The 70,900-nt window shown below is 49.9% G+C and overlaps 4 protein-coding genes across 4 annotated transcripts; 2 read left to right on the forward strand and 2 right to left on the reverse strand.

The window, feature by feature from the left end:
* Window positions 1-4,747: 4,747 nt before the first annotated feature.
* LOC112872871 (BTB/POZ and MATH domain-containing protein 2-like) lies at window positions 4,748-6,514 on the reverse strand. The gene has a single exon (XM_025935907.1). It carries the CDS (start codon window positions 6,512-6,514, stop codon window positions 4,748-4,750), a length of 1,767 nt encoding a protein of 588 aa, XP_025791692.1.
* A 15,332-nt stretch (window positions 6,515-21,846) lies between these two features.
* On the reverse strand, window positions 21,847-26,294 carry LOC112872872 (PTI1-like tyrosine-protein kinase 1). The gene is made up of 5 exons (XM_025935908.1): window positions 26,108-26,294; window positions 23,323-23,408; window positions 22,219-22,345; window positions 22,082-22,125; window positions 21,847-21,981 (listed from the first exon to the last, which is right to left on the reverse strand). The coding sequence occupies exons 1-5, from the start codon at window positions 26,292-26,294 to the stop codon at window positions 21,847-21,849; spliced, it is 579 nt and encodes a 192-aa protein (XP_025791693.1).
* An 856-nt stretch (window positions 26,295-27,150) lies between these two features.
* Window positions 27,151-34,572, forward strand: LOC112872691. The gene is made up of 18 exons (XM_025935762.1): window positions 27,151-27,417; window positions 27,519-27,584; window positions 27,716-27,889; window positions 28,845-28,919; window positions 29,000-29,126; window positions 29,206-29,270; window positions 29,394-29,467; window positions 29,592-29,701; window positions 29,959-29,996; window positions 30,255-30,405; window positions 30,497-30,667; window positions 31,344-31,418; window positions 31,563-31,672; window positions 32,197-32,272; window positions 32,354-32,400; window positions 33,392-33,625; window positions 33,737-33,871; window positions 33,959-34,572. Exons 1-18 carry the CDS (start codon window positions 27,205-27,207, stop codon window positions 34,094-34,096), a joined length of 2,079 nt encoding a protein of 692 aa, XP_025791547.1. The 5' UTR covers window positions 27,151-27,204; the 3' UTR covers window positions 34,097-34,572.
* A 14,995-nt stretch (window positions 34,573-49,567) lies between these two features.
* On the forward strand, window positions 49,568-50,674 carry LOC112872873 (BTB/POZ and MATH domain-containing protein 2-like). Its single transcript, XM_025935909.1, has one exon. The coding sequence runs from the start codon at window positions 49,568-49,570 to the stop codon at window positions 50,672-50,674; it is 1,107 nt and encodes a 368-aa protein (XP_025791694.1).
* Window positions 50,675-70,900: the final 20,226 nt, after the last annotated feature.

Below are 70,900 nucleotides of genomic sequence, written 5' to 3' on the forward strand. Positions count from 1 at the left end.
GGGAGGAGAAGCAGAAGGACTACAAAAAAGACAATGTCAGCATACAACAACTCCGATATTTGACAATTCACCAGGGCAGCAACTTCATACCTGGGGGCTTAGACTACATGCGCACTCCGTTTGTGCACTACTCGACGACCTCGTGGGACCAATGGCAAAGCTTCAGTCAACTCCACGGATGGTCCGGGGGAGTTGTTCCGTTTTGCCTTCCCTTCGGTTTCCATTTTCGCCAGGGGGCTCTCGCTCTCGATCGTTTCGTCGCTTGGCCGAGCTTCGGATGCTTGAGCCTTTTTTGCTTCTGCCGCGGTGCTGGGAAGAAGGTGGTCTAGTCGGGGGATGTCGGGTTGTGGTGGATAGCTTCGGTACAACTCTGTGTGTCCCTGCAGAGGATTTTCAGTTAGTGGTTGCAAAACAACAGAACTTATTCCAAAAGTAGTTGAACACTTACCGGTCTTGGAGGATTTTGTGCAGAAAATAACTCCGGGACGTAGGGAACTGCGTTCACGTCCAGCAGCACTTGCTTGACCCGTATGAGCGAGGCATTATCAGTCAGCTCCTCTGCGCACATTCGAGATGGATCTTCAGCGCCCATGTACTCGAAGCCTAGCGTATGGCGCTGTTGGATTGGCTGGATCCGGCATTTGAAGAAGGAAAACATCACGGATGCTCCGGTCACTCCTATTTCTATATGGGCTGCTATGATGGCTAGCAACTCGTCGACTTGGTCCATGTCTCCTTTGGAGAGTTCGGTGTTCCACTCTGGCCTCACGATAGGGGGTTTTCCGGATTTTTCAGGAAGCTGGGGGGCATGGTTTCCGATGTAGAACCAATGGCACTTCCATCCAGGAATGTTGAAGGGGAATTTGTAGGAAATGTACCTATCGCCGGCTTGTTGTCTAAGCTGGATGCCGGCGCCCCCTACAACGGATGGATTTTTGGAAGTTGGTTGCGGTTTTACCCGGAAAAGAAAGCGTAAAAGATCCAAATGGGGTTCGATTCCAAGAAAAGCTTAACAAAAGTGAATGAAGATAGCAATATGGCAAATCAAATTTGGGTTGAGGTTATGGAGCTCAAGCCCATAGAAGTAAAGAAGGCCCCGGAAGAAAGAGCAAGAGGGGAGGGCCAAACCCCGTTCAGCAAAATCGTAAAATGAGACGATTTCGTACACATTTTCCATAGGAAGATGTTTGCGAAAAGAGGGGCACCAGTTGACAAGACTTTTCTCCTGAAGCAAACCCTCGGAAACAAGATTCATGAGTTTATTGTTAGAGCACTTACTGTATGTCCACTCTCCAGATGGCGGCTGCGACTCCTTGCCCTTCCCATCTTTCTCGTGGGATCTCTTGGGTGCCATTTCCAGATCTGCATGCCACGAGTTGCTTGGGGGCTGCGGAGAAAGGGGCGGAGAGATTTGGCTAGTTTGGTGGTTCTCCAAGGGGGTGAAGGTGGAGCGCGGCTCTGACTGGGGATTCCGAAATTTCTTAGTGGATTGAAGATTGGAAGCACGGATTTTACCTACGTTACCGCGGGGTTAAATAACCAGCGGCCGGTTGCAGGTTTACTGTTTCAAAGTTGAAGAGCCGTCTCAGGGAATGTTCCGAAGATGAGGGGTCGTTTGGTGGATTTTTTAGATAAAATATTCGATTAATCATTTTTTCAGGGTTAATTGTCCCCAAAAAAAGGGGTTTTTCGAATTCCAAATCTAATTTTCGTCATCTACACCATCATACCAATTATTTATCACAGGAACATTTTTTCACTGTATGCCACGACCTTTGGATCCTTATTTCCAAACCTGAGAGATTTGGACTCAAGGCTCGGGGGCTGCGGGATACGTGGCATTGACTACTTATTTTTCGAATTTATTTGAAAAGTAAGTAAGGAAGATTCAAGACTAATGTGACCCTCAGCCTGATTCTCCGATTCAACCTAAGGCTTGGGGGCTACTCCATATGGAGTGCAATTTTTCAATCGCACACCATACCAAAGAAGTAATTTCGGGGCATGAGCACCTCATAGCTTCGATGCAGCCAAGAAAGTTCTCGAAGAAGAACTTCAAGATGGAGCTTCAAAAGAAGCCGAAGACTACTTCGAAAGTACTCAAGGAGCCTGCAGTACTCAGCTACGAAGAGCTCGGGGGCTTGTCAGACCCGGGACTACGGGACTGTGTACATAACGTAGTTCATATAGGATTAGGGGATAGGACTTGTCCTTTACCTTATCTGTGTTGTACTCTACTTGTATGCGAAGTAGGACTAGTCGGTACAGAAGGAAACTACTCGAGTTGTACTCGAGTACGATTCCTTGGCTAGTATTGGACTAGTATTTATGTAACTCTGTCCTCCCGGATATATAAGGGCGGGCAGGGACCCCCTCAAAACATAACATCAACACCCAAGGCAATACAAACCACCATACAGGACGTAGGGTATTACACACATCGCAGCCCGAACCTGTCTAAACCTTGTGTTCCTTGAACCTTCGAGTTCCTGATCTCGGCGTCTCCCAACCTAAACTTACCACCTCGGGTATACACCTCGGTGGGCAACCGGTAAAACACCGACATGCGCGGCTCGCTCCGCCTGCGCGGCCCACTAGCTCGCCAGCTCGGCCTGCACGCTCAACTAGGCCTGCTCGCGCCTGGTGGCCCAGCAATGGCTTAGCCCAATTCGGCTAGGTAGCCAGCCGCCGCCTCCCTCCTAGGCCATTGGCCCAGCAGCTGATGAACGGGCCGCCGAATCGGCCCATCGCGCCGCTCTCCCCCGCTCGGATCTAAGCTGTCCGCTCGGATCCGACGGCTGCCCGTGCAGATCGGGCAAATAAGAAGCTCGGGGCCGGCGCTTGCTCCCTAAAACCCTAACCCTAGGCTCTTCCTTCTCCTAGTCCAAGCTGGCGGCGCTCTCGCTGGCGCGCCGCCAGGGCCGGTCCCCGGCCCACGGCCGGCAACCCCCCCCCCCCCGAGCGTCTCTTTCTCCTTCCTCTTCTCTTCTAACTCAGCACGCGGCCGCTGGCGTCGTCACGCCGCCGTGCCGCTCGGTTCGACGTCATGCCATAGCCGGCGACCCCGAGCCACCATCCTTTCCTCCCCTCGTGCTCGCAGCTCTGCGGCCGCCGCCTTGGCGACCGGAGAAGAGTAGCGGTACCACCGACTCAGGTCCTCCCGCGCGGCGGCTCGGCCCTTGTCTCGCCAGTCATGCTGCCGCCGCCTTCCTGCGCCCTTGCAGGCCTTCTCGCCGGTGGCGCGTGCGACTGAGTCGCACGCGGCTCCATCGAGGAGTTCTGCTGGGGTGCTCCCATGGCGGTGGCTTGGCCGGCAGCCGAGGTGAGTTCTTCCCTTCGATTAGTGTTTGGTTTCTTCTTTCGATTCAGATCGAAATCGTTTGTTTCTTCTTCTCTTAATCTTCCCCAAACGAATCTACTCGCTAGAGTAGGCTAAATGATACCATTGCTAGGTTTATTGGATCTTTTAGGAGTAGATCGAGTGGGTAAGGATCTTAACCATGATGAAATACCTTGCTAGTAGCTGCTGCCATCTGCCATGGCGCCGCCGTTTAGGTGGTGACAAGGTGGTGATGAAGTCGGGGACGAGGTAGCAGCGGTGCTGGTGGCAAAGTCGAGGACGGCAGCGGCGCGGTGGGCCTTCCCTCGCTAGTGGCAAAGTCGAGGACGGCAGCGGCGCGGTGGGCCTTCCCTCCGCTTCAACACCTCTCCTGATCGGTGGAGCTATGGTTTCTACGGGGTACTACGGTATCGGCCATCATTGGATAGCCAACCCGATGTCCCCTTTCCCTTTTGCAGTGATGCTACGCGAAGGGGGGGGGGGCAATGCCAGGGATGGTTGGCACGCCCTCGATCAGAGTGCGTAGTTGAGACGGGAGACTCAGTCCTCAACCGAGTAGGAGATCGCATCTAACAACGGGCACAAGTTTCTCCTCATGGCAGGTAGCGGGTAGCGGGTAGCGGGTGCGGGCGTGAGAACCCTGCATCCGGATGGATAAACAGATGGATAAACAGCATCCTTCCAAGTATGGTTGCCGTGAATCGGCCCATGAGGCCATGACAGCCATCAGATTTATCAAACGAGCTGTAAAAACTTGCAAGGATGGTTGTTGCTGTGCTTGACTCAATGTACTCACACAACTTTGCTTTCACATACTAGTTTTAGCCTCAAAGCTATCCGCCGCTAGCTAGTAGATCACATGATACTGACCGAAAAGCAGCCAAAACAGTACATGAAGGGAAAATTAAGATAGTAAAATCAAAACGGTTTGAGCTGGAACAGACAGCCTACACGCAACAGATACTGAAAATGAGGAGCTTAAGCCTCACTAGTACTATGCTAGCTCCTTACGAAACAAGGGACTGACTAGCTGAAACAAGCCAACGAAATAGAACAAAATCTTAAAGCTCAGGCATCATATAACTTAGAAAACAGAGACCAGCGGGATCCTGAACATGCTTCTTTGTCCCGTAGCATCTTGGTTACTCACTGCTAGCTTCGTCATTGATCAGCTCGATCCACCTTACTCAAGTCCTGCAAAGCCAAAAGGAAAAAAGAATAGCTCTGAAAATGAAATCATAACAATGCAGCTAAAGAATGGCACTCTATAGGATCACTATATATGAATGTTCTAACAAAATCACTATATATGAATAGAACTATATATACTCTTATTTGTCACTATCTAGAATTAGTAATTTTTCATGTAGTAGTACATACCATGATACCAATGAGTACCATCACGTGTCAGTTATCATACTTAAGTGACGCAAGCTTGGCAATGCGATCTATCAGGACAGAAGGGCAGCTGCTTCTCAGCTGTTCCAAGCCGCCCGCCGCCATCACGTCCTGCAGATGAGCAGGGGAGTCAAGGAAATCCAAGCAGTCCTCCTTCAGCTCTCGGCAATGGTGCTCCTCAGCTAGCGCAAGGATGGCAGCCACAGTGGTCGCGTTGATGTATCTGCACAGCATCGTTTCGCACATCAGCTTCAGCCTCTCGAGGCCATATCTATCTGCTGCCACAAGCAACTGCTGCCACATAACATCAGCATCAGCATTGTCCTCAGTTTTCTCTTCCTTCATGTGTGGCCAAGAATCATCGTAAATGAAGGTGAGCAGTAACTTGAATACTTTTGATTCCATGTCATGTATGCTTATGACCCCGTCTGTGTTTGTATCCTTTATCGGGCCAAAAAGGTCAGCCCTGAAGACTGCAGATCTGGCAGCGAGCACACGCTTGTGTGCAGAGAAGGTCTCGCCGCCGACCTCAAATGTCACATCCGTTCTCTCCTCGGATTGGAGGAGACTAGACAGATGTTGGTGCAAATCAGATTCTGGTACCTCAAGCAACGGTGGAGCAGATTCACCATAGTCTCCAGTGTCGACATCAAAATTCAGAGATGCAAGCTTGGCAATGAGCTCTTTCAGAACAGAGGGCCAGCTGCTAATCAAATGGTCCAAGCCGTCGACCACCATTACCTCCTGTAAATTGGCAGGAGAGTTGAGGAAATCCAGGCACGCCTGCTTCAACCCTCGGCAACGGTGCTGCTCAGCTAGCGCGAGGATGTTCGCGACTGTGCTCGTGCTGATGCAGTTGTCACACAGCTCTTTTTCACAGATCAGCCTCAACCTCGGGAGATCATATCTATCTGCCGCTACAAGCAAGTGCTGCCACATAACGTCTCCTTCCTCCGTTTCCATCTCCGGCACTGAATTACTGTAGATGAAGTAAAGTAAAAGCTTGAATACCTGTTCCTCCATGTCGCTCACATGTATGACACTGGTAGTTGTTCCTTCCTTCATGGGCCCAAAGAGCTGAGCCTTGAAGACCGCGGACCGGGCTGCAAGCACGCACCGGTGTGCGGCGAACTTCGCACTGCCGACCTGAAACGTCACATCGGCGCCCACGAGGCCGGACTGAAATAGGCCAGCGATATCCTGTTGAATATCAGGTACCAGAAGCACAGAATTGGCCGGAACAGCTGCATCGGCATCCGTGATGCTAACGACCTTGTTGATGATGATGTCACACCGCAAGGTGAAACTGTCATTCTTGATATATTTTGACTTCTCAAAGATTTTCTTCTTCGTTGAACAGGGGAAACTACAGGCAAAGGCAACACTACGACTACAGAATGTACAAGTTTCCTTCGCACCAGTGAGCGATGACGAGTCGCTGTTCTGAGCCTTATCAACGACGAAGCTGAACTCATACTGCACCACCACAGGATCGAGAACATTACCTTGATCAAGGACGAGATAAAAGAATATGTCGCCGTCATGGTCTGGTTCGTAGCCATTGGGGCAGCACTCGATGACCCAGCGGTAGCCTCCGACTCTGAAACGGCGAGATGCAATGCGCTCGCCATTGGGGCGGTCCTTGATGCGCGAGTATCCATTGACAACTAGCAGGTGGTACCCGCTGTAAATGACGGCCGTGGTGGCCGAGGCATATTGCGGCGGACTGCCGCCGCCTTCGACGACGGATACGCCGGCGAACGACGACATGGCCATGATTCCAGAAGACCAGAACTGATACGAGTTGAGATCCCCAAGCGGCGCCGTATACAAAATGAATGCGTGGAGTGAAAAGAGAAGGCACGACCCCTCGTTTCCGGGCTCCTCGAGAGCTGAAGCTGTGCAGCTGCTTCGAGTCTTCCGAGGTCACGAATTGATGGCGCGAGAATCGCTTGAGGAAGGCGAGGAGCCCTTGGGCACGCAGTGGGCAGCGCGTCACCACAGCCGGTGCACCTGGCCCACCAAGAAAGAAAACGAGCAGTCAGCAAGAATCGTCTGCAATTGAACAAAGAGCTTCAACACTGGCCGGAAGCGAGAGAATTGACCTACAGCTCATGGGCCATAGGCCGAGGCAAACGTTCAAGCTCTGGTGGTGCATAATATAGGTCCTCTTTGGCCGGGTTTCTTAAGCTGCTTCTCCTAATTATAGCCAAATAGTTCATAAATAAAATGGATTCAGTAGTGAAGCTTAGAAGAAGCTGCTGGCCGGCTTACACTAAGGTACGGACCCAAATATAACGGCTCGCATCGGCTTCACCTCCACCTCATATCATTCTTTGTGAAAATACTGTACACCTTCCCGCGTGGTGCTTATCGACTATGCGTGGTGGGAAAGGGTAGCAGCGGCTGATGGCGTTGGGCATAGATGGCCAAACAGGCCGCCCGGCCCAACACGGCATGGGCCCATCTTGGCACGGCCCGTTTCGGCACGGGCACAATAACGGGCCGTGCCGGGCCGCCCCACGTGCTGCTTCAACAGCCTAGGCACGGCCCGAGGGCAGGAGAATCGTGCCGGGCCGTCTAGCATGATGGGCCGTGCCGACTTGCTAGCCCGCAGGCGGCTGGAGCGGAGCTGAGTGGGCTGCTGGTTCCCAACCCTCTTGAGTCCCAGTTCAACCTTTAGTTCTGGTTTCCACACCCGGGACTAAAGGTCCGTGGAAAGGGAAAAAAAATTTACTCTATGCCTAGAACTTAAACTCGAGACCTCTTGCCTCACGCACAGCTTCTTTACCACCTCACCTACACATCACATGTAACTTTGAATGTGATGCCTTCCTTTTAAACTAAGCCGTGAAGGACCCTTTAGTCCCGGTTGAAGCCACCAACCAGGACTAAAGGGTTATCCTTTAGTCCCGGTTGGTGGCTCTAACTACGACTAAAGCTCTCCGCCGTCCTCTAGCCGTTCGACCCGGGACTAAAGTCTTCATTAGTCTCGGGTCCAAAATTGGCTGGGACAATTGAGGAGGACGAAAGATCATTTCTGTAGTAGTGTAGAGCGCCGACGACGAGCGACCTCGGCCTTCCCGCATGTCTCTAGCTCCGCCATGGAGCTCTGCCGCAGTCTCCGTAGCCCCATCCAGTGCCCACAGATCGGCCACCCGCCGTCGTCCTCTCCTGCCCCGCAATGGGGGAAGTTACCGGCAGCGGGGAGGCGGCAGCCGGTCAGCTTGGGAAGGGCAAGAGGGAGAAGGGGAAGGGAGCTGGCGAGCCGCTGAGCTTGACCCACGAGACAACGAGGCAGGAGGCGCGAGAGAGAGGGTGAAGGCAATAAGGTGGGGGCTAGAAAGAGTAGGGGAGGAAAGATAAAAAAGGAAGTAAAATAGAAAGAGAAAATGCATTTAAAGAAGAAAAGGAATGGGTAATTGTTGGCTAAGTTATAATTCAATTTATCAAGGTCCTATTTGGTAGAATTTCCGTAGCAGTTTCTAGGCTGGATTAGCTCCGCCAAACAGTTTTTGTGAAAGAAGTGATTCTATGCTGATTTTGTGGAGTGATTCTCTGAAATGAACTAAGGAGTTGGAAGCTGAAAAAAAAGTAGCTTCTCCTGATTCACTTCTCACACTTGATCTGTTTTTTATAAAGTTAATCTTAGAGAATCACTTTTCTCAGAGAATCAGCTCCATAGAGAATCAGAATCAGTTGGAGCTCTACCGACCCTAATTTCCCCTTAATTTCATATAAAATCATATTATAATTAAGGGAAAACATGAAACCCATATGTACAACTAAGTCAAATAGGCAAGGATATTTATCCTATGAAAAACACATGAGAAGCTATTGTGTCAAATATTTTTCAATCCAGCTTCAGCTCTACCAAAATAAACTATTTTACCGGACGAGTTACATTTATTTAGAGCCATTTTGGTAGAACTGTAGCCTTGCCAAACATGCTCTTACACACATTTTTTAAGTATTTTTAGTGGTATTTTTTTGCAAGTGTGCAATAGAGGAGCATAGTCATGGTTGCTTGAGCTGGTGCGCCCGTGTTTCGTTCATGTAATAAATTACAGAAATACAAATAACAGGAAAAAGGCATTGCTGCCATTATATAGGATTGTAAATCTAAAGTCAGACTATGTAATACAAACGGTAAACCACGTTGCATCAACAACACTGATCGATCGACACGGGTGACGGAGGACGAAGAATCTTCCAGGTGATATAGAAACACAAGCAAATTTCTATACATTATCATGTTTTTATTTCCAAAGATAGCTAGCCAGTGCAGACGCACTTTAACCTGGAGATGGACTACACCATTACCGTAGCTGAACATAAAAGTTAGCATCACTGATAATAAGCTCCACGCAGAACTACCCGATCAACCCAGGCATATCCGGCAAACATTAGTTCAGCCAAAAGTTATCTTAGCCCCACACTAACAAAGTCTCGACTCCCTGCTCTCCGGCGATGCTCTTCCGCAACCTGTGCTGCCGCCAGACCAAAAGTCACCAAGCGCCCATCAGACCATCATGCCGTGCTGGCTGGTCTCGCATGACGATGCAACGTCGCCCCACACTAACATTCCGTGCTTGCATATGTATGCCAAGGGTTTACAAGAGTGACAAATAGAGAGAGCTAATAAGAAGTTGTAACGAGACCTTGAGAGCTCCGGCAGGAGGGGACTGATCGCCAAGCTTGGGGTCGATGCATTCCTCAACTCTGCCTTGCGCTAGCAACGGACCTGCCTGGTATACAATACAATACACTGGAGCATGGAGGAAGCAGCAATGGAGAATGGTATATGCTTGCTTATTGTTAGCTGCTTACCCAGAACATGAGGGATTTCTGATCCCGTGGCAACGTACTGTCGAGAGGCTTCCTCCCCGTCAGGAGCTCCAGAAGCACCACCCCGAAGCTGAACACGTCCGACTTGGGTCCTGACACTACGCCAAAACAGCAAATAGGAGCAAACAATCTGAGACAAGCCTCAAAGGGCACGTCTCAGATTACAGAAAGAGAGTCGAGCTAAAAATGCGGGCGAGGCGCTGTGGTGTGGGGGAGACAAATGCGAGACGAGCCGTGGGAGGGCCCGTCTCCGATCATTTTGAGATCTGAGATGCGCCTTAACGTGGCTCGTCTCGCATTTATTCCCACCTCAATGCGGCGTGGGAGGGCTTGAAAGTAACGCGAGACGAGCCTTAGTAAGGCGCGTCTCTCATAGTAACGAGAGACGCGCGTTAGTAAGGCGCGTCTCCCATTGATCCAACAAGGGGTACGAAAAAGCTGTCGTAAAGTTTCGTTGTGGGGCGCGTCTGTAGCGTACAATACAATTACATTACACGTACATGAAATCAATCTCTTGAAACCGAACGAACATTCCATTACATTGTCTCAAATACGAATAATGTCACAATACATTACAATGTCTAGGCTAAATCCAGCAATTATTATTACATCGATATCAATTATTACATAGATATTAAATCAGGCATTGGAGCTGGCTTAGGAGCGCTAGCAGCTTCGCGAGCTGAATCAACGTCCTGTCCCCTGTTTGCGTTGTTGTTCCCCGAGACACAGCAGTTTACGGTGACTGCACAGTCGCTGCAGGGGAGGCAGCCGCCGAAGCAGCTAAACAGCTTCGTCAAGCTCGGAAATTTCATCCTGGACCAGCTCGTGTTTCGTGGGTTTCGTGAGACAATAGAAATCGATAGGTGACCACCAGTACAGCAAACAAAGAGAAGCTTCCTCCGTGGGTTTGCTGATGCCGATTCAGGCAGAATGCGACGATTACAACAAATACCTACAACAATGGGGGATGTTGGTGGTGAAGGGCGTTGTGGTCCCCGTGTCGCAGATCTGCAGCTGGTGGTGGAGAAGCCCGGGGATGTTGGTGGTGAAGGGAGCTGTGGTCCCCGTGTCGCAGATCTGCGGCTGGTGGTGGAGAAGCCGGCTGGAGGAGGCGCCGCAGATCTGCCGGTGGCGACCGCCGTGATCTCCGAAGCGGTGCACTCCGGGAGCGCGGGGGTCTCGGAGGATGCGCCGAGGAGGGTGATGCCGAGCGCCGCGGTCTCTGGCACGCTGGGGAGGGGGATTTTGGTGGTGGCGAGCTCCTCGGTCTCCGGGACGCTGGGGAGGGAGATTTCAGCCGTGCTCATCTCGTTCAGCGGTACATCTCGCGACTATTTTCTTTCGTTAAATAGCCGGGACGCGTCTCGCTTTACAAATGGGAGACGAGCCACTGAATGGCGCGTCTCAGATCATGCGGATGGGAGACGCGCCATTTACAAATGGGAGACGCGGCACTGTATGGTGCGTCTCAGATCAAGCAGATGGGAGACGCGCCACTGGATGGCGCGTCTCAGATCATGCGGATGGGAGACGCGCCACTGGATGGCGCGTCTCAGATTGCGTCAGACAAGACCCGCCTTGGGGTCTGGAGGTCCGAACAAGCTGTCCGAACTTGCAGTCTGATACTTTGGTGGTGCGGCTGGGTGGATCTGGGGAAAGTGGTGCTGGCGAATGTGCGGCTGGGTGGATCTGCCGCGGCGGGCGGTGGAGATCTCGTCGGGAGCGTGTTGCGGCGGGCGGCTGGAGCACGATCGAGCCTCTTCTTGCTGTCGTGTGTCGCGGGGGCAGTGGCAAGGTACCTCCGACATGATATCGATTCTTTTGGTTCACCATGTAATAATTAAGTTCTAAGTTCAAACTTTTATGGCTAGAATAGGGCATTATAACTTATGTTCGAAAATACACCAAGATTTTTTCATGATTGTCTTCAGACGTTAAGAGCATCTAATACTAAATTAATCCGAGATAAATCATATAGCATGAAAAGTAAAGATGAAAATCTTAAAATATTTTTTCTAGCACATGATATCATGTCATTTGCCATCTAACAATATTTGAACTTAAACACTAGTTGTGCATGGCCTCAAACTATGAGAATCCTAACGTTTTGATTTCATATTCTATATAGATGTCGTATCGGCGTTGGATGTATGGTCCACGCCTTTGCAAGGAGTTTATGGATGGTGTTGAAGCATTCATTAAGAACGCGAAGAAAGATATGGTGGACAATGGTATACAGTATCTCTATTGCCCATGCAAAAATTGCAAAAATGAGAAGCGATATCTTCAAGAGCACGTGTTGAAATCACACTTGATCAAACGTGGATTCATGGAGGATTATCGATGTTGGAATAAACACGGTGAAGAAGGACTTAATGAAGCAGAGAGTAGGGATTCCTATGTGGAGAGGGAGGTCCATAGCGTTGTCGAAGAAGAGGACGACGATGTGGATGAGGCGGATATACTAGGGTTGAGCAATGCCGACATCATGGAACAGGTAGTAATCAAACCCGGCCCCATAATACAGCTTACAATTAGTATAATAAGGTCGTGCTAATATGACTTTTCATATCTGGCTTGACAGGTTGATAACATAGAGGAGATGGTTTGCAATGCTGACAGACACGGCGACGATGAGTTCAAAGGAGGCGAATTCGGAAAGTACAAGAGGATGATCGAAGACTCTAAGAAACCTTTCTATCCTGGTTGTGGATTGAAATACTCAAGGCTATTTGCAATGGTGAAGCTTTTCCGGTTGAAAGCAATCCACGGATGGAGTGATGGCAGTTTCAAGGAGTTGTTAGCACTCCTTAAGGACATGCTTCCACAAGGCAACACCGTCCCTGAGACTGTTTATGAGGCCAAACAGATTATCTGTCCGTTGGGATTGGAGGTGGAAAAGATCCATGCGTGCAAGAATGATTGCATTCTCTATCGTGGCTCGAATTATCAGGACCTTGAGAAGTGCCCTGTTTGTGGACTCGATCGATTCAACCGTAGAAAAGATGGTGGTGATGATGCAGACTGCAACAGAACAAAGGGCGGACCTAAAAAGGTGTTTTGGTACTTTCCAATTGTTCCACGATTGGTGCGCTGGTTTGCAAACAAAAAGGAGTCAGAATTGTTGCGATGGCACAAGGAGAAGCATAAGGTGGACGGGTTGATAAGACATCCTGCTGATGCCACACAATGGCGGAACATAGATTTGCTATATCCTAAATTTGCGGAAGATCCGAGGAATATTAGGATTGCAATGAGCACAGTTGGCATGAACCCATTCATGAACAATAGCACACATAGCACCTGGCCAATTGTTCTGACGATATACAACCTTCCGCCTTGGTTGTGTAACAAACGGAAGTACATTATGCTGTCGGGCTTGATACCGGGGCCACATCAACCTGGGAATGACATCGACACTTATTTCCGTCCTTTGGTTGACGATCTGAAGTTGCTGTGGTGTGAAGGAGTGGAGGTCTGGGATGAGTACAAGCGTGAGTACTTTCAGCTTCGAGCCATTTTGTTCGCGACTATCAGTGACTCTCCAGCGGCACGGAACTTGTCCGGGCAGAGCAAGAAAGTAGGTTGCGGGTGCCCACATTGTTTGAGAGAGACAGACTCTGAGTACTTGAGTGAGTCAAAAAAAATAGTGTACATAGGACATAGACGCTACCTTGGATTGAAACACCCGTTCCGGAACATGTGTGATCACTTCAACGGTAAGGCCGAGAAGAGGCGTCCTCCTCCGCATTTCTCAGGTCATGATGTCTACGAAATGGTTAAGAATGTCCATGTTGTCCTCGGTAAGCGGAAAGGAGAGAAGAAAGGCAAGAGGGGCAAGAAGGTCGTTGTTGAAGAAGATGACATGTGGAAGAAGCAGTCGATTTTCTGGGAGCTACCGTATTGGAAGGACTTAGACGTCCGTCACTCTATTGATGTGATGCACGTGGAGAAGAATGTCTGTGAGAGCCTTCTTGGCACATTGCTTAACATGGACGGAAAAACGAAAGATCACGCACATGCACGAGCTGATCTGAAGAAAATGAAAATTAGAGAAGAGTTGTGGCTCAATGATGACTCCGTTAAAGGAATGGAGCTGCCCACATCATGCATCACCCTTTCAAAGAATGAGAAGAAGGAGTTTTGCGAGTTCTTGAAAAGTGTGAAAGTTCCAACTGGCTACTCAACCAACGTCTCGAAGCTTGTATCAATGTCTGAACTAAAGCTATCTCCCGGCATAAAGTCTCATGATTACCATGTATTGCTGACGCAGATGATTGCCGTAGGAATTCGGAATATCCTACCGGTCAATGTTCGGGAGGCTATTATGAACCTTTGCTTTTTCTTTAATGCAATTGGTCAAAAGGTTCTAAGTGAAGAAGATCTTGAGTCATTAGAAAACAAGCACTATGAAACTTTGTGCGTTCTTGAGATGTATTTTCCACCTGCCTTTTTCGATATCAGCCTTCATTTCACGGGCCATCTTATCAAGGAGATAAAGCTACTTGGTCCTGTGTTCCTTCACCAGATGTATGCGTACGAGAGATTCAACGGCATCTTGAAGTCACTAGTAAGAAATCGAGCTTTCCCCGAGGGCAGCATGGTACAAGGATATTGTACAGAGGAAGCCATTGAGTGGGCTCTAAACTACGCTGACCCGAGTAACCCGGTTGGTGTTCCCAAGTCTCGTCATGAGGGGAGGCTCACAGGCACGGGGACGATCGGGAAGAAGGCTATAATTCCAGATCGAGATTTATTTCATAGGGCTCATTTCCACGTGTTGCAACAAATGGACATTGTGTCTGAGTACTTTGATGAGCACAAGGAGCTGTTGCTTAGAGATAATCCTGGACACAGTGAATCATGGTTAGCAAAGGAACACATGAACAAATTCTGTGGTTGGCTCCGGAATCGAATTTCACGATCAGATACTCCTATAAGTGAACAACTCAAAATTTTGGCTCTTGGTCCTATATTCACCGTTATGACATACCAAGGGTATGACATAAATGCATACACGTTCTACACCGAACGACAAGATAAGAAAAGCATGTATCAGAATAGTGGTGTACGTGTTGATGCTTACGATGTTAACGGAGAGGACAAAACTGCGTACTATGGTCAAATACAAGAGATATGGGAGCTTGACTTTCACGGTTTTAAAATTGCTCTTTTCCGTTGCAATTGGGTTGATGCAAATAGAGGTGTACAAAAAGACAAGTACGGGTTCGTTAGTGTCGATCTTAGCCGTCACGGATACAAGACGGACCCTTTCGTCCTCGCACAACATGTGGCTCAAGTGTTCTATGTTTCTGACACCACAAACAAAAGACTCAAGGTGGTTATACCTGGAAAACGGTGAATCGTCGGTGTTGAGAATGCGGTCGACGAGGAAGAGTTTGATCAGTTTGATGAGATACCTCCTTTTGCCACCTCAATGATCAAGCCAAGAATACCATCGGCCAACGAAACTCCCTACTTGCGCAACGACCATAAAGAAAAAGTCAAGAATTTCAAAAAACCAAGGGAACAACGGAAAGTAGCAAAATGATTGGGCACACAATGTATATTAATTGTTCCTTTGTCAAGTATGGGAATTGTGTGACTTTAATTGTTCCTTTGTGAAATATGGTAAAAGTGTGAATATTTGTGAAGTACGAATTCATATTTGTGAGATATGAATATGTGTGAATTTTCAGTTCCAGAACTGAATGGTTGTGACTTTAATTGTTCTGGAACATTCAGTTCTGGAACTGAACAAGAAAGGCGAGACGCGCGTTACCTACGGCGCGTCGCTCATATAATAATGCGCGATGAACCGTAGGTAACACGCGTCGTGCATTCCCTATAAACCTAGAGGCTCCGGGCGGAACCCAGGGACCGTGGGGTCCATGATGTAAAAAACACTTGTGCCTAAATAGAGAACAAAAAAAAGTTACCCCGGTTGGGGGCCCGGGGCCACCGGGCTCAACCCGCAGGGTACCACGAACAGATTGAACGGGTTTGACCGGCAAGGGAGCCCCCTCGGGCCCCAGACCCAAACCGCCAGCATGGGCAAAGAGAGGAAACTACGGCTCAAAGGTACATGCATTGTAATTTTGAAACGGCAAAGACCGCCCAAGCTTATAAGCTGGACGCACTCGCCTTGCGTTGGCGAGGTGGGACAAAATCCCCTCCCAACGCGCGCCTGATCAGGCAACCATCTCGGGGGCACCAAAGGCGAGACGGGCGTTAACTAGGGTGCGTCGCGCATAACAACATGCGCGACGCGCCGTAGGTAACGCGGGTCGCGCATAATACCACGAACAGATTGAACGTGTTTGACCCGCATGGAGCCCTCGGGGCCCAGTCCCACACCAATGCGCGACGGGCCGTGGGTACCGCGCGTCGCGCATTCCCCGGTGTCTGCAATTATTTTTCCGGTTCTAAGGGGGTCCGGGCGGAACCCAGGGACCGTGGGGTCCATGATGTAAAAAACACTTGTGCCTAAAGAGAGAACAAAAAAAAGTTACCCCGGTTGGGGGCCCGGGGCCACCGGGCTCAACCCGCAGGGTACCACGAACAGATTGAACGGGTTCGACCGGCAAGGGAGCCCCCCTCGGGCCCCAGACCCACACCGCCAGCATGGGCAAAGAGAGGAAACTACGGCTCAAAGGTACATGCATTGTAATTTCGAAACGGCAAAGACCGCCCAAGCTTATAAGCTGGACGCACTCGCCTTGCGTTGGCGAGGTGGGACAAAATCCCCTCCCAACGCGCGCCTGATCAGGCAACCATCTCGGGGGCACCAAAGGCGAGACGGGCGTTAACTAGGGTGCGTCGCGCATAACAACATGCGCGACGCGCCGTAAGTAACGCGGGTCGCGCATAATACCACGAACAGATTGAACGTGTTTGACCCGCATGGAGCCCTCGGGGCCCAGTCCCACACCAATGCGCGACGGGCCGTGGGTACCGCGCGTCGCGCATTCCCCGGTGTCTGCAATTATTTTTCCGGTTCTAAGGGGGTCCGGGCGGAACCCAGGGACCGTGGGGTCCATGATGTAAAAAACACTTGTGCCTAAAGAGAGAACAAAAAAAAGTTACCCTGGTTGGGGGGGTCCGGGGCCACCGGGCTCAACCCGCAGGGTACCACGAACAGATTGAACGGGTTCGACCGGCAAGGGAGCCCTCGGGCCCCAGACCCACACCGCCAGCATGGGCAAAGAGAGGAAACTACGGCTCAAAGGTACATGCATTGTAATTTCGAAACGGCAAAGACCGCCCAAGCTTATAAGCTGGACGCACTCGCCTTGCGTTGGCGAGGTGGGACAAAATCCCCTCCCAATGCGCGCCTGATCAGGCAACCATCTCGGGGGCATCAAAGGCGAGACACGCGTTATCTACGGCGCGTCGCGTATGAAGATGCGCGACGCGCCTTAGGCACGGGAGCACGTCGCGCATTTAGAACGCGCCGCTGGCCTTCTTGGGACTTAGGTCAAATTTTCAAATCGTTCACACCCGTTCTCTGCTCCCCGCCGCCGCGCCGTCCTCTCACGCCGCCCGTCGTCGTTGAGCCAGACCGTCACTCCCTCGTGGTCGTCGTCCCCGGCCCCGCAGCGCCGCTCCGCCTTATCGGCGCCCCCCGGGCCCGAGCTCCCGTCCCCGCGAGTGCCGCCGCCGTCGAGCCTTCCCCGAGACGTCGCGCCGTCGTCCCCGCGAGTGCCGCCGCCGTCGAGCCTTCCCCGAGCCGTCGCGCCATCGTCCCCGCGAGTGCTGCCGCCGTCGAGCCTTCCCCGAGCCGTCGCGCCGTCGTCCCCGGCCCCGCGGCGCCGCCCCAAGCGAACGTAGCGTCGTCCACTGCCGCCGTAGGTGAGCTTTCCCCCTTTCTAATTAGTCAGTGTTCATACCCTACATATGGATGTATGAGGCAAGAAACATCTTCCATGGACACACATAATATGTTTTGCTACACAGAATTGAAAACAAATCAAATTATCAAGAGCAAAAAGATACCAACCTAGCCAAATTTAAAAAAAAAGAGCGGTTAATGACCAAAGATTAAGTCATATATTTCAAAAAATGGAGATTACTTTGCGAGAATTCACTAAAGTATTAAGCATGTCTAGGCCTAGGTATGGGATTCATGCGGTTACTCTATGGTTGTATCTGATTCGGAGCGTTTACTCTATGGTTGTATCTGGTTTTTTTTCTTTCTCGTGTAGCACGATGTCCAGTGGTCCGGACAGTGTGCAGCAAGCTGCAGGCGGTGAGGACAGTGTGCAGCAACCTACAGATGACAGAGCATCATCAGGACGGCCGGCACGGTCACAGTCAGGAGCTAGCACGTCTGGTGCTGGCAGAAAGAGAAGGTCACAGACAACGTGGCCATCAGATGTGAAAAGTTGTGGCCGGATCAATTCTGAGGCAGCACCCGAAGACCCGTTAGTCTTGGTGAGATTAGCACGGGTTTGTGGCCTCACTGCCCGGCAAAGGGTGCCACTCACCTTGGAACATTTCGATGACTTGTCTTGGGATGACAAAAAGAGAATCTTCGAAAACAATATTCAACCCTATGTTGAATATCCGATAGAGTTGCACGATAAGGCTACGAAGCATGCTATGAAGATCATCTCTAAAGCCTGGAGGAGCTACAAGAACAAGTAAAGTGTTGTCACTTACTATTGTCATTTACTAACATTTTTCCATTATCTACTGTCACTTATGCAGATTTATTGTTTTGTCGTGCAGGCTTTTAAAGTGTTTGAAGAAGAAAGAGAACCCTTTTGACAAGTATGCGGACTTGACCAAAGAAGCCTGGGACGAGCTTGTTCAAAAGTGGAATACTCCCGAGTTCCAACAGTCAAGTGAGTATTTTCGGGGTCTCCGAGCGCGGAACGAGCTTGACCACCACCTTGGCTCAGCGGGATATGCTGGAAAGCAACGCAAGTGGGAGCAGGAGGATGAGATGCTGGCAGAGAGGGGCATTGAGAATCCCTATGAATCGTTTGAGGGACGGCTGGCACCATTTATGCGTGCTAGGTCAAAGCTCACCGAGGATGGCAATATCAATTTTTACAGCACGAGCGCTGAGGAAGTTGCTCAAAGGGCTTTGATGGAGAGCAGCCAAGGTTTAAATGAAGGAGTGAGGGAGTTTGATGCGCTCACCAGGGCTTTGGGAACCCGTGAGCAACGGGGTCGTGTCCGTGGTGTTTCCAGTCAGTTGACCTGGAAGGAGGGGTTCCCTGAACACAAAGGCAGATACCGGAAGCGGACTCGAGACTCCTCATCAAAGGTTGACATAGATGAGATCAAAAAGCAGGTGAAGATGGAGATGTTTGGAGAGTTGAAGACCATCTTTGAGTCTCAGGGATTGTCATTCCCTGATTTCCCGGGGAGTAGGATGAGTGAAGAGAGAAGGGACAGCTTCGCTTCTACTGCAGCGGGTGCTTCTCAGAGTAGAGGGACAGAGAGGGCAATTGTGCCTACATCATGGAGCCGGATACGATAGATGGCTTGGCTCGTCCGACCCGATGCAGTCTTCTCGTGCAACTGGTCGGAGATTCATCTCGATTGGAGGTCGGGAACGGGCTTGTGTATCCCGGTATGTCCCAGCTTGAAGGTGTCCAGGTCAGTGCATTGGTCTTTGCCTCTCTTTTCTTTTCTCCTATTTCTTTTTGTTTTTTTTGTTTTGGTATGTACAACTTGCTTGAGATTTAAAGGCTTTGTTGTTGTTGTTGCTGCAGGTCAGGGTTGATTGTGCTGTGGTCAAGATTGACTACGTGCATGAGTTTGCTAAGAATATCAAGCTGGAATTCCCACCAGATGACACGACCACCACTTTGCGGGATGCAGTTGCGAGAAGGGTTCAGTGGCGGAGAGCTGGTATTCATATTGATCCAGCAGATGCAGATTCAGTACCGACCACTCAACCTCAGCCACAGAGTCCTGCAGTGCCACCGACGTTTTCTGAGCCATGCCCACAGCTGCCGGATACATGGGAAGCGTTACCGGATCCGCATCCTCCTGTCCCTACTCAGCCTCAGATTACCCCCCCTCCACCTGTTCCGACAGAGCCAGCTACCGCTCCCAAGAAGCCAAGCAAGGCTAATCCTGTGAGGAAGAAGCAGAGTAGGCCAATGGCGACGAAGCGGGAGATCTCAGAGGGTAAGAAAAAGGTGGAGCAGATAAAACAACCGGTCACAAGGGCTTACACTTCTGAGAATCCAAAGTACAGGGTTGGAAAGGCCTTGCTTAGTGTCTCTGAGCTTTGGGCAGCAGGTCAATATTGTGTGGACCTGCACAACTACTACATGCACAATGTCAATCAAGCTGAGGAAATCATGGTGTCATACCAAGAGCGGCACTTTCTGCAGCTTGAGGGCAAAGGCAACATCTTTATTGTTGCCTGGAGCGATTTGTTCGACCTTTTCAACCTCGACGCTTTGGATCTTTCTCTCATTCGGTGCTTTGCATTGTAAGTCGATTAAGACTTGTTTCCATTTCAATGCATTTGATATACGTTCAACAATTTAAGTCGTTTCTATTTCAATTCATATGGATCGTGTAGGCACATGCAACAAGAGACAAGGCGTTGAACCGGAAAGAAGTGTGGGTACATTGACCCACAGATGATGACGGTGACATTTATGAATTCAGATAGAGATAGCTTGGTCAGGTTCGCACATTCAACAATTAAACTTGTTTTCATTTCAACTTGTAGCCACATGTAGTCACTTGTTTCCATTTAACACATGTAACCGCTTGTTTCCATTTCAACTTGGTTAGGTACATGGTGAAGTGCATGCGAGTATATGCTGACAAGGAGCACATTGTGGTGCCGTACAACCCAGACGACCATTGGGTTACACTCATCATCAATGTCAGGAGCAAGCAAGTCTTCTACCTTGACTCGAGCATTCCATCAGATGAGTCGGGCGCGCCTCAGATACGTGATTATTCTCTAGTCATCTCAGTCCTTGACGAGTAAGTTTGTTGTTTGCTTTAGTTTTTTATCATTTGCCCATTTAAGAAGCATTTGTAATGTAACATCCGGATGTCTGTGTTTAGGTCTCTTGACAGGCATCTTAGGGCCTCAGAAGGATACAAAGAGCAACATCAAGTTGCGTTTACACATCACACCGCGTGGACGGTAACTACTATAACTAAATCGCTTTACTATTACGATGTTTTCTTGGTTCTAAGTGTCGCAAAATGCTAATTTCTATCTATCTTTGACATGTAGTGCACACGGCAACCCTCGGGTAACTCATGTGGGTTCTATGTTTGCCACAACATGCTTCTAGTTGCAGAGAAACCGGATTTCATGGTAAGATTTCTCACGTGTTCTAATTAAAAAATATCTATCTTCATTTTGTATTCTAACTGCTTGTAATTATATTTCGAAGGACGAAGATGATTATTTCAATCGAACGACGCTTCGTAACGTGCAGGATATCCGATAGAGGCTAGCGGGGTTCCTCATGATGGAGGTGATCAACCAAAAGGGGGAGTTCCATTTATGATAGCACGGTAGGCGACATTGAGCTAGATTGAGAGACTTGCTTTGCATGTACTCTATTGTTCTTATCGATCATTGTTGTTTTGAGTTAGATTGAGCCTTGTTTTGAGTTTTGGACGAGGCTAATTGATTGTACATGTGTTATATAATACTATCTTTGCTTGTGTGTATCGCACTGTGTGAATTGTATGGATGCGTGCGATGATTGCGGTGAATTCTGTGAATTGAAATCTTTTGCAGGTATTTGAATGCAGCTGCCAAATCCTGGCTAGTTCCAGGATGCAGCTGGAGAAAAAAAGGCCCCTGTTGGAGGTAGACTAATGCAAGACGCGCCTCGCTTAGGGAGCGACTCTCAGTAGGCTCCCAGTGGCGCCTGTGTGAAGCCAAGGCGAGACGCGCTGTAAGTAAGGCGCATCTCGCATCTGTGACTAATGCGAGACGCGCCTAAACTAGAGCGCGTCTCTCATTTGGCTCCCAGGGAAGCCTGTGTGAAGCCAAGGCGAGACGCGCCGTAAGTAAGGCGCGTCTTGCATTTTGGTAATCTGAGACGCGTGTGAGGCGCGTCTCAGATTACTTTTTAATCTGCGACGCGGTAATGCGGGACGCGACCCCTGCGCGTCTAGCATTTTGCCTAAGACGCGTCTCAGATTAGAACTTCTGGCGTAGCGTGAGCACGTAACCCTGAACCCCGAATCATCCATCGTCCGACAAGGCTCCGATTCCTATCAAATTAATTAAAGACGGGAGACGAGGACAGTTACTGCGGGTGGTAGTACCCGATCGCGGCCCGATTCCAGAGCGCGGTTGCGGTGAGGTCCTGAGCAGCATCGTCGGGAGCCAGCTGCTGCTTGAACACGTCGTGCTCGGCGATCTTGGCCCTGAAGCCCTCGATCTTGGCAGGACGCTGGCGGACCGGACGCCTTGGTGCGTCACCGCCGCCGCGTGCAGCGCGATCCGCACGCGCTGCTCCCAGGCTCCCAGCCTAGCGTCACCATCGCCGGCGGCTGGCGGCTGCTGGCCGGCGCCCCCCTCGGCCCTGCCAGTGGCGGTTAGTTTAGTTATCGTTCAGGGAGAGAGCGAGCTGGAGAGTTCTTTGCTTGTGACTGAGCAGCAGGGAGCCAGCGCGTACCGTGCAGGACGTCGTGGAGGGTGCCCACGCCGGCGAACTCGTACAGCAGCACGGGGAGGTCGGCGGTGATGTTGTAGCCGAGCAGCCGGACCACGTTCTCGTGCCGGAGCCCCGAAGCGACAGCCACCTGCTCCCTCAGGATCCCGGCGGTCCACCAAAACAAGAGTGGAAATTTAGTGAGTGAAATAATGCAGAATAAAAAAATATTTACAGCGTCAAGATGTGTGTCATTCAGAAGTTGATGGTTCTCCTCTTGTGATAATGACTCTGATCTGGAGCACGAACATGATCTTTTCTTCCTATTTCGCACAATCCCGTGAAAGACGGTACATAGCACCTTCAATGGTGGCTCCTGTCCATTTCAATTTCCAAAGATCAAATCTGCGCAATAATGCCATTGCAAAAGAGATGGAGCTGCTCAAACACAACAGGTGGATCTTCAGTTTCTTTTTTTGGCTGCCATTGCATGTGAATCTTGTGCCAAGAGCCAAATTTTCGTCAAGGACAAAGCCGAATTTCCAGTGCCTCCCGTCAGGTCTTAATAGACAAAGTCACCGGTTCCTCGGGAATCAGGATGATACTTTTCAAATCGTACTACTCCAGCTAACTTCTGAGTTCATAAAGATTCAGCTATCAGCCCAGCGCACAACAGAACTGAAACCAGCAAACAGAGAGATTTTTCAAGAAAGAGAGAAGGGCTGCATTGTAACAAACTCGATCCCAAATATTTTTTTCAGGGATTGCGGTGAAACATCACCTATGTTTGATTTAATTTATCATTTTCAATAATAGTATACTATCCCATCTACTACCTCCAGTCATGTAAACATGGCGTTCCAGACAGTTAAAAGAAAATATGTTTTTCTTCTTCTTTCACTTGTCTGAACAAGGGAGGTGGTACTCCAACTTATTAAGGACAAGGTAAAAGAATATGCAAATTACAGAACGTCCAACTTATTAAGGGCAGGGTAAAAGAATAGGCAAATTACAGAACATCTTCTGAAAAGAAAATATAAAAATAATAGGACAGATGATGTTAGCGGAGACAAAGAAATCCTCGATGCAGATTTAAGAGAAGTTGCTGCTGAAGACAAGTGGTGGCACCAGAAATTTGCTCATGTCGATTGCCTGTACAGTCCAGTCTTGGCCTTCTGAAATTGGCTTGTGCTCAATCTGTCCATAACCGAACACTGTAAACATCATCAATATGATACTATCAATTCATCAATATAACTAGCACTCATCACGATTGTTAAAACTATAATATACCTGCAAGAGAAAATTAATGAAAAATCAGAACACTAATAGGTGCCAGGTGCTAGGATTGTTGAGAAACTTCACAGGGAGAGCCTTGCTTTCAACAAGTTAGAAAAGTGCCTTATGCAATTTACTCCCTCCGTTCTAAAATATAGTTCGTTTTGGCTTTTCTAGTTTCATAAATTTTGATATGCACTTAGACATACATTAATCTAGATGCATAGCAAATACTATGAATCTAAAAAACCCAAAACGAACTATATTTTGGATCGGAGGGAGAGCCATAATAAGCTCTAGAGGTGTATGAGTCAATGCATATTCATGACAAACAATCCTTCCGGATAAAAACCAGAGCTGCCAAACACCTAGCTTTTCCTGTCAGAGGATTCTCTAGGTAGCTGCTTCTCAGAGCAGCTAGCTTCTAAAAAAATCACTGTTCAGAGAAGCGATAACAGGACCATTGGGTTCGCCTCCACTCTGAACCCATAACTTCTTGGCAATCCTGATTATTAACCATGTATGCCCAAATGCTCGACGTCATCTTGGGGGACGGCCACTGCTTATATATGCCAGTTTTAGAAGAGTGTCCTAGGGCTTCTCCCTCATTGCGGGAATCAACATCGGTAATGATGAACTCATAAACAATATAGACATATAGTACACATGTCCGTAAAGAAGCCTGTCAACTTGTGAAAAATACTAGTTACGGATTCATGGAAGCAAAGGACATTGAAAAAGTGCAATGCATTACCTTCTAGAGAAAGTTAATGATAAAACAGGACAGAAACAGTTCTTAGATGTTAGGATTGTAGAGTCATTCCACTAACCTGAAAATTAGCATCACTTCAAGATGGAACTATGAAGAATTTTTCAAATCTTATATGCATAAGTCTGTCACCAGTGACTGAAAGAAACTCTTCATTAGATATTACCCTTGTCGTCAATTGTGCCCCATTTGAACCTGGATGAAACTTTGTACTGAACAAAAGGCGCAACCTCATGGCAACCTGCCGGATGCATTGTTTAGCAACATATATCATCTTTCCGTAAGTGAACGACAAGCAACAGACAGATCAAAAGAAATGTGTCTTGGACTTCAAGGACATCTGACAATAATTAAAATTAGCCATGATCAAACAACAAGCCCTCAGTAACAGATAAAGCAAAAGAAATGTCGTCTTGGACTTCAAGGGCACCAAGAATAATTAAAATTCGGAACTGCTATAAAGATAAAAGCTCAAGAAATGATAGCTCATCCAGGCAGCAACAATGGTAAGCATTATTGAGCAACTATCAAACACAGAAGTTCAATCAGACATTCTCTGAAGGCACCAATAGTTTTCCAAAATTACTATGTATGTCTATAAGAATGTGCCATGGCAAGAAAAAGCACGCCTATGTCAATTGATATAACAGTACTATAATCATGCCATAGCTGAACCAGCAAGCTGCCATACTAACATAAGAAGGTGCATGTGTTGCTTTTTTTTCACCAGGATCACCAAAAGAGAAACACATAAACACCTGCTCATAGGACAAAACAAGAAGCACTCAAGAATTTTTGTGCTGGAGCACAACTAGCACCATTTCCTCCTTTTCATTGTCATATTTTCAAAGCAAGTAGCATATCTATAAAGAAGCATGTAACTGATTTCACACTAGAGTGGGCTCGCTCACGCAATTAGCTGGATTCTAGAGTTCAAATTGATCTACTTGACTCTTCGAGTAGCACTTGCCTCCTTGACCTACACATGCATTTGAAAGGACACACACTTCACATTCACACTTACATTAGACAAGAAGATTAATTCTAATAGCATGCACATACACTCAGACACAACAATAAAAATAAAAGTAAGAATTATATATACATAAAAAGACAGACAAGAGCTACAATACTTCCAGGCTAAGGTAGAGGTTTGCAGGTAGTACAAATCGTTCATCATATTGCGCAATTGTTCCTAATTCTTGCTTACTAGGTACTAGATTAGAGTCTCACTTAATAGTAGCTTGTCTTCTCAGGCCACACAAATGTACCGACCAAACAGAAAACAAGAGAGAAGTGCATTGCCTACTTCTTGCTTACTAGGTAGTAGCTTGTCTTCTCAGTGAATAATTGTACCCATGAAGAATGCGGCAACCAAACATAAACAAGACAGAGTGTGTTGCTTCCTTTTAAAGATAAGACTAAGAGTAGAACTAGTAGTACTAGTACTCGGTAGCAATACTTTGTTCGCCTTCCAGATGAAAACATCCCATGCTGACCCATGTCCACCTGACTTTTTTCTCCAGCACTCACAGGCGCACGAGTAGGAACATTGAATATTAGGTCTTTCAGAACAGAGGGGCAGCTTCTAGCTAAATGCTCAAATCCATCTGTTGCCATGACATCACTCCGAACTGATGGGGAGCTGAGGAACTGCAAACATGCCTTCTTAAGCCCACAGCAGTTGTGCTGCTCAGCTAGTGCCAAGATGGTCGCAACGGAGCCTTTATATAGTCACCGTCGAGGAAAGAGGAACAGGGAACAGCACTTGGGATGTATTTTTACACTGCGGGAACGAAAATGTTCTCGTGTTCCCGTCCCGGAACGTGGAACGCAGGGCGTTCCAGTTCCCCGGTGACTATGAGCCTGTATCAATGTGCTTGCACAGCTTCTCTTCACAAATCAGCTTGAGCCTCTCCAGGTTGTACCTGTCTGCGGCGACAAGTAAATGCTGAGCCATGGCAGCTTCCTTTTGCTGCTTCACACTGTGGCAATCCCGCAAAGTGTCAGTGTACACGAAATGGAGCAAAGCCCTGAAAACATCAGCCTCCATGTCATCCACTCGTACAACCGCTGTGCTCGTGCTCTCTTTCATAGCCCCAAAGAGCTCTGCCTTGAAGACTGGTGACCGTGCCGCAAGAACGCATCTGTGCTTTCGAAAGATCTGATGAAGTTACTACTACCTGCACAGCATTTCAAGAAAATTAAAATACAGCTCCTCCCAATGAAATAACACCTGCTACTACTCACTCTTGCGCGGTCTCTTAAGAAGTTCACTGTGACTGTGGTATCTTTAATTGTATGGTATATTGGTAGTCCATGTGACCTCCTACAAAATATGGACATGATTCATTCTCGAAACTATTCATATGGTATCAGATCATTCCAAATAAATTTTCTATTCTTTTCTACGTTTCCTTGTACAAGTAATGTTTCAGGTTCGACTTTTTCTTTAGTGATAGTTCCAAAAGGTCACCTATTTGGATCCAATTTTTTTATTTTCTTAGTATTTGTTTGTTTGTAGCTAGTTATGCCTATTACTTTTGAATAAACAAGATTCAAATAAAAGCAACAATAAATAAGTACATTTTTAGAAAAAATTTGGTACTGGTTTTCATATTTTTCTAATTTAAAATGAATTAGTTTTAACTTTTTAATCTACCAAAATTTTATATTTTCTAAAAGGTATAAAATTATTTTTGAAAATATCTAAAAGGTTAAATTTGTCCGGTTTCGATAGGTGGATGATACTTGTTATCCGGTTTTAAGTTGACGTTTGATAATTAAAATTTTGTAATAGTTAGTGGATTTTTTCCCTTTCGAAAACGTTGTTTTTTCTATGCTAGAGAAATTAATTTTTCCGAAAGAAATTCGTCGGCGCACGCAAGGTCCTGCGGCAGAAACCAGCGCCGGAGCCCGAAGTCCCCCGGGGCCGGGACGAAGCGGAGCAGCTGCAGAAGGGCATGTTCCGCAACAAGGTCCTCGTCCGCGCAGCCGCCGCCTCCCCATCCTCCTCATCCCCGCTGCCGCCGTTCCTCCTCCGCCAGCTCTCGCTCTCCGCCGCCGCAGCCCCCATCGCTGCCCTCGACCTCGAGATCCTCTGCTGCAGGCTCTCCCGCCGCCACCGCCTCGCGTGCCTCCCCCAGCCCCCCGCCGACGCGCTCCTCGTCTTCCAGGTCTCGCACTACCGCTCCGCTCCGCTCCCGCACCTCAGGCATGACGCTTCCGTTCGTGGCTACGTGTTTTCAACCACGCGTGCTCCCGGTCGTTGTTGCAGGGGTGCCAGTCCCGCGAGGCGGCCGAGGCTGTCTCCGAGATCGCGGCCGCGTTCCCTGGCGCCACGGTGAGCGCGTCCTGTACTCCCGCGCCCCTCATCTGCTCGACGTTTCTCCGCAATACGATGGGCACTCTTTTGCGCTCCGTTTGTAACGATTTATCGCTCGCGCTCGGTACGTACGCTGCTTGGCCTCGTAGGTGGGCGAGGAGGAGGAGCTGGTATGCTCGGGTGAGCTGGTCGCGAAAGCCGTCGGGTGCGAGCTGCGCTCCATGATGCTTGAACATGGATGGACGTGTCTGGGAGAGAGTATTTACGTGGACTCCAAGTTTCATCAGAGTGAAGAGAGGACTGATCTGTCCGCAGTGAATGTGGTAACGTATTTTTCGCCCTTTTATGGAGGCCTGAATAATGCATTTTTGCATGCTTCTATTTGGGCAAATAGATGGCATGGGCCTGCTCCATGTTTGGAAATTTGCATTCATATTGGGATATCACTTGTCAGGATTGTCAGTTGAAGCTTATGAAGCAAAATGGGTTTGAAATGGTTAATAATGCAGTGCACATGACCATACCACTGAAGCACGTGCAAAACAGTTGAATGATCACAGTTCAGCTTGTGCACAAGCCCAGGTGTTTGGCATTGAACATACCACAAGCATAATGGGTTAGAAATGGTTAACTATGCGGCGTGCGTGACCATACCACTGAACCACGTGCAACAGTTGAATGATCAGAGTACAGTATGTGTCCACACGCCCATTTGGTTAGCTAGTATGTTGAAACTCTGATGCAGCTTGAGCTAACGAACTTTTAGTAAAAAATAAATCATAGACTGTTCAGAAACATCAATAGTCTCTAAACTTTAAAATTGAAGTGATTGTTTGTCTTTGATTATTTGAGTAATATTCACAACTTGATAATTCTTCTCTTCATAACTCTGTACGTTTTGGTGCAGTGTCATGATCATGAACCTGTAATTGCCATCCGATTCCAGTTGAGCATTGACATGCAAATGCTATAATCTTCTCTTATGCAGAAACTAGAAGACTTATATGGTCACTAGATATATAAAAGTTATTCGTGGTTCAACTATAAAAGTTTCAAAATAATGGAGCAGACAGTTTTGGAGATATAAATTTAGTTAGTGCTACATAATTAGTTCTCTGTTACATTCCCTTAAGTTGTTTGCTGCTACTCATTTGTTAAATGCTTTGCGTAGATTGCTTCTACCTTTTGTTGTTTTATGCTATAAAGCATAAACTCGTGATATTATGATGCTGGTTGTTACATATTGTGGTTATTATATTTCTGGTCAAATTGCTACAGGAAGTCCGATTGGGGAGGAATGATGATTTTGAATTTGTTGTCTCACCTGATGCGTTTCGGTACACTAGTCATAAGGTATCCTTCAGTTTTCCTTTTCTTTCCACTGTAGAGAAGAAAAATAGTTCCAGCTAACGAATTCTATGTGTTGCTGCTAGATCTCTGATGTTGCTAGCCCCAATATCATTGAAACGTTTCAGCACAGCAATGAAGTAGTTTTGGATATCTGTAACTTTCTAACAGTCTGTACAACTCTTCCAGCACTTCAGGAAGGCCATGTGATTGGTAGTTTTGATTTTTCATATTATTTTACTTGTTGGAACTATATTTCATTTTTTTAAAGATTCGTTTTCCTCTATTGTAGGATATAGCAAGATGCTCCCCTCAGAACAGTGCTTGGACAAGTTTATTGAGCTTTGCCTATTTAAGGTGACACATTATTTTCCTTGCCTTCTGATCTTTGTTCTTATTTAATATTATGCTTCTTTTTAAGAGTAGATTCTCTGGATGACTCTTTTTTTCCCCTCATTTTACATAATTTCTGCTCTGCAGCATGGGTTAGATACAGACTACAATTATCATGTAGCAGTCAAACTTACAGATGGAGCTTCATTGGAAATGAAATGGTTATCGCTTTCTTAATATCCTCTTTGCATTATGTTGTGGTGATGATATTAGTATGCTGAACATTTCCACTTCTCCAATTTATCTAAATATGTGTTTGATTTGCTTTCTTTCACTTATAAGTAGGTGGCCTTCTTCATTAGTTCTCCAAGGTCCAGGGCTTCAACCAGCCTTAAAATCCATAAGAGTATCTAAGGCAATGTCTGCCTTGCAGTCCTTTGTAGAATTATTGAAAGGTAAGAGTGTGCTGTTGCTTCCTTTTGTGAAATTAGTCCATGTGAACTTTCATCTGTCTTCGTGCATCTGGTTGTTTAGATTTGTGCACACTGCACAGATATTAACACACTAAAGATGCAATATATTCCCTACTTTTTCTGTCGTTATTATTTGAAGGACACCCTTGAGTATCTTCTTAATGATTCTGGAAAATAATATTTATACACGCTGGAATGGTAGCTTGTTGAATCCTAATTAGCTTTTCTCCTTATTTCAGCTTGGAGTTTCTTTGGCCATAATAAACTAATAATTAAGGTACTGTTCGATCAGTTGGTCTTTTGTAACTCATTGCGTCAGATTGAGTTCTTTTTCCTCATCATACTATTCAAAGGAGCTAAACATATTTTGCATGTTATGCCAACATATCTTTGCTGCTATCAAAGGATATCCTTTCTTCATTTGTCATAAAAGTTAATGCTCTTGCTTAACTATGATAGCCTTTATTTCTTTCTATTTTGTTATGCATAGGGAGCATACAAAGATAATGCTCTTGTTGAACGATGTTGTTTACAGGAACAGGTTCTACTGAACTGCTCTTCAACTCTGCCTACTTGGGATAAGGCTGCAAGTAACCTGATATTACACAGTTCAAAAAACGATAATATTGAGAATCTTGATCTAGGTCATACAAATATCATGTCCAAAGGTCAATCATTTATTCTAGGTACATTTTCCCGGAAGAACTTACATGTTTGCATGACTGATTTTTTTTTTATCACCAGCTAAATGATATATATTTTTTTTCCTTCTACAAGACTTTCGCACCCCAAAACCTGCTGTCCTTTGTTCGTTGAGGGCAAAATTGTTGAATACTGAAGTTCACAAGGCAGCTCATTCTTCGGGTGATAATGCCAACCTCAGTGGCGCAAGTCCTATCAATGATGATTTTCAATCACAACTGGTTACTCCAAACAGTTCATATAAATGTAAGACCAGATTTTGCTCGCCTATTTTTTTTATCATCAAGATATACAAATAAATTAGGTCAAGTTAATTGATGATGTTTCTCATTAGCAACAGTTCAGTATGCAAGTCCTATCTAAGAAGGGTTGGTTTGTCTATCTTTTGTTCATTCATAATTGTGGTGTGACTGGATTTTTTAGGGGAACAGTAGGGAGGACCCTACTGAATATATTCATATGCGACTAGGGTATTTGTACAACAGATCCTACAGGGTCAAACTTTGAAGGGTAAACAAGGTCCACAGGACTTGAGTGCTTAACTGCCCAATCTGATAATACAACAGTTAAGACTACTCTTCAACCAATGTGTTTCAAATTCTGCAAGCTCTAAAAACTTTGTAGAAACCTTTTTTTGGGAGCACCATATCTGAATCAAGCATTCTTTTCCAAAGACGGTTGTTCGGAGGCATCTTGTCAGAGTTTCCTATTTCTCTGTGGCCAAATATCCACCATGGCATGCCAATATAGTAACCTCACTGAAGACCAGTTTTCCTATTAGTTGTCCCATCTTTTCTCCTATCTTTCAATGATCTGAAGAGGGAGATACAAACTAACTCCTACTAAATCAGAATATATTATGATGTAATATTTGTGTTCCAGACTTAGGAAATCTATTGCTCTGTGCTAAAATCTTATGCAGCACAAGCTACTCTGTTGAAGCCTTCGTTCAGCAGAAGTAAACCAGCAGAAAAAAGGAAATTGAGACATTCATCAGGCAAGTATTATCAGTTTATTACAATTATAAATGCATGCAAATCTACCTTGACCGCATTGTTGATTCATTTTCTCAATAAATTCTTTTGTTCCATTAATAAAAGTCATTTCTCCCTTACATTACCTCTAACCATTGTTGCATTAGAACATCCTGATGCTGATAATTCAAACAAATCAAGTCATCCTGATGCTGTAGCAAATCACGCTAATCCTGTTAGTTCATCAAGTGCAATTCTTGACATGCAAGTCATTCAGGTATGGACTTAGCTCTTAGCCAGAGGAATAACTCACTCATAGACAGAGGAATAACTTACATGACCAAATATTATTTGCCAAATGAGTACTGTCATATGCGGGCCCCAGCAGCGGCATATAACTATAACAGGATCTGTTCATGTGGCAGCAGTGGATTAGGGTTTAAAAAGTGTCTTTTTTTTTGTTAAGGTTGTTAGTTGCCTGTATGTATTATTGATCTTTTCTTTGTCTTTCAGAGGGTGGTTTGCCTGCATTTTGGAATGCAGTCAATTCCTGTAGTTTCTCCAGTTTGTACATCAAACTTGCTGTCTATCTGAATGATTCCCTTACGCCACCTCATAATGTGTAGTGCTAGACTGTAGTTTTGAAACAAATAAGAAACATTTTGAAATTGGATTTTAGCTATAAATCAACTTCACCAGTTTTACGTCAAAATAACTTTAGAGTTTGTAATGGTCCCAACTCCCAATGTGCATGCTTTGGAAGCATGAATTTTTAGCAGCATGTCTGAATCATCATTACAGGTTTCCGAAAATCTTGGAAGAAATCATGCAGAGTTACTGAAGGCCAGAAGTCATGGAGGTGGACGAATTACGAGAAGTATAATTAATAATGAAACTGTTCTGTCTTCACGTATCATTGAAGGACAAAGTATCTAATGTTCCTTATTTTACCATGCAGCCCAACAGGACTATTTAGAAACAAAGAATTTGGACACAAGAAGGAAGATAAGTCTATTTATCTTTTTATATGTTATCAGAAATGCTGTTAGCTGTAACAAATAATAAAATTGCAAATAAAAAAATATGAACCTTGATCAATAGAAGGTTAAAAAAACACTTTAGATCTCTTTAAACCATTTGAGGTAGAGGTAACATAGGCTCATAGGTATCTTGTAATTTAGACAAACCGTGCAACTCAATGTACTTAATAAGGGGAAGTGCAGGCCAATGATTCTATTGCTTGGTTTTATCCTTTGTAGTCCAATTTGTGTTACCCACTCATGGCCATCCAGTCAGAATATTGAGTAAATTTCAAATTTTAAGGCTTTCCTAAATTCTGCAAACTAGCTGGATGTGATTAAAGCATGAGATAGGGTGAAATCCACTTGTTCTTGTAGATAGGGAAGAGCTCATCTGTTGCAATGAATAAGAGAGAAGGAAGGCAATCGATCCCCATATCGCTAACATTTGTGGCGGGAGCATGCGGCATGCGGTCATGTGGGTCGATCCAATTCTGCCAGCCTTTTCATTTAAATGATGGTGGTGCTGTGAATATATGTGCTTCAATATTGTAAAATTCATGCTAACAAGGGTGCTTCTTGCCTCCACTAACTACCTCACCTTCTGGGTTGCTGGTTAGTCACTTGTATTACTATGTGAGCTCCAGAATGGCAATTACAAGGGTCAGAGTGGCAGCTTGCACTTGTTTCTTAGTCTTCCATGCAGATGACATGAAAAGGGAATTCTGGACTTCTTTTGCTCCTTTTATGCCGTAGGTTGTTCCTCCCATGTCTTGAGTGTCTCAAATCCACTCTTCACAATTGTTTCGAAGCTAACTTTGTAATTAAATTTGCAGAAAACCATTTTTGACTTATCCAAATGTGTTTTGTAATCTAATAGCTTGCTTTATAAATGTTTTGCTTCCTGACTAGCATGAATTAGGGTCCAGCATGGTTACTAGTTCTGTAAGGCTAAATTTCATGTTACCTTTCTGCACAGTAAAGACTACACACCAAGTATCCAAGAAGTAACAAAAGCAATACCAGACATTGCGAAAAATGTGCTTACCACAAAGGTAACAAACACAAAATTGAATTCTGTTGTTGCCAAGAATGAGGTAACTGCAGAAGCAAAGAGAAAGGCAAACCAAGACCTTGGCAACACAATGTTGACTGCTGTAACTACACAGAAAACAATTCCAGAAGTTGTCAAAAATGAATTTGCTATAAAGGTGATTAATCAAAATTCCTCTTGTAAAAAATAATCTTCTGTAACTATATAATTATATATCTTGTGATTTGATCAATTCAATGAACTAAAAACTTGGATTGAATTCCTTCAGGCGAGAGATAATCAGAATGATGACCTTAATAAAAAGGTTTCAAAGTCAAGAGCAAAGGCAGTTGACAAGGATCTCTTAAATTCAACAAGGACAAAAGCAAAGCCAGATGTTGCCAGTGAAGAGTTGATAGCAAAGGTGACAGCCATTTATTTTGCATTTTCCTTATAAATTACCTAAATATAGATAATCTGCTGCTTTTAATATCTTCATTTTGTCATTCAGGTGGTCGATCATCATAGGAGAGGTGAGCTGCGTTTACTGACAGTGGCTGATCTAAAGTGTTTCCTCAGTGCAAAGAAAGCAAAGGTTGGAGGAACAAAGTGTGTGTTAATACAAAGAGTGACAGAGCTTCTTGCTTGACAGATGCTTTGCTGTTACCAAGTAACTAAGTAAGATGTTCCAACCTAATATGCATGTGAGCTGTGCACCACAGTACTTTTTTTCGCTACTTGGTTGCACTGAAAATCAGAAGATGCATGCACCATACAGCCCGAGAGCTTTTTTTTTCCTAGTCCTTAGGAGATACCCATTCTATTCCAAAGTGTAAGTCGTTTTAGTTTTAAACTAATTCAAACTTCTCTAAGTTTGATCAAATTCATAGAAAAATATATTAATATATAAAATAATCCTCTATTCGAAAATATAAGGCGTGGTCAAATTAGGCATGGTCTCCCACACTAACATTTGTTCTTCCATACTATAATATTTGTAGCAACAAAATTATAGCCATATGAATGTACTTTTAAACACAAATCTAATTATTTATTTTTGTAAGACAAAGTCTTTGTTATACTAAATTAGTTTTAGGTAAAATATTTTAAAGTTTGAAATTTCAATTGCGTGTGTGCCTTATATTGAGGGATGTAAGGAGGAGCAAACAAATGCACTGATAGAATATATTCCATGGTAGTTTTAACAAAACTGATTCAGTGCTATAGATGCTAGTGCATTTTCTTCTGTAAACTTGGTTAAAACTAGAGTAGTTTGACTTAGAAAAAAAAAACTGAAACGACTTACATTTTGAAACAGTGGAAGGATTAGGAGGTGCCACCAAATTTTAGCCAGGTACTGAAATTTTGTACTAAAACAGCATTAATTGCAATGCCTACACGAATGGTATTGGCAAGAAAATTGGGGGCTTCCGGTTGCATTGGTAAGTAAAATTGGTTCACCACATTATCACGACTGTCCATGATTTGTAACAGATATAACCGCAGTGGATACAATGACCAAACAAAGAACACGATAGAAGTGTACGTGTTGATTGCAGCCTTGGGGGGTGTTTGGTTACATGGACTAAACTTTAATCCCCGTCGTATCGAATATTTGGGCACTAATTAGGAGTATTAAATATAGACTAATTATAAAATTCATTGTATAAATGGAGGCTAATTCGCGAGACGAATCCATGAAGCGTAATTAGTCTATGATTTGATAATGTTGTGCCATAGTAAATATGTGCTAATGATGGATTAATTAGGCTTAATAGATTCATCTCATGAATTAGTCTCCATTTATACAATTGGTTCTACGGTTAGCTCATGTTTAGTCTCTCTAATTAGCATCCAAATATCCGATATCATCTAGACTGTCGGAGGAAATCTCCAGCCGGGTGGTGGAATGCACTCGCCTAATCCTAGTTAAGGATGGGTTTGGAGGGGACTTAGGAGCGCTTGATCAATGGGATGAATGCAAGAAAGACACAAGGATTTTAGAGTGGTTCGGGCCGCCGGAGCGTAATACTCTACGTCCACTTGGGTGCTGTATTGATTGTGGAAGCTTAGATTGAGCTGATTGTGGAAGCCTAGATTGAGCTGATTGTGGAAGCCTAGATTGAGCCTGAGCTTGAGATGTAAGGTTGGACTCCCCTTTCTAACGGGTGCACGCTCCCTTTTATAGTCCAAGGGAGGTGCTTACACTGAGCGGGGCCCCGACAGGTGGGCCCGGCCAATAGGAGCTTGTTCTATGAGATTTTTGATGATGCCCCTTCTAACGAGTACACTCTCCCTTTTATAGACTAAGGGGTGCGCTTACACAGTGCGGGTCCCTGACAGGTGGGCCCAGCCAACAGGAGCCTGTTCTACGAGAGATATGGAGATCTTCATCTCCAGATCCTCTCCGTAGTCCTCGCTATCGGGAAGTTGATGTGTGTATCTACAGCCAAGATATGGCCGTGTGCCACCTTGCCGGCACAGTGACTGCTGTCAGTGTTACCCCACAGTGGAAGCCGTGCTGCCACTGTTGGGTCAGGACCATCAGACAGACGCAGAAGCTGCGTTGACCCTGCCGCGCCGTCGCCTCAGTGCGCACTGTTACGGCGCACGCCTCAGCACACCTGCAGTAGGCCATCATTACTCACGCGCGCGGCGCCGTGATGGGACTACACGCCGTCTGCCCGCGCGCAGAGCACAGTGACGCGCCGTCTCGGTAACAGACGGGCTTACCGTGGTGTCAGCCTACCTGCTCCGTGTGTCAGTGGCAGGCCATACTTTTGACTTGGGTGCGTCCAGCCCACCTACCCGCATTTAATTCGGTAGTTGGGCTGGAGTCCCGTGAAGGGCCTTCTGCCACGGGCATGTGGCAGGACCAGCCCCGCTCCTGCCGCGGAGGCGGCACGTGGCAGCACCGGACCCCTTCCCGGGGGGAGGGGGGTCCGGGCCCCCTGGCCGGTCGGAGCGGTCAGGCCCGTGGAGGTCTGGCCCCCTCACGTGGCGGTCTCGGACCTCCCTGGGGAGTCCGGGTCTGTGGGGGCCACCCGAGAGCACCCCTGCCCTCATGGGCACATGGAGGCCCAGGCCTATAAGAGCACGGGGAGGCCCGGAGACCATGATCCCAGCTGTCAGGCCTGGACCGTATGCCACATCACCCAGAGGATGAGGAGGAGGTTATGGATAACCTATCACCCGTCCTGATGGCCACCCTGTCAGAAGACTCTCTGACGGGTTATCGCACTCTCCTGTGAGGCGACAGCGAGACGCTAAGGGTCTGGGCACCCTAGCAGGAGGTACCCCTGTCCGTATGTACCGACAGAGGCCCCCGGGCCCACCTCGGGTGAGGAACGAACCCGCAGGTGGGGCCATATCCCAGCATTGCGCCGGGTGGACAGCTTGTTCCCACCGGGAAAGGGCATGGATGTCTTTTCCCCCTTAGCGGGATCCCCGAGGGGCCCGTCCTCCGCCTGCGCCTTGCGCGTCAGGCGGTTCAGATTCTCGTCTTCTTCGAGCCCATCCCGTGGCTCGGGCGGTTCGGATTCCGCCTTTCCCTCCTGCCTCCAGCGGCCACTCCTTTGACTGGCGGGCCCGGGCCCATCAGTCATTGGGTGTGAGAGGAGGGGGCCTAGTGCAGGCAGCCGTTCGGCTGCTCCTCGGTCGCCGTAGAGCTCGAGAGGGCGAACAGCTTTTACATAAAAGGTAGGCGCCGAAGGAAACGGCTACCTTTTTGCTCTTGCCTTCAACAGACGCCGCAGCGCCCCTTCGTCTCCGCACACACCTTGCAATCAGCTTCCTTGCGCTCGGCATTCCCTCCCTTTTTCTGCTCCCTTGCGATCCATCCCCCGCAATCGCAGCATTCACCGCCATGTCTTCTCTCCGTCTTCCCCGCCGCTTCCAGCATGAGAGTCAGCTAGATTCGGTGCGCCGCCTTTTGGGATGGACCATGCCAGAGCTCGTCGGGAGGATCCGGGCCGGCCAAATCCCCCTCCGCGACCTTGCCGCGGAGGAATTCGTCCTCTTCAACTCGTACGCCATGTGCGGGTTGGTGCCTCCGATCTCCTCTTTCTTCCTCCTGCTCCTGGAGGAGTTCGGCCTTCAGCTTCAGCACCTCACCCCCCACTCCGTCCTTCTCGTGGTGGTCTTCGCCCACTTCATGGAGATGTTCGTGGGGGTCCGCCCCTGCACCGCCATCTTCAGGCATTTCTATGCCCTGGTCTGGTCGGGAAGGAGTAGGCGCGAGGTCGGCGCCTATTACTTCCAGCTCCAGCAAGCGACGGCCAGCTCCTACATTAGCGCCTTCTCCAGCGCCAAGTGGGAGGACTGGCGCGACGGCTGGGTCATCGCCAAGGCCGACGCCAACGACCGCCTGGAGCTGCCGACGGAGAGGCCCCTCAGCGACCGGAGCACCTGGAAGGCCAGGCCATCGCTACCGGCGGAACTGGTCCCAGTGCGGAACCGGATCAAGGAGCTGGCAAGGGGCGGCCTGACGTCGATGATGGCGTTGGGCGATTTCTTGAGGTATCACATCGCCCCCCTGCAGCAGCGGACCAGAATGGCCTGTATGTACACAGAGCCCAATGACTGCTGCAGGATCGCACGGGGGCCCGGCACCGATTTCTCCAGGGCAGAGCTGGAGGCAGCGCTCCGGGCGATGACCGGCGAGGCGTTCAGCCTGGAATCCCTGGTCCTCCCGAGTAGGATCAAAGCCCTGTGCGAGGACCAGGCGCTGCAATCGACGGTCCTGGCGTCGATGCCGACCCTTGACGAGGGTGGCCTGGCGGTCCGGCAGCTGGGAGGCGACCCCAATCGTGGGATCCACATCCCCGGCGCCTCTCTCGACCGCCAGCAGCGCGCCACCAAGGTCCCGAGGGGCCAAGTCCCAGAGGTCTGGCCCCCACCGGGAAGGGAAAAGACAAGGTGCCGGTGCCAGAGCACCGCCACAAGGACAATGCGGGTGCCGTCCCGACCCGAAGGGACGACGAGACACAGAGGGCGGCGTTCACGCGGAGCAGCCAAGCGGAGGGGTCCAAGTCCCGGAGACTTCGGCGCGGCGACGGCTCCTTCGTCGGGGAGCCAGCCCCCAAATGCCAGAAGACGGCGGAGGTGGAGAGGCAGAGCAGAGCTCCACCACCTCCGCCGCAGCACCAGCAGCCAGAGAGGAGACCGGAGGAAGCGCGGCGGCCTTCTCCGGAGCAGCAGATTCCTCCGCCGCCACCGACGTCGCAGCGCCTAGCGACACCACCACCTCCGCCGGAGCCGAGGCCGCAAACCCCGCCCCCGCCGCCAACAGCGCGAGTGACCGGGGACCTCCACCAAAGGTCCGGGGGGTCCTCGGTGGGAAAAAAGGTCCCGCCAATCGCCCTGGGCGGTTGGGAGTGGTACGATTTTGTGTAAGTGGTCTTCTTGGAATTTTTCATTTTCCATTTGACTTCTGGGCCCTAACCCCATTGGTGTATGACAGGCCCCTTTCTTCGGACGCATCAAGCACATCCGCCGGCATCGCTCCAGCTGGGGGGTCCGGCCCCCAGCCAGTACCTTCATCTTCCCCTGCTGGGAGGTTGGCGACAACACCAGCAGGGTCTCCACCCGCGCCAGCACCGGTACAGTCCGGACCCGGAGGTCCGGAGCCGGAGGCCATTCCCCCAAGGCCCGAAGCCGCACCTCAGGAGGAGGCTGCCCGTCCCGCTGTGACGGTCGAGGCGCTTGCAGCGGCGGCAGCACCGGGCACCACGGCGGAGGCCGCTCCAGCAGAGCCGGCAGCAGAGGAGGCCGTGGGACCGGCAGGGGCAGCAGCGTCAGAGGACGCGGAGGTCGCCAGCACCACCACTCCACCCGCGCAGGAGGAGGAGCCGGAGGTGGTGTACGGGAGGCATCTTCTCCCGTGCCCCGCGAAGGTTCCTCTCCCCCGCCTCCTGGCCAAGAGCCAGCAGGCACTGGAGGAATTGGAGGCGGGTATCCGCCAGGAGTGGGAGGAGCTGGAGGCGGAGCGCCTCCGACTCTCCAGCTGGGAGCACCGCCTGGGGGATCGCATCAAGACAGTCTCCGCCCGCTACGCCGGGGAGCGCGCCGAGCTCGCGCGGGAGCGCGAAGACCTGCAAGAGAAGCTGCAGAGGTCTCTCGACCAGGAGGCGGCAGCTGCCCGGCTGGAGAGAGCGGCCATCGAGCGGGAGCTCGTGGCGGAGATGAGGGTGGACGCGGCGGAGGAGAGGACGAAGACCGCCCTGGAGCTGACCAACCAGGCCAAGGTGGTGATGGAGCTGGTCAAGGAGCGGGAGGCGGCTGTGGCGAAGGTTGAGGCCAACCTTGCCGCCCACCAAGAGGAGTTGTCAGCCCGGACCCAGAGGCTCCAGGAGCAGGAGGCGGTCGTAAAGGAGGAGTTGTCGGCCGGGACCCGAAGGCTCCGGGAGCGGGAGGTGGCTCTCTAGGAGAGGGAGGCCAAGGTGGAGGAATTCCTGGCGGAGCGGAGCGCCAGCATTGCTCGGATCGTGAGGTGGGTCGATGAAGTGAACCCCTCCCTCGATGCACTCGGACTAAGTCCCATCCAAGTCGCTGAGGCCCCACCCTCACTCGGCACTGTCCTCCCGGCGTTGGACTCCACCGCCGAAAGTCTACGACACGTGGAGGCCGCCATCTTCGATCTCCTGGAGACAGAGGGACGGGCGGTCGCCCGAGAGATGGCGGAGTACATCCTTACCTGCTTCCGAAGCCACGACCCCGCCTGTTCATTAACTCCGGACATGGTTTGTCCCGTCCGGGCAAAGGCGGCCGCTGCACAGGAAGGTGTGCAGGAGGCAGTGGACATGGTGGTGACCCGTGTTCGGCGCCGTCCCGGACCTACAAGAGGAGGAGCCTCCTCCGGACCACCTGGACAATAGGAGTAGTATCTTTTTATTGTTTCTGTAATATAACTTTGTGATGTAATGTATGTTATGTACATTATCAGTAATGCATTTATGTGTTTTGAAAAAACTTAGCTGTTTTTCCAATTGTCGATCCTGTGATGTGTTCTCAAGCGTACCGAGGTCCCTTGGCCCCCTGGGAGGTAGTCGCGATGGTCGGGACTAGCTGCCATAAAATCGAGGTCCTGCATACGACTTGGGATCAACGCTTAGTAGACGTCCCCATGAGGTCCCGGACTTCGCCAGGGAGGGTCTATGGAGTTGCGTAGCAAGACAGAGCACCAGGACCTGGGTTCGAGGACTAAAGGGGTCCGGTTCCCTGGGTCTGTAGTTCGAGGTACTACGGCACTCATCCTAGGGAGGCAGGGCGTGTAGGCTTAGGGTACGGAACCAGGCTAAGTGGCTACACGACCCTGGACCCCAGCAAAGAACGAGCACGTTTCCCTAAAGCTAATTCCCAGGTAACCGGTCCCTTTTCTCCTGCGAAGCAGAGGCCTTGGGGCAGAGACGCAGCGTAGCAACTCGAAATAGGCCTCGGGCATGCCACAGATGTGAAGGACCATGCGGGGGGTTAGCGTAACGAGAAGCAAAGAAAAATAGGATCGCGTAAGCCTTAAAGATGCATAGAGAACAAACTTTTCCTTAATGAATTGGTACAGAAGGATTGTGCGATGTTCGCCAGGGGCTGGGTTTACGAGGGCGGACCTCCACCGCCCTAGTCCGCACAGAGATGCTACCAATTACAAAGGAAAAATTTCCTCTCAACTAGGCCCCTAAGGATAGAACTTACGGAGGTGCTCAATGTTCCATGGATTGGGTAGTTGCATGCCTTCCTCCGTAGCCAAACGAACAGATCCGGGTCGGCACACCTTTGTCACCTTGAAGGGCCCTTCCCAGCTGGGGGAGAGTTTGCGCAGCCCCTCTCGGTTCAGGATCCGCCTTAGGACTAGGTCCCCGACCTAGAGCTCCCTACTATGCACGAACCGTTGATGATAGCGCCGGAGCGCCTGGTTGTACCGTGCGTTTTGGACTGCTGCTCGCCATCTTCGCTCGTCGATGAGGTCCACGTCTTGGCGACGCTGTTGTTCCTGCAAGTCCTCATCAAAAGCTTGGACTCGCAGAGAGCCCATGGTGATCTCTGGGGGAAGGCACGCTTCGGCCCCGTAGACCAGGAAGAAAGGGGTTTCCCCAGTTGCCCGGCTGGGTGTGGTTCGGTTCCCCCACAGTATGCTTGGAAGCTGATCAACCCATTTTGCGCCATGCTTCTCAAGATCGCTGTAGGTCCGGATCTTGAGCCCTCTAAGGATCTCAGCATTAGCCCGCTCGACTTGGCCATTGCTCCTGGGATGCGCCACACAGGCGAAACAGAGCTGGATGCCAATGTCGTCATAGTACTTTTGAAAGTATTGGCTCGTGAACTGAGTCCCATTGTCAGTGATGATCCGGTTCGGGACCCCGAACCGGAACACAATTGACTTGAGGAAGGCAGTTGCTGACCCCTTGGTGATGTTGACCACTGGGGTTGCCTCCGGCCACTTGGTGAACTTGTCGATGGCGACGTAGAGGTACTGGTACCCGCCGACTACACTAGGGAAGGGTCCCAAGATATCCAACCCCCATACGGCAAAAGGCCAAGAGGGAGGAATCATCTGCAGTGCCTGGGCTGGAGTGTGTATCTATTTTGCATGGAACTGGCATGCCTTGCAGGACCTTACCAACTCAGCTGCATCCTGGAGCGCTGTCGGCGAGTAAAAGCCATGCCGGAACGCCTTACCGACCAGCGTGCGGGATGAAAAATGACTTCCGCACTCGCCTCCATGGATCTCCGCGAGCAAGTCGCGGCCCTCTTCCTGGGTGATGCACCGCATGAGGATGCCGTTGGCGCCACGGCGGTAGAGATCCCCTTCTACCACCATGTACCGCTTAGCCATCCGGACTATGCGCTCAGCAGATGCTTGGTCTTTAGGAAGGAAATTATCTTTCAGGTAGTCCCGGACCTTAGAGATCCATGCATCGGGACCTCCCTGAGAAACTGGGCGCGGCCCCCTGAGGTCTTCGGGACCCTCGAGGGAGCACACAACCCTTGGCGGGTTCCACGGATGGAGCACCGCCGGGACCGCTAGCTTCGAGGTGCTAGTCCGACCCCCTTCGCCCAGGTCGGCAGGCTGGGCGGAAGGCTTCAACATACGTCTTTGGAAAACACCCTCCGGCACGGATGCCTAAATCGATGCCCTCGCGGAGAGTGCATCAGCCGCTGAGTTGCCTTCGCATGGAACATGTTGCAATTCCAGCACATCGAAATCCTTCTCCAGCTTCCTCAAACGGATGAGGTAGGCTGCGAGCTGGGGATTGTTGCAGCAACACTCCCCCCGGACCTGCCTGATGACGAGTTGGGAGTCTCCTTTGACTAGAAGTTCCCGGACCCCAGGGACAGAGCCGCCGTAAGTCCAAAGATTAAGGCCTCATACTCCGCCATGTTGCTGGTGGCCCCAAAGTCGAGGTGCACCATGTACCTCACTTGCTCACCATGTGGGTCGATGAGGACCACGCCTGCCCCTGCCTTCTTGTTGCGGGCGGACCCGTCGAAGAAGAGCGTCCAGTGGGGTCCGGTGAACACTGGATCCCTAGCTTCCTGACGTGGGGGGTCCGACCCATGGTCCGGACCTCCTGGGACACTTGGTGCTGGTGTCCACTCCGCAACGAAGTCAGTAAGGACCTAGCTCTTGATGGCATGGCGTGGCTGGAAGTTGAGTTAAAATTCAGCGAGCTCAGCTGCCCATTTGGCGATGTTGCCCGTGGCGTTGGGATTGTGGAGGATGGCCCTCAATGGGTAGGAGGTCACCACCACAATCTTGTGGGCTTGGAAATAGTGACGGAGTTTCCTGGACGCAACAAGTATAGCATAAAGGAGCTTATGCGTCTCGGGATACCTGGCCTTTGCCTCATGAAGGACCTCGCTGACGTAGTAGACCAGCTTTTGGACGGTCCTGACTCTGCTAGCCGGACTAGATCCTTCTCCTTGAGCTGGGGACTCGCCGGACCCCAGGTCGCTAGGTGTTTCCCCGGATCGGAACCCGGCCGGACCCTCCGAAGCAGGGCCAGTTGTTAGACTGGTGGAGGCCGGACCTCCTTCTCCTGCAGGAGGATCCACAGGGGCCCCCTGCGGGAGATGCTCGGACCTCTCTGTGACCAGCACCATGCTGATCACTTCAGCCGTCACTGCAAGGTAAAGAAATAGTGTCTCACCTGGGTCCGGGGCGACCAGAACCAGCAAGGAGGTGAGGTACTACTTCATCTCCTGGAAGGCTCGTTCTGCCTCTTCAGTCCATGCAAATGGACCGGACCCCCTCATCAACTTGAAGAAGGGAAGGGCCCTCTCCGCCAGCCTCGAAATGAAGCGGCTGAGGGCTGCAAGAGACCCCGTCAACCTCTGCACGTCCTTGAGACGCGCTGGGGGCCTCATCGCCTCGATTGCCCGGACCTTGTCCGGGTTTGCCTCGATCCCCCGGTGGGAGACCAGGAAACCAAGAAGCTTTCCCGCCGATACGCCAAAGACGCATTTCTCGGGGTTAAGCATGGTGGAGGTCGCGCGTAGCTTGTCGAAGACTTGAGCTAAATTTTCTAGGAGGGAATTTGATTCTCTAGTCTTGACAACGATGTCATCAACGTACACCTCAACTATATCTCTAACCAAATCACCTAGAGTGATGTTCATTGCACGAGCAAAGGTGGGTAGAGCATTAAGAAATCCATAAGGCATCACTATATAACAATAAAGACCATCCAGTGTTACAAAAACAGTATGCTTCCTATCATCCCTAGCCATTTTGATTTGATGAAAACCAGAATAAGCATCTATGAAGGACAGCAAATCACACCCGGAGGTGGAGTCTACAATCTGATTTATTCGCGGAAGTGGATAAGGGTCTTTTGGACATGCTTTATTAAGATTGGTGTAGTCGATGCACATCCGAAGCTTTCTGTTAGCCTTCGGGACCACGACTGGATTGGCCAACCACACTGGGCGGTAGACCTCCTCGATGAAGCCAGCCTGCAGCAGCTTGCGGACCTCTTCACAGATGAAGTTTTGCTGCTCGATGGACTGCTTCCGTGGCTTCTGCCGGACCGGCCTAGCATCAGGGTGGATCTTCAGATGGTGCTCAATCACCTCCTTAGGGATCCCGGGCATCTGTGACGGGTCCCAGGCGAACACGTCAACATTTGCCCGGAGGAAAGCGATGAGCTCGCTTTCCTATTTCTCTCCCAGATTCCCACCGATGCGGGTGGTCTAGTAAGCCTCCGCTCCGACCTGGATGGTCTTCACGGGAACATCGTCCGTATCAGACGGACGGACCTTTGGTGTCTTGGCCAGAGCCTTGGCACGCGAGGTTGAGGGGTCGGACCCCTGGGCGCCAGCTGCGGGGGCAAGTCCTGTTGCCAGCGTGTGGAGTTTTTCAACCGCCACGACGGCAGCGGCCCGGTCGCTCTGGACGGTGAGGACGCCTGCTGCAGAAGGCATCTTCAGGACCAGGTACCCGTAATGGGCAACGGCCATGAACCGGTACAGGGCCGGTCTGCCGATGATAGCGTTGAAGGGGAGGTTGACTTCCGCAACTGTGAACTATAACGTTCTCAGTGCGGAAGTTGTCCTCCGTCCTGAAAGTGACCGGCAGGGAGATGTTCCCTACCGGGTACACGGGATTTGGGCCCACTCCGGAGAACGGGCGCGACGGAGCCAGCTTGGACTCTGGGATCTGCAGGTGCTTGAACGCTGCATAGCTGATGACGCTGAGGCCTGCACCCCCGTCGATCAGCACGTGGTGGAGGCGGACGTTCGTGATGGTGGGTGCCGTGACGAGCGGTAGCACACCAGCGGCCGCCATGTTCTCCGGGCAGTCAGATGGCCCGAAGGAGATGGTGGTGTTCTTCCACCGCTGGTGGGGCGCCGCCTTTGGTGTCCCTGGCTTCACCGAGAGGACCTCTCGGCGAAGGGTCTTGACGTCCCACCGGGAGACGAGCTCCGAACTGCTGCCATACATGACGTACAGCTTCTTGCGGCGCTCATCACCACCGGACTTGGAGTCGGACTGGTGGAAGAGACCCTTGAGGTCTTTGTTGGGGGTTTGATACCCCAACTCCCTCTCCATCGGGGCTGCGTCGGCATCGGAGGCTTTCTCCCTGCCGGACCGCCGCGGAGGGGAGGAGCCTTCCCTAGAGGCTTGGTCGCGCCTCTTGCTAAGGCGCTCCGCGAGCTTCTGGATCTCGCGGCACTTGGCGCTATGGCGAGCCCCAGGATGAACAGGGCATGACTTGGGGTTGGTGCGCTGTTGACGTGGGTGCTTGCCTCGGGAGTTCTGGCCCCCTGTCGTCGCAGCAGCAACGGCCGGACCCCCGACCCGTGCCTTGTCAAAGCCACGGTTCTTCTTGTTCTTTTTCTTGCCGCTGCCAGGGGCAGCGACACTGGGCCCGCTTGTCTGAGCGGGTCCTGCCTGAGTTGCAGAGTGCCACGCACGGCCTTCTGCAGCCCTGGCACATTTGTCCGCCAAAGCGAACAAGGTGGTGACGGTTTCCACCTAATGAGTCGCCAGCTTCTCCAGCATCTTCTCATCACGGACCCCCTGGCGGAAGGCCGTGATGATAGACGCATCGGAGATACGCAGAATAGTTCCACGTACCTTGGTGAAGGCCCGGAGGGTTTCTCCAGGTTGTTGCCTCACGTCGTGAAGGTGGGCCTCCACACCATGTTGCTGGTACGCACTAGCAAAATTTGCCGTAAACTGTGCGCAGAGCTCACCCCAGGATTGGATGGATCCCGGAGTAAGGTTCATGAGCTAGGTCCGGGCTGGCCCGATCAAGGCTACATGAAAGTAACTTGCCATGATGGCGTCGTTACCTCCAGCCGCCGTGATGGCGGTGATGTAGACCTGCAGGAACTCTGATAGGTTGGTGGACCCGTCATACTTTTCCGGCAGGTGCGGCCGAAACTTGGATGGCCAGGCGACCGCGCGAAGGTGGTCTGCGAGCACTGCGCAGCCCACCCCGGACATCGGTGCCTAGACAGGTCCCTGCGGCGTCGATGCTACCGCAGCAAGTTCGGCATCGAGGTCACGACCCTCGATGTTGAGCCGGCGACCACGCACCCGCTCAATGGAGACACGGGCGTCCTCTCCCGCACGTCTGCGGTTGAGCTCTGCCCGGAGGTCCTCGGTCCGTGCACTCCTCACTGATGGTGAGTGCACAGAACCGGATGCGCCGCCCTGACGACGGCGTTGCCTGGAAACAGACCCCCCCTCCCTCGCTGAGCATGGGGAAGCCTGTGCTAGGTTGAGGAGGCGGTCGACGTCGTCACGCCATTGCCTCTGGGCGTCGGGCAAGGCTGCCTCACCAGGAGGGTTGCGAAGCAACTCCCTGGCTGCCATGAGCGGCCCATTCGGTGCAGGCACCGATTGGGCCATGGAAGCCCGCTCCGCAGGGCGCTGCAGAGCAGCACGCGCGGCCCCCCTAGATGGGGGACGGCGTGAGGCGTGTGGCGTCGAGGACGCCACTTCCTCACCCAGCAGGAGGTCGTGATGGCCGTTTTCCTGCGCCATTGCGGTCTTGAGCTTCGACCAAGCGCAAACCAAACCTAACTTCCCCTACCTGGCGCGCCAAATATCGGAGAAAATCTCCAGCCGGGTGGCGGAATGCACCTGCCTAATCCTAGTTAAGGATGGGTTTAGAGGGGACTTAGGAGCGCTTGATCAATGGGCGGATGAATGCAAGAAAGACACAAGGATTTTAGAGTGGTTCGGACCGCCGGAGCGTAATACCCTACGTCCACTTGGGTGCTGTATTGATTGTGGAAGCCTGGATTGAGCCTGAGCTTGAGATGTAAGGTTGGACTCCCCTTTCTAATGGGTGCACGCTCCCTTTTATAGTCCAAGGGAGGTACTTACACTGAGTGGGGCCCCGACAGGTGGGCCCGGCCAACATGAGCTTGTTCTATAAGATTTTTGGAGATGCCCCTTCTAACGAGTACACTCTCCCTTTTATAGACTAAGGGGTGCGCTTACACAGTGCGGGGCCCCGACAGGTGGGCCCAACCAACAGGAGCCTGTTCTACGAGAGATATGGAGATCTTCATCTCCAACTCCTCTCCGTGGTCCTCGCTATCGGGAAGTTGATGTGTGTATCTACAGCCAAGATATGGTCGTGTGCCGCCTTGCCGGCACAGTGACTGCTGTCAGTGTTACCCAACAGTGGAAGCCGTGCTGCCACTATTGGGTTAGGACCCTTAGACAGACGCAGAAGCTGCGCTGACCCTGCCGCGCCGTCGCCTCAGCGTGCACTGTTACCGCGCACGCCTCAGCACACCTGCAGCAAGCCATCATTACTCACGCGCGCGGCGCCGTGTCGGGACTACACGCCGTCTGCCCGCGCACAGAGCACAGTGACGCGCCGTCTCGGTAACAGACAGGCTTACCATGGTGTCAGCCTACCTGCCCCGTGTGTGTATCAGTGGTAGGCCATACTTTTGACTTGGGCGCGCCCAACCCACCTACCCGCATTTAATGCGGTAGTTGGGCTGGAGTCCCGTGAAGGACCTTCTGCCACGGGCATGTGGCAGGACCAGCCCTGCTCCTGCCGCGGAGGCGGCACGTGGCAGCACCGGACCCCTTCCCGGGGGGAGGGGGGTCTGGGCCCCCGAGGCTGGTCGGAGCGGTCAGGCCCGTGGAGGTCTGGCCCTCTCACGTGGCGGCCCCGGACCTCCCTGGGGAGTCCGGGTCCGTGGGGGCCACCCGAGAGCATCCCTGCCCTCATGGGCACGTGGAGGCCCCGGGCCTATAAGAGCACGGGGGAGGTCCGGAGACCATGATCCCAGCTGTCAGGCCCGGGCCGTATGCCACGTCACCGAGAGGACGAGGAGGAGGTTACGGATAACCTATCACCCGTCCTGATGGCCACCCTATCAGAAGACTCTCTGACGGGTTATCGCACTCTCCTGTGAGGCGACAACGAGACGCTAAGGGTTTGGGCACCATAGCAGGAGGTACCCCTGTCCGTATGTACCGACACAGACTAAAGATTAGTCCCTAGATCCAAATACCCGTTGGAAGATCGTGCATAGAACTGCTAGTACTTGAACTTGGCGTTGTGGCAGTCGATGAAATCATCATCTGATCCCACTGAAACGGATAACTCTTATTGCCACTTATATTTAGGGCGTGTTTGGGAGCTAGTTTTTTAGAGTGGAGTACTTCCAAATAGGCCCTTAGTACCCTCATCAACATGCTCTAGAGCTCTTCCAGAATATGTAGGGGCAGCTTCTACTTAAATGATCAAAAGCCTTCATTTGCCTTTACACCACTCAGATTCAGTGGGAAGATCGATCAGGAACTGGAAGCATGCCTCCTTGAGCCCTCAGCAATGGTGCTGCTCAGCTAACGCCATGCAAGATGGTCGCTGGCGCCTGCCGAGTCCTTATTGATGACGAGCTTGCTCAGCTTCTCTTCTCAAATCAGCTTCAGCCTCTCCAGATTATACCTGTCAGCCACGACAAGTAGATGTTGAGCCATTGCAGAGCCACTTCTTGCTGATCAATACCCAGATCATCAGGGAACGTGTCGGTATACACGAAACGGAGGAGAAACCTGAACACTTATGCCTCCATGTCATCCCCGCGAATGACCCCTGCGGGCCGGGGTGGGGTCGGTGCCCTCCTTCATCGGGCCAAATAGCTCCGCCCTGAACACCAACGTCCGGGCTGCGATCGAGAACATATCTGTGGACATCGGCGCCGAGAGGTAGCTAGACGGAGATGAAGGTGGCGTAGTTGGGGTTCGGGTCGTTGGGATAGTAGTGGACGCGCAAGGAGCAGGTGCGCGAGTACGCCTTGGTTTCCAGCAGGTACGGTGGTGCCAGGTCCCCGTCCTCTCGACGATGGTTGAACGCAACGGGGCACCCAAGTCGTCGTCGTCGTCATCGGTGGCGGACGTCGCCACGGCGGCCTGATTGGAGCGAGGGTTTTGATCGGAGAGGCGGATGGTGGGACGGAAGCCAATCTGGTGGCGTGCGTGGCTTTCCTTCGCTCGATCGGCGATCGCATATGGAAATGTGCGAGCGGAATAGGGGCAAAACCTAGCCAGGCGCGTGAAAAGCCTCGCGCCGCCAGGACATTGCTTTCGCCTCCCCCAAAACCACCAAAACCCCTTGGATCCAATCCATCGACTCCGGCCGCCGCCATGCCGCCCCTGCCAGCACCGCCGTGCACCACCGCCGACGTGTGCACCACCACGCGCTCCGCCATCGTCGCCGGCACGGTGACCGGGCACCACCTGCTGGACGTCGAGGGGTACTCGCGCACCAAGGAGCTGTTCCCCAACGGCACCTACACCAACTCCCTCCCTTTCACCGTCGGCGGCCGGTCCTGGCACATCTCGTTCTACCCCAATGGCCGAAACCCCGGGAGCGCCGACTTCGTCTCCATCTTCCTAGGGCTCGAGATCGACCAGATCTGCGCCGAGCCCGTGGCGGCGAGGGTCCAGTTCAGCCTGATCGATCGGGCCAGGAAGCCCGTGCCGTCGCACTCCCGGGCCACGGAGCTGCACGCGTTGTTCCACTCCACCGACGGCTTCGCCTTCGGCTTTCCTCAGTTCATCAAGAGGGCCGACCTGGAGAACTCGGAGCATCTGAAGGACGACCGCTTCACGATCAGGTGCGACATCACCATCGCTAAGAAGCTCCGCAAGGAGCGGAGGAGGGCATTGTCCCGGTTCGTCGATGTGCCGCCGTCTGACCTGCACCAGCACCTCGGCGAGCTCCTCGCGTCCAAGGAAGGCGCCGACGTCACGTTCCACGTCACCGGCGAGACGTTCCAAGCGCACAGGGGTGTCCTCGCGTCCCGGTCGCCGGTCTTCAGGGCGGAGCTCTTCGGCCCGATGACGGAGGGCGGCGCCGCGGCCGTCGTCGAGATAGACGACATGGATGGGCAGGCGTTCAGGGCCCTGCTCGGGTTCGTGTACACCGATGCCTTGCCGGAGGACATGACCCCGGAGGAGGAAGCTGTGATGTGCCAGCATCTGCTTGTTGCAGCGGACAGGTACGGCATGGAGAGGCTGAAGCTAGTGTGCGAGGACAGGCTTTGCCGGCATGTCACCGTGGGCTCCGCGGCGACCATCCTGGCTTTGGCCGAGCAGCACCGGTGCCATGGGCTCAAGGAGGCGTGCTTCCAATTCCTCGAGTCCCCGGCTGTTCTCAATGCCGTAGCGGCCGCCGAAGGCTTTGAGCATTTGGCTAGAAGCTGTCCCTCTCTTGTGAAAGATCTAATCTTTAAGATCACTGACTGTTGAATTCTGGGGAACGAACACAGGTTAGTCGAGCTGAAAGGCAAACTATAGCTAAAAAGGACCTACAGTTTGCAGGAAAGATGGTTCTTGTATACTGTTGATACATGCATTATGCTAGTTTTGCGTAGATCTAGCTCTCAGAAGTTCCTGTATTTCCTCTTTGAAAATCTCTCCAAGGTCTGAATTCACCTTTAGCTGTCCCTATTGGCCATTTTTTTCTAGCTTATTATTTTGTGGCAGTTTTTCCAAGAATACTTCTCATCGATCAGTATTATCCGGACTTGCAAGGTGAGACCGTGCTTAATTATCTGACGGCAGCAGGCAGAGGCCTGCATGGCATGGTTGTGTGCTTGACATGCTCCAAGCTGATTGACGACCTTACATGAACAAAGTGACCATTCCTGAGAAAACATTTTGCTTCCTGAGTGTACGTGACGTTTCATTACACAGAAAAGTGGAACGCATCAGCCATTATCTGTGGCTTGAGCAGGTACGTACTACTGAAAAACGATTTTTCAGAACATGTAAGATACTAATTGTAGAGATAGGTACGGTACCCACTCCTGCTCCGTAACTACAAATAGTTGTTTGCAGAAGCGGATAACGTGTCCACCCTTGTAAATCCATTTGTAGGGATGCGTCACGCCGTTACCCACCTCTAGAAATCGATTCGTAGGAGCATCATGCCATGACCCGTCTCTACAAATCAATTTTCAGAAAATAAAAAAGTTGAAAAAAATTGAAAATAGCAAAATAAAAAATAAAAAATATCCAAGCCAACCGGCCACCACCACAAACCCCTCTACTGTAGAGCTACAATTTTTTTTGATACAATATGCACACTGCTTGCATCAACCGAGGTTCGAATCGCTTACCTCAAGTTTAGCCCGAACCCTACTCTCCACCATGTTACATAGTCACTTGCGATTCTATGAGGTTCTTTTGTACCAACTCTTAAATCAATTTGTAGAAACGGGTGACGCCATCACCCGCACCAAGAAATTCATTTTCAGAGGCGGGTGACGCCACATGAAAATATTTTTCTATTTTATTCCAAAAATTCATTTAAATCTTTAAATATAGCAAAACAAATTAAAAAAGTGAAACTTTTACACTATGGTTATTGCGAACTATAGATGCAGAAAAATATGCTAAGTATATTTCAGTGTATATAAAGATTAAGATTATGGAAACCTCAAATTATGATTTGAGTTGTATGAGATACTATATAGTCATAGCCATGTGTAGGGTACAACTATTGACGGGTCCATGGACTTGGGGTCCCCAGAGGGGCACCAGGATTCTAGCTAGAACAAAACAATGCCTGGAACAAACAACCGTCCACGCGGGCCGTGACTTCAACTAGGGCGCCCAGGCCTGTGGTCCTGACCGGATTGCCGGTCGGGAAAAACCCGTGTCCCCGACCAAGGGATTGACCGAGGCCTAGGTCCATACCACGGTCCTGGACCGAGGCACCAACCAGACTCCGCCGTGCATATGTCACTATCCCCGACTGACGGGGTTGAGGACTAGCCGGACCTTGCACACTGATCGTCCCTGGAAGCAGGTGCTGAGGATAAGGATGGGCACGCCGGAGTCAACTTGCCGTACAGGCCAACCACTCGCTCCACGGGGGTTACAGTCCCCTCTGTTGCCACAGTGGGGGACACTATTCCAGCTACCCGTCCTTGTGAAGGGACGGGGCGCAACATCATCATAACCTAGCGGACATGCCTCCATCATAACGGAGCGACGAAGCGTAGCGCCAAGGACGGAGCGTGGCTACCGTACTGTACTTATCGTCGCGCACTCGTCCTTTGACCGGCGGAGCATGACGCACAGGGACAAGATAAGATGGCCACCCCACGACGCAGGACTTGGACGGTGATCATCGGAAGGCCCTGACTAATAGAATTCACGGTCCCGACTGATAGAGCTAGCGACCCCGACCGGCGAAGCAAGGAACACTCTTTCTTTCTCCCTCACTCTTTCTACCTTTGGTTCCCCTGTATTGGAGAACCCCGATGGACTATAAAAGGGAGGGTCATCCGCCTAGGAAAGGCATCTCGACCATACCACATCATCCATTCGCAAGCTTGTAACACTCCAGACTCTCGCGAGCACCTAGGCTCAAGCAATACAACCGATTGACCCCGACTGGACGTAGGGCACGATTGCCTGAACCAGTGTAAATCTTGAGCTATTGTGTGCTAGGCCACCTCTGATCACGACGCACGATACACACTTCGAGTAGGTTTAGCTGTCGGCCATTTTCCAAAACCGACAGTTTGGCGCCGACCGTGGCGATTGGCATCATGCGTCCACTGTCCCGGCGATCGAATGGCCTTCATCTCCGACACGTCCAGCCTCACGAGCCTGAGTGATACAATTCTCTTCGGCTCGTTGGCGTTTCCCACGGCCCCACGCACTGGGCTGTGGGAACCTCCCGCCTTCGTGCCCTTCCAGGCTTTCCTCTTCGGAAGCTTGGACTTCGTTGCCGATCATCTCAGCACGCTTCACCTCCATGAGGAGGTCACTCCACTGATGTCACTCGAGGGAGACACTCCCTCGACTGAGCTGCTAGCTGACCTCGACATTGAGGCGCTAGCGCGACACATCGAGCACATGCTCAATGCCAACCCCTCAGCAAGTGACGTGGACTTGGTCTTGTTCTCACTGCACAACTTCTTCCGTCAGCTCTCTGGGGGACCCTGTTGTTCCCACCGCACTATCCACATAGTCGCTCCCCGTTTAGCCTCATGAATGCCACGTGCATTTATGCCAGGGAGCTCTGGAGAGCCGTTCCGCAGCCCTCATCCACGACCGAGTTCGTGGGCATGACGGGGTATGGTCCCGCCTCATTCCACAATCTCTTCTCCAACAACGACACCTGAGCGAAGGGTCAAGCATTAGCGACCTGTCGCCCCTTGGCTGTCCCGCGCTGTGGGAATGCACCATGGCGGACGTGCAGGGCGACGGACGGTCCCGGTGGAGACGAGGATACGCACACCCCACCGGACCCACGCGCGCAGGCCCTAGCTAACGCCCAAGCACATGGCGAGACCTTATGCCAGAAACGACAGCACCAGCCGCCGCCCATGTTGGTGCACCCCTGGCGCAACTTCGAGCTGAATGCTCGTAATGTTGCAAGTGGCACGTGGGCACGCGCCCATCAAGTCCAGCAGGCCATCATCGCGGACGCCAACGGCCCCCCGCAGTTTGCGCAGGCCGGGCAGAACATCACCGCCGCAACGATGCTCCTACGCAACTTGCCTGAGCCTACGAACCCTCAATAGCAGGAGCTCCACCGCAACATCCAGACGTTGGTGGAGCGTGCCGATGTGCAGCGTGGAAACCTCCGCATCACGCCACCGGCATGCGGCCTCCTGCCCAGTCGGGGGGGGGGGGGGGGGGGGGGTTGGTGGGGCCAGGCTCGCAGCAGCCAAACACCTAAGTCCACTAGCAGCAAGGGCGTCCACCATAGGCGGGAAGGGCATCCACCATAGGCGGGTTGTGATGCCACGGTTGTGCCGCGCCCCGACCCAGCACCCACTGCGTAGTGCCCCCCGGTCTGCGGCCGACTCGGGCCCAACTATGACACTCGCAGCGTCATCCGTTCATGGCAACTGGCCCGCCATGGCGCCAATGTCGACCGAGCCATCGCGAACACGGCTGATGCCCAGCGACTCGAGGGGGAGCACGAGGAGGCACCCCCAAGCATGGTGGCCGACCGTGCGATCAGGACGGGGACCGGAGCCCTAGTCCGGATGACCCGAGCCCGCGGGCCTCCGGTCATCGCATCCAGAAAGCACCATTCCCACCACGCTTCCGACCGCCCACTAACATCGCCAAGTACATCGGGGAGACGAACCCCACTGCATGGCTAGAAGACTTCCGACTCGTCTGTCGAGCCGGAGGAGCGGATGATGATTACCTCATCATCCAATACATCCCCATCTGTGGCGGGGAGTACGTTCGAGCGTGGCTCAAATTTTTACCGCCCAACAGCATCTGTAGCTGGGCGAAGCTCAAACAAGTCTTCATTAGGAATTTCCAAGGGACGTACGTGCGAACTGGAAACTCCTGGGACCTCAAGAGCTGCACACAGGAGCCAGGCGAGTCCCAGTGGGACTACATTCGCTGGTTCTCCAAGCAATGCAATTCCCTCCCTAACGTCGTCAACGCAGATGGATTAGGCAGGGCTCAATGTTCGGCATTGAAAAACAGGCGGCTAGTACCGCTGCGGCGCATTTATTGCGCGGTTAGACTAAGGCAACCCCGATTGACCCACGGTCACAAAGGGGAACCCCCCGTACGCTGCGTTTTCCTTGTAGTTGAGGCAGTGCGATGCGACTTTTCATTCTGGCAAAAACACAGCACACCAAGAGTAGCGTGTTCATATTTAAACAAATCGCGAAGTCGCTCAAGGGCCTCTGATGAGTGCAAGGACACGGGGTCCCCAGCGGGGCCACTTCCCACCAGTATTCTGGCTGGCCCAAAACAATTCCTGGAATGAACGACTGTCCATGTTGGGACGTGACTTCAACTAGGGCGCCCAGGCCTATGGTCCCGACAGGACTGCCGGTCAGGAAAAACCCCGACCCGCGTCACGGCCGAGGGGATGACCAGGGCATAGGTCCATACCACAGTCCTGGACTTAGGCACCGACCGGACTTTGCCGTGCATATGTCACTCTCCCTGACTGACAGGGTTGGGGACCAGCTGGACCTTGCATACTGACCGTCCCCGAGAGCAGGTCCTGTGGATAAGGGCGGGCACGCTGGAGTCAATTTGGCATGCAGGCCAACCACTCACTCCATGGGGGTTACAGTCCCCTTTGTTGCCCCTCTGTTGCCACAATAGGGGGATATTATTCCACCTACCATTCTCGTGAAGGGATGGGGCGCAACGTCATCATAACCCAGCGGACACGCCTCCATCACAACGGAGTGACGGAGCGTAGAGCCAGGGCGGAGCGTGACTACCGTACTGTACTTATCATCGCGCGCTCACCCCCGAACGATGGAGCATGACGCATAGAGACAATATAACCGTGTGTTTGGTTAGGGAGCGAGTCGGAGCGGAGCCGCTCCGCTCCATTTTTCTACGTGTTTGGTTGTAAGCAAGCAAGAGCGGAATGGCTCTGGGAGCGGAAAGATCCGAATATTCCGTTGATATGCGGAACCATCCCGCTCCCCAGATCTGACCGAACGCGAGCGCTCATTTTTCCTCTCCCGCGCGTGTGAGATAGGGGCACCGCTCCTCTGTTCCCCCCGCGCGGCCACCGCGCGCCGCCCCCCGCGCGGCCTGCCCCCGCGGCCACCTGCCCCCCGCGCGGCGCCCGCCCCCCCACCCCCGCCGGCGGCCGCCTGGAGCCCCCCGCCCGCCGCCCGCCAAGTACCCCCCCCCAGCGGCCTGGAGCACCCCCAGTGCCGGCGGCGCCCGCCCCCCCACCCACCCCCCGCCGGCGGCGTCCTGGAGCCCCCCACCCCCCCCCCCGCCCGCCGCCGCACGGGCCCCGCCAACCCCCCCCCACCCGGCCGCCCGCCGCACGGCCCCCGCCAGAGCCCCACCCGCCGGCCGGCGGCGCCCGCCCCCCTCCCCCCACCCACCCCCAGCGCCGGCGGCATGGCTCCTCTGTTTTTGTTGATGATCTGTTCGGTTTCAGTGAAATAGGTGGTAAGCTCACCCTAACAAATGAGAGTAACCACACTCATCTGGCTCTCCAACCAAACACAGAATGGAACGGTTCTACTCTAACGTACTCTCAAACCAAACAAAAAATGGAGCGGCTCCGTTCTTCTTACCAAACGTAGAACGGAGTGGCTCCATTCTCAGAAATTGGAATGGAACCATTCCATTCAAGTTGGCTCCCCAACCAAACGGACCCTAAGACAGCCACCCCACAACACAGGACTTGGACGGTGGTCATCGGAAGGCTCCGACTGACAGAGTTGGCGGTCCCAACTGACAGAGCTGGCGACAACGACCGACGAAGCAAGGAACACTCTCTCTTTCTCCTTCACTCTTTCTACCTTTGGTTTCCCTATAATGGGACCCCCCCTTGACTATAAAAGGAAGTGTCATCCGTCTAGGAAGGCATCTCGATCATACCACATCATCCACTCGCAAAGTTTGTAACTCCCAAACTCTCACGAGCACCTGGCTCAAGCAATACAACCGACTGAACCCCGACTGGACGTGGGGCATGATTGTCTGAACCAGTATAAATCTTGAGTCATTGTGTGCTAGGCCACCTCCGATTATGATGCGCGATACACACTTCGAGTAGGTTTTTCGAGTAGGTTTAGCTATCGGTCATTTTCCAGAACCGACAACTATTAAATGATCTTATGATTCTAAAAAGTCTTAAATGAATAATATATAAACTATAAAATTTTAGATCTTACCACTACAACTTTAATATGGAGCTACTCTACATCCTAAGTTGTTTGAAAAAAAAATCAAAACTTCTAGATTTTAATATTAGGGAACTTATAATAATTCTTTGGACTACTAAATGACCTTAAATGAAAAGTTATCAACTATTAAATTTTAGGTCTCATCAACCTCTATAATTTTGATATGATTCACTTCATCCGAGATCATTTGAAAAAATTATGAATTTATTTGTACGAGGTCATACCATCACCCGCCCCTGAAAATTATTTTTAGGAGTAGGTCATGCCATCGCCCGCCCCTTAAAAACGCCGTCACCTACCACTGGAAATCGCTACCATTTCCAGTAACAGGCGACACCCGTCACCCGCCCCCTAGAAATGCTATTTTAGCGGCGGGTGATGGCGTTACCCGCCCCTAGAAATGGTGGTCATTGCTAGAGGTGGGTGACACCATCACCCGCTCCCTAAAAATATATTTTCAAAGATGGATCGGATGCTACATTAACCCCACTTCTTTTATTGAAGCGGAATACCTTTTGGGCCGCATCTGAAAAAACGAGATGCTCCTGCAATATTTTTTTAGTACGCACTACTCAGACAATGCTCGGTGAGAGTAAAGGGAAATATTTGTTGTTCAACCACATCTTAAGGTGGGGCTATGAAAAGTTGGATTATGTTATGGTCGCCTTCACAATGCTTATGATTTGCACTTGAAAATAGAAAAGACATCTGCTGCATCAACAACTCATTATTCTAGAGTAGTGTGAGACGGTGAGCAAAGGGAGAGAAATTATTTTTTATACACGATGACTTGACCTTAAACATAAGGTGCACCGTAGGATTTCTTTTTATTTATTGCTAACTTACACTATGTATAATGTGCACCACAAGATTGTATTCATTACTTAAGGTTATCTTTTTTTAAAGGCAAGAGCAATGGCTGTGGCTCACAACACCTTAAGGTGGACCCATAAACAGTTGGATATTGTTAGGATCAGCTTCACAATGCTTATGGTTTGCGCTTAAAAATTAAAAGGCATGTATCTACAACTGCTTACTATTCTATATAGAGTGTGTGAGACAGCAAGGGCCGGGAAGCGAAATTAACTTTTATTCACTATGGCTTGACCTAAGCTTTAAGTGCACCACATGAATGTTTTGGCTATTGCTACTTGCACAATGTGTAAGGTGCACCATAAAATTGTATTTATTGCTTTGTACATTGTGGCTGCCCTTAGGGAACCCATAATGTATGAAAAAGGTGATCTTAAGGTAATGATTGCATCTATAAAGTGAGCTATATAAACATTGTGGAAATTAGCTTTAGCTTGCAGTGCACCTCAAGCCTAAGGTTGACCACAAGCAAAAAATAAATCATTTTTCTATCTACTCTCTGTGATCACCGGCCTCATCCTCTACAGTTGAATCCTGGTCATACCATTGTGTGAATTGCTTTAACTATGGTCAACTATTCATGAGCCCCATTCCTGGGCAAGGGCAATGTTAAAGTTATTTAAGGTGGGATCCAGTGTCAAGAGGACATAGGACATAGTTACTGCAATTGCCACTATGACGTGGGACCCACTCGGCAATGAAAAAAAGGCCATCCTGATCCAACCACACCTCTCATCCACTCCTCTCGGGAAGGAGAAGAGAGAGATTTAATAATTTTGTATTGTCTTATGTCCGATCGCAAGCTTCAGGTGCGCTTTAGTTGCAGCTAGCTTATGGTCTATGTGCACAATGGTAAAGGTGTATAACTGTCGCAACATTAAATGCTTAAGGTTATATTTTTACTATATTGAGATAAAAAAATCATTAAATCTCTCTCTTCTCCCTCCCGAGAGGAGTGGATGAGAGAAGTGGTTGGATCAAGATGGCCTTTTTTATTGCTGAGTGGATCCCAAGTCACAGCTTTAGTATTGTGGCAATTGTAGTAACTATATCCTCCTGACACCAGGTCCCACCTTAAGTCTGGTTCAGACTTTAACATTGTCCTTGCCTTTAGGTACCCACAATATGTTGAAAAAGGTTGCATTAAGTAATAAATGCTCGTATAGGAACGTACATTAGCCATTGTGTAACTGCACCATAGGAAAAAATTTACTAAAATTTACCTTAATGTCTGACCATAGGAGGAAAAAAAATTGAATCTCGCTCTTCTCCCTCGTGTTGCTTCTCTCTCTGTTGCATGTGTTGATGTGGACTGGAGCAGTTGAATGTGGACCGTTCTTTTCACTGCAAACGTGTTTACCTTTGTTCCTCACCCATTATAGTAAAGATGACATAACTAGGGCTCGCCGACATCTTGTCAGACCTTAATTAAGGTCAAGTCCCATCAACACATTGCCTTGCGGGTCATTGTGGCTGCCTGCATGGCTACAATATGTCAATGTTGTATTTTATCTCATCAAATGTATATCTATATTTTTTAAAATAAATGGAAGTACTTGTTCCCTTATTATCTTTCGGTGATATCGATAAGCCCATCGAGAGATATCCCCGAGGTGGTAGGTTGTAGGTAGGATACCGCCGAGATCAGGAACTCGTTGGTGTAAGGAACACAAAAACTTAGACATCTTCGGACCGCAATGTGCGTAATACCCTACATCCTGTGTAGTGTTTGTATTGTCTTTGTCTGAAGGAACAGTGTTACAAGAAATCCTAGCTGATACTAGCTTAGCAGTCTTACCCGAGTACTATTCGGATATTTTCCTTCTATACCGGCTAGTCTTACTTGTATCCGAGTACTTTACAACAGATATAAGGTATGGGACATGTCTCATCCCTTATTCCAAAATATTCTATGCCATGTGCGTAGTCCCATGGCCTCAGATTTGACAAGCCCCCAAGCTCTTCGTAACCGAGTACTGCAAGCTTCCGAGTACTTCTGAAGTCGTCTTCGAGTTCTTGAGAACTCCGTCTTGAAAGTGTCTTCCGAGTATTTCCTTAGCTGCTTCGAGGCTATGAGGTGCTCATACTCCCAAATAGTTTTAAGTCTTATTTTATATGGGGTGCGATAAAAATCGCACTCCATATGAAGTAGGCCCCGAGCCTTAGGTTTAATCGAAGAATTAGGCTGAGGGTCAATTTAGTCTTAACTCTTCTGATCTTTATTCTCCAAAGATTTAGAAAAACAAGTCGATGATGATACGTGTCCCACAACCCCCGAGTCTTAAATCCGAATCCTAAGGTTTGGAAAAAAGATCCAAAAGAACGTGGCATGCGTTATAGAATATTTTTCAGAATTTGAATTGATGGTGAAAATAGAGTGATTGGTTTGAAATTCCAAAAACCTCTTTTTTGGGGATAAAATCTCTGAAAAAATAGTTAAACAAATAACTTCCTTAAACAAAACCTAAATTACCGCTCAAAATGAATCTTATCCTGAGAAAAACTCTTCAGCTTTCGCACAGTGATCCCCAAGCCCGCCGCTGGTTATTTAACCGCGCGGTAACTTAAGGTTAACTCATGCTTTCACTGCTTTCAGCTTTTTATCTTCCTCTACTCCCGTCGCCATTTCTAGATCGAGATCTAGGTCTGCACCTCCTCCACCGCCTTCCACCAGCAAACTAGCCACCGGCGCTCTCACTCACCTTCGCACACCTCCGCGTCCCCTCTCCGTCAGCCCCCGAGCTTATGCGAGTGAAGAAGCTCGTGACCACAAGGATGGGTAAAGCGAAGGCCACCGACAAGGGGGAGAAGCACAAGAGGAAGGAGGACAAGCTGGCGGAAGGTGACTAGAGTTACAATAAGTGCTCCAGAAACAACCTCTTGCGTCTTGTGAAAGAGGGTCTTCTTCAGGAGAGGGATGTTGTTGAATGGCGTCCTTCTTTTCGCCAGCTGTATCCTCAAGAGAATACAAATGAAATCATTCTTTTCAAACATTTCGCTGAAAGGGGATTGGCCCTCCCCATTTCTTACTTTGTCCGCGGCCTTCGTTACTTCTATGGTCTTCAATCCACCATCTCAACCCAAATTCCATCATGCATATTGCGATATTCGTCCATCTCTGCGAAACATTTATGGGCATCGAGCCCCATTTTTCCCTCTTTCGTTGTCTTTTCCACCTCAAGCCACAGCCCAGCGAGGAGAAAAAAATGTAGTCAGAGGGGCAGGATTTCAATTGAAGCAAAAAACCGACAAGTACATCGGATACCTTTTTCAAGTAGTTCATCGGATTGGAAAGACTGATGGTTTTACATTGGTAACCACAAGGCGGCTCTGCCAGAGAGGACCGAAGGAGTAGCCAAACCACGACCACAGTGGTACCAGAATCCTCCTCCGGGCGAAATGGATCAAGTCGATGAGCTTATCCTGCTCATTCAAGGATTAAAGGAAATGGGAGTAAATGGTGCATCTATCATGTACTCCTTCTTTGAGCGACGCAGAAAAGGGATCACTTTGATTTCAAGTATCTTGAGACTAAAGGTCCATCCCATATGTCTACAGAGGAGCTGCTAGCTGGAGAAGCCCTGACACGTGTGCTGATGGAGATGCGTGTGTTGATGGATGTGAACATTGTACCCTATGTCCCATAGCTGTTCAGCGCCAAGAGCCCGCCAAGACAGGTACGAGTAAGTTGTTTGCTTCATCCATCGAGTACTTTAATCTTCCTTCTGGTATTGATACTTAATTGCTTTCCGTGCAGGAGGATGTTAATCTGTACAGGAGAATGCCTCCCATGCCTGAGATTGAACGCCCCAACCATCTACGGCCAAGTGGGCACCAGAAGAAGCACGAGAGCCGCCCCGACCTTGATCCAATGACCAAGGAAGAAGATGAGGATACGATGATGACCGCACCTTGGTGGACTTGAAAAGGAAGAGGGGAGCGAGTGCCTCCCAAGAAGGTGCAAGCCCTTTTGGTGGTGAACTCTTTCCCAGCCACCCTAAGAAGCCTAGGGTCACCGCGCGGAAGCGCAGGGCTACAGCCTCTGCTGGTGATGATGACGAGCAACCAAGGTAAGAGTACTCCTCAAATCCATAGGTTCTTTTATTGGTGTTGCCTTTTCACTGATTTTTTTTACTACACTTTCTTCTTCTTTCTCCTTAGTGCTGCAGGTGAAAACTCGAAGCATTCAAAGCTAAGGGTTGAAACTGAAGTAGTCGGGGATGAAATCGATGTGGAACATAATGTTCCATCCATCACGGTGGACCCATTATCGAGTTGTTCTATGGCTGCGCCGGGGCAGACGCCACCCTCGGCTAGTGTACCAACCTCAACGCGTACATTGGTAGTCATTCCAGCGCCTAAGGCTCTCAAGCCAAAGAAGCTGATTCCGAAGAAATCCAAACTGTAAGTACCTAAAGTTTACTCGAGTACTTGATTATAGATTTGTAGATATAACTTATTTTTACTTCCTTGTCCATAGAGCCTCCTCTGCTCTGGGCTTGGAGTGGTCTGGCAATGCCATGACTTCCCCAGTCCCCGAGCCAGATAAGACAATAGATGCTGCAGCGTTGAAAGTCCCTGCACCCGTCACCACTGAAAACCGAAAAGATGATGCGGGTGCAGGAGAAATGTTGCAAGGAGGACCCAGGGTGGCATGGCCAGCCCCCAAGCTTCCCACTAGTGAGCCCATCTTTCCGCCCCCGTCCTTGAGTACTTTCCTTCCTGAGGCATGTCTGATACTAGCGGATGAAGTGGTAGGTACTCCGCAGCAGCAGCCAAATGTCGAAGAAGCAGGTGTTGCGGGTACTTCGGCAGGTGGGATCCTGGTCACACCACCTGTCGTTGTTTTACCGGCTGCCCACCGAGGGGTATACCCAAGGTGGTAAGTTTAGGTGAGGAGACGCCGAGATCAGGAACTCGAAGGTGCAAGGAACACAAGATTTAGACAGGTTCGGGCCGCGAGGTGCGTAATACCCTACGTCCTGTATGGTGGTTTGTATTCCCTTGGTTGTTGATGTTGTGTTTTGAATGGATCCCTGCCCCCCTTATATATCCGGGAGGTCAGGGTTACAAGAACCCTAGTCCAATACTAGATAAGGAGTTGTATCCGAATACAACTTGAGTAGATTCTTTCTGTATCGACTAGCTTTATCTCCTATTCATACGGGATACATAAGAGATAAATGAGGTAAATAAGAGACAAGACGGGCTTTATCTCCTAAGCCTGTTTAAACTACGTTATGTACACAGCCCCGTGGCCCCAGGTCTGACAAGCCCCCGAGCTCTTCATAGCTGAGTACTGTAGGCTTCTCGAGTACTTTCGCAATAGTCTTCGGCTTCTTTTGAAGCTCCATCTTGAAGTCCTTCTTCGAATACTTACTTGGCTGCATCGAACCTATGAGGTGCTCATGCCCCGAATTATTTCTTTGGTATGGTGTGCGATTGAAAAATCGCACTCCATATGGAGTAGCCCCTGAGCCTTAGGTTGAATCGGAGAATCAGGCTGAGGGTCATATTAAACTTGAATCTCCTTTACTTACTTTTTCAAATAAATTTGAAAAAATAAGTAGCCGATGCCACGTATCCCGCAGCCCCCGAGCCTTGAATCCAAATCTCTCAGTTTTGGAAATAAGGATCCAAAAGTTGTAGCATGCAGTGTAAAAATGGCCATATGGTAAAGAACTAATGTGATGGTACAAATGATGCAAGTTAGATCTGGAATTCGAAAAACTCCTTTTTTGGGGACAATTAACCCTGAAAAAATGATTAATCGAATATTTTATCTAAATAATCCATCAAATGACCCCTCAACTTCCAAACATTCCCTGAAACGACTCTTCAACTTCAAAACAGTAAAACTGCACCCAACCGCTGGTTATTTAACCACACGGTAACATTGAGTAAAAACTGTGCTTCCAATCTGCAATTTGTCAAGAGCCGCCAAAATCCCCCAAATAGAGCCACACTCCGCCTTCATCCAATAGAGCTGATTGATGACCCAATGCTGACTCCAGCAGTACTAAAGAAATTTATGGACATGCACAAGCAGTTGTACAACTTTTCAAAGGTATGATTCCTGATCTATCATAACTTGATTTACTGAATAGCTTGTGCTGTGTATAACTTGAAACCTCCTTGTGGTGCAGGAGTTGGCTCATCGGTCTAAGTGCAAGTTAGACTAATTAAAATCCATTGACGATGGGCTTCATCGATTGCAGACTTTGGAGTCCCAATTGACTGATCAGAAATACAAGAACATAACTCTGCAGCACCAACTCGACACCATCAAGCTGGAGCGTACCTGAAAAGTCTGGCTCCTCAAGAAGGACAATGAAGATCTAGCGCTGAAGAATAAATCCTTGGCCACGGCCCACAGAGGTAATCTTTTCCCGGCTACTTTGTCCATTAAGATGTAGGTGAGTAGTGTTCCCTGAATAGAAATACATTAAGATATAAGGAAGAATTGCTAACTGATTGGAAGAATGGTGTGTATTGTCTTTCAGAGGATGTAGAGCTCATGGCGAAGAAACTCGAAGACACTGACAGGCAACTCGTAGATTGCATGCAGAAGATCGAGTCTTTAGCCACCGAAGGAGAACTGAGGCAGAGGGAACTTGAAGAGCTAAAGAATGCTGCACAAGTCATCATTGACATGGCAGATCCTCCAGAAGAAGGCGTAGCCGAAACCAGAAGCCTGCTGGAGCGTCTTTGTGGAGCGCCGCAGAAGATTTCCGGCTACATCACTAGAACTACCAGGACATTTGTGCAGCATGTACTCAGGCTCATCAAGTCTTTTTACCCGTAGGCAAATGTGAGTCCACTGGCCGATGGTATGGCCGCAGACTGCTCCGAGGAGAAGTTTGTGGAGTACCTGCAGGAGGTTGAGCCGGTGGCTCACAAGATAGTGGAGAACTTGGAGCAAGATTAGGAACATATGTAATGAACAATTTGCCCTGCCACTTCTTGTAATATATGTGTGATATAAGCTTGAAAGGTCCCTTAATGTCACCTAGAGGGGGGTGAATAGGCTAATCTAAAAAATAAAAAAATAAAGCGGATAAAAGTAACCAGTCAAAACTGTACAACCTTGGTGGACCGGGTTCTGAAACCTAGTCGACCAAACCTGCACGCGATTTTCTGGATTAGCGACAAGATTCGAATTTAACTCAACAATTAGCCAATGAAACTTGAATCGATGAGTTACTACAGTCTTGGGATGAAGTATACTTGCAGATCCGTGGAGCACTTGTGCCTAAAAACACTCACAAAAAGTAGATCGGGCTAGATTTCGAAATAGCTCAAACCAAGAACTAGCAAGAACATGAAGAACACAAGAACACAAGGACACACAAGATTTAGATCCGAAGTTCACTCCCATAAAGAAAGGAGCTTCCTCTCCCAACCGACCACCAAGATCAAGGTTGAGAAACTTATTATGAAATCCTCCGTGAGGATAGGTAATACAAACTTACCGAGGTAATCCACAAAAGTTGAATGCTCACAGGTCACCACTAACCATCAAAGAGCAAGGCTCCAAGAGTAACAAATCCAAATTGTGGTGCTTGGCAAAGTTCCCCAAAGCTCAAGAGATGGGAGTGAAGCACACTCAATGCTCTCACCAAGAACTCTCCAAATCCTCTCCAAAAATCCGAATCTTTGCAAGATTGGCTCAAGAGTAGAGCAAGGAAGGAGGAATCAAAGCTAGGAATGAGTTTGTCTTAAGATGCAAGTGAGAGAGCCAAGAGAGATGTGATGAAGGGGATGAAGGGGTATAAATACCACGGCCCCAAAATATGACCATTAAAGTGCTAGGCGCCCAGGTCTAGTCGACCAGGTGCAAAACCTGGTCGAGGAATTCTGGGCGAATTCCAAACAGAGAGTTTCACCTGGTCGACTAGGAAAAATTCTTGGTCAACCAGGATAGTTACAATGCATAGAATCTGATTGTTTCAACTTGTGTGGAGATTTGGTTGGTGTTTGGGTATTCTTTTGAGCTTCGAGACACTTCCAAGACATCAACCATGGATTCTCCTTGATAGTACGGCTTTCCTAAACTCAATTTCAAAAATAAAATGAATTTGAATCTTCGTCTTGATTTCGAATGCCGTCAATATTTCCACTTTAAGAATTGGGGGTCGTTAATCATCATATTCTTTTTCTTTCATGTACAAGTTGTACTCATTCTCAAATAAACTTGTTAGAACGCGTTAACACTTTAATTAAATTGTCATCAATTCACCAAAACTAGGTGAATGCGCTTTCAAAGCTACTCGGAGTGCAACGACTCTAGATGTAGTCATTAACTTGACGTTCGATTTATGATTCCTTGTAGGCATTCTTCAAACAGATCAGGTTTTACCCGGACAATGTTGTACTTTGAATTGTTTGAGATTTGTAGGCTTGATGGCCTCTTCAGTTGTTTTGGCATCTCGCAGTTACTGCCTATGGCGAGTACTCGGAGCCTAACTGGAAGTACAGGTTTAGTGGCCCCTTCTAAAGTCGCTTAGCGTAGTATCTGTCTTAGGGAAGATTAGTACTCGTAGTAAGGAAAAGTTTTGCACAAGTATTACTTGTGATTTAAACTCATGGGCGGTGAGGTAGTCGCGTGGGTGGGATTTGTGGTGACAGCTCCCAAGTAATCATGCCGAATTCCTTGTGGCTGTAGCCCCTAAGGTTTACAAAAGGTAGTTATTTTTTGTAGAACTTGTTGTTGTAGCCCCCGAGTAAACTTATTCGTGGCTGAGGCCCCAGGATCTACATAGGGTAGTCAATTTTTGTAGACCTTGTGGCTGCAGCCCCCGAGTATACTTACTCGTGGCTGTAGCCCCCAAGGTTTACATAAGGTAGCCAATTTTTGTAGAACTCGTGGCTGCAGCTCCCGAGTAAACTTACTCATGGTTGTAGCCCCCCAAGGTCTAGAAAAGGTAGTTGATTTTTGTAGAGTAACTTTTTATTGATCCATAACTTTTCAAGCCGGACAACTCCTTTGTACAATTAGTACTAGGGGTTAAACCGTTGCAGGTGTTGAGTATTCCCGGAGTTCGAGAATAAGGGTACCGGAGGTGAGATGACCCTGATCTTGTAAGAGGATCAAAGAGCAGAGTTATTATAAAGAGTCATGTAATTCCCTGATAGAGTGGTTAAATGAGAACTTTTGGGTTTAAATTTGGAGGAACCCCTTGTTCTGAGATAGAATCCCTGAAGCAATGGTTACACAAGACAAAACCCTAAAAATTTTCAAAACCCCCCTCAAATCGGGTCTTAAATCTTTGATGTGAATCATCATCCAACTTGTTTAGCAGTGTCCTTGGAGAGTGTTGGAACACCCAAAGCCCTTCGGAGGTTGTAGCATTCGATCGCTGAGTGTTTGGAGGTGGGGTGCCATGGGCAGTACTTGTGGAAGAGCTTTTCAAAGCGCTCCTACGCGTGGCCTAGCTTTTTGCATTGCGGCGGATGTTCTCCAGCTATGACGAGGTTGTTCGGCTTGTGCTTTCAGGTTGGACCCGAGTAGTTTTGCCGAACCTGGTAGTCAGGGAGGCAGTAGTCTTCCTCTGCAGCACGCTCCTACTGCCTGGCGAAGATGATGTTGCGGGCATCACGGCCGGCATTGATGATGTTGCAGAGGTCGGCCGTGGATAGGTCGTTGAGATTGTCGTGGTTAAGAGATTCCCGCTACTATCGCTCCGCCACGCGCTGCCTGCACTCGGCACGCTTGGCGTTCTTGATCCTATGGCGTTCTTCCCGAGCATCATCTTCGTCCCTCATTTTTGTGGTACCTGCATCGTCGGGGATGTCCTCGAGTAGCTTGTTGTCGCTAAAGCTGCTCCCTACGCCAGCCGTGCGCGCGTGTTGGTCAAGCGTGCCAGAATCGTACTTGTCGGTGCCATAGTCGACTAAGTCGATGTCCTCTGTGCCTTCTTGTCTGTGAGCTGGTCTCCTGTGATGCCTATCGTCTTCACGCTTCGGCGTGTAGTTTCTGGTTCTTGAGTTGACCAGCACGGTTGAATTTTCTGGTTTCTTCACGGAAGTGAGAGACCTGCCTTCTTGGAACGGGAGTTCCTCGAAGCCGGCAACAGGGTGCAATTCGATGTAGTCACATAGTTCGGAGGGTTTCATGTCCTTCCAGTGCACAAACCAGCCTTGTCGAGTAGAATTGATCATCAGACCGTGAAGACCGTCTAGAAAAGGTGCGGAGTCATCGTCCGGGTCCGAATTATAGTTGTCGTAGATGGGGGACTTCTGCCGTGCGGTAACATCCCCCTCTCTAAGACAAAGTAGGCGATCCAAATTCTCTTCTAGTGCGGAGAGGGACCCGGACCGCGTGGCCTCCTATGGTGGACAGTGGTCGGGTCCTCTAATCTGAGGAGTCCTGGTGCAGCACGAGTCGAAATCATGTTGAAAATGGACTCTTCCTCGAGCTCCCTGGCTAGGTTAGGGAGCAGCATCTGGCCGAGGTTGTCGATGGACTTGCCAAGATCGCTGCATGGGGTTGCTGCAGGGGCCTCCGGCTTCGCGTTGTCGACAAGGTGTTGATGGAAGTCGCCTGCGCCGTCAGCAACCCAGGTCCACGAGCCGAAAGTGAATGTTGGGCTCTCGTCGGGCACGGTGCTGATGAAGTTGAACGTCGCCATCGAGTTCGCCAGGGGATCGTCGATGATCACCCCTACCTGGCGCGCCAGCTGTCGGTGTTTTACCGCCAAGCCTACCGAGGGATATCCCCTAGGTGGTAGGTTATAGGTATGGTGTCGCCGAGATCAGGAACTCAAAGGTGCAAGGAACATAAAGACTTAGACAGGTTCGGACCGCGATGTGCGTAATACCCTACGTCATGTGTTATTGATTTAGGTGTGGATTATGCTTTGGAGTGGGTCCCTGCCCGCCCTTATATAGTCTGGGGGATAGGGTTATATAGAATCCTAGCTCGATACTGGCTTAGGAGTCTTACCCGAGTACTGCTTGGGTATTTTCCTTCTGTACCGACTAGTCTTACTCGTATCCGAATACTTTACAACAAATATAAGGTATGAGACATGCATATCCCTTATTCTAGAATATTCTATATCATGTGCGCAGTCTCGTTGCCCCGAATCTGACATATCGAGAGAATAATTAAAGATGAAGTTGAGTAGATAAAATACTTCGTAATTAATATAACACCGAGGAGATATGGCCGTGGGCAGCTGCCCCTATGCCCATAAATCCATTCCTCATTTTTGAGTAGTTCACATGCTGCGGACACGAACATGCTGACATAGCTATGAGCTCTCAAAAAGAAAGAAATATTGGCCGTGGGTTCATGTCGCAATACGGTGATTCTATCGCAACAATCTGCAGTGAGGTGTACGATACAGAGGAAATGTTTTTGCTGCTCCGCCAAAGCCAGGATGGTAGTAGCCGCAGAGCCCATGTTGATACGGCGGCAGAGCCGCCTTTCCTCCGGCATCATCTCTAGCAAGGTATCGGTGTCCCAAAAGGGCCTTGAACACTCGTGTCTCCATGTCATCTATCTCCACGACAGCCGTGGCATCGCCCTAGCTCTCCCATTGGGCCGAAGAGCTCTGAATTGAAAACTAGCGATCGGCACACGAAAATATTCCTATGTGCTTTGAACATCTCACCACCAGCAACTCGGAACTTAACATCGGCACACCCTCTTTGGAGTTTACCAAGATGGCGGTACGTCAACGAACTGCGATCCAGCTCTCCTCCGCTTCTTGCAGAGCTTCTTGATAATGATGACATCCATCGCACCTGATTGTGAAGCAGTCATCCTTTTTTTTTTTGAGGAAGAAGCAGTCATCCTTGGTGCGTGAGTATCCCTAGCTGCCCAGCAGGTGCTACCTGGCCACCTCGCTCGCGACAAAAGCAGAGGCTTCCACGACTCCAGGTTTTGACGAATAGAGAGTGTGCCCTCGTTTCTCTCCGCCTCTCTTTTTCCCCTACTATTTAATTTTTTTCTTAACCATGCATGGGCACGTATTTTATTATGAGAAAAGAGAATTACAGCGACTTAACTTTAGAAGAACCTCCGAAGCGCAAGGTTACAAAACTGCCACATAGATATAAGAAAGAAACCCACAAGCACCACCCACACGGACATAATCTACTTACACCCTGTGGATACAAACAGACCATAGTCACCACCCAAAAATACCTCAGTCACCGGAAGTGGGATGTGAATGGTCATGCAAGATCACGTCTCCAAGGAGAACACGATGTTAAGACGCCATCGTCATCCGTCCACTCCAGGAGCGGACCGAACTTTCACCCGGCAAGACCAAAGAGCATGGGTTACCATGACAACGCCCCCAAAAGGTAAGCTACGTCCGTGGATGCAGCCATTGTCAGCACGAGTACAGATGTTGGGCTGAGCTTTCGCTTGCGGATCCGACCCCAACCCCACACAACACTTCACGGAGATCTAGCAAAAGACAACAACAGCAAGCAAACCACGGCCATGACAAGAAGCACAAACGCAGGGCACAGAAAGAGTATCTCCTCGGAGACGACAACCAACACAGGGACCCCCTTGGAACATTGACGATGACCAGCAAACGCACAAGCAGAGGCAGACAAGAACAGACGGTGATGAGGACTACAGCAGCAAGCAGTAGCGACGGTGGCGGCCACCATAGGGCGTAGAGACGCGACAGGTGGCACCAGTGAAGAAAGCCACCCCGACAGCCTATGGCCGCCGCCCCAAGACCGTAAAACGCAGATTTGCGCAACAGTGGACCGGGGCTCCTCACAACACAGTCGAAGGACGGTCAGATACGGGCGGAGCTGCTGCGCCGACACCCACCGGGCGACATCCTTCGGTGAGTGGCCGCCGAGTGGCCGGTAGAGGCGAGCCATGGCGGTCCAAGCCGATGATGGGGGGACGACCTAAGGTGGGAGAGGAATGCGACCACCTCAACTATGGAGACTATAGATC

Source organism: Panicum hallii, chromosome 9 (genome assembly GCF_002211085.1).
Source record: "Panicum hallii strain FIL2 chromosome 9, PHallii_v3.1, whole genome shotgun sequence".
In the NCBI taxonomy this organism is placed as follows: Eukaryota; Viridiplantae; Streptophyta; class Magnoliopsida; order Poales; family Poaceae; genus Panicum; species Panicum hallii.

Coding starts and splice junctions, on each gene's coding strand:
- LOC112872871 (XM_025935907.1), bottom strand. CDS start 6,514: ATGGCCATGTCGTCGTTCGCCGGCGTATCCGTCGTCGAAGGCGGCGGC.
- LOC112872872 (XM_025935908.1), bottom strand. CDS start 26,294: ATGGAGGCTGATGTTTTCAGGGCTTTGCTCCATTTCGTGTACACTGAC. Junction 23,409..26,107: donor GTGCAAGCACATTGATACAG/GCTCATAGTCAC, acceptor TGATGTTTACAG/TGTTCGGTTATGGACAGATT. Junction 21,982..22,081: donor GCCGCCAGCCGCCGGCGATG/GTGACGCTAGGC, acceptor CGTCCTGCCAAG/ATCGAGGGCTTCAGGGCCAA.
- LOC112872691 (XM_025935762.1), top strand. CDS start 27,205: ATGTTCCGCAACAAGGTCCTCGTCCGCGCAGCCGCCGCCTCCCCATCC. Junction 28,920..28,999: donor TTCGGTACACTAGTCATAAG/GTATCCTTCAGT, acceptor TGTTGCTGCTAG/ATCTCTGATGTTGCTAGCCC. Junction 30,406..30,496: donor AGGTCAATCATTTATTCTAG/GTACATTTTCCC, acceptor TCCTTCTACAAG/ACTTTCGCACCCCAAAACCT.
- LOC112872873 (XM_025935909.1), top strand. CDS start 49,568: ATGCCGCCCCTGCCAGCACCGCCGTGCACCACCGCCGACGTGTGCACC.